A 72,089-nucleotide genomic window follows, 5' to 3' on the forward strand; every position below is an offset into this window, starting at 1 on the left:
ATTTAATAAATATTATTAAAGTATTAAAAAAAATAATCTAATTTAAAAAATATGTATATATGTACCTTCGCTTCCGCTTCCCATTCTTCATTAGTCATGTTAAAAGAATTCGTTACAGAATCATAAATATTTCCTGTTTTGTTTTTAAGTTTTAACCACACTGCATACTTTGCTTTTAAATAGTCGTATCGGTTTTTCATTTGTTTTTTCTCGACAACAAAATTATGATCTGTTTTCAATTTCTCCGCGACCACAACCCATGAGCTTGCTTTTAGGCCACTACCCTCCCGGCCATTGCTTGTTAATTCTTGTATACATGCTTCCAAAAAAGTTTTGTCCACCAATTCCCACTTCCAACTAACCCTAATTCTTTTATCTGTCATGTCTATTGTAAAAAGGAAAAAAAAATAGCTAATCATCCACATAACACACATTTACAAATAAATTAAGTTCATTTCAACAACCCCTTAAACTAATTGAATCCAACATGTACAACATATTCAACATAAGTTCATTTCAACATAAGTTCATTTCAACATAAGTTCTTTCAATAAACAGAATTTTTATATGGACAATTTGGTCATGTGCTGCTATTTATATGGACAATTTGGTTAGATTACCGCAGAACCACAAACATGCTAAAAACATACAAATTCAACAAACAAATTAAATGGCCATAAAATCGATTTGAGCAGAGGAGGAATGATTGGTCGACTGGCTGTAAAAATTGATTTGAGCAAAGGAGGGTTGATCTAACCCCTTAAACTAATTGAATCCAAGAACAATGAAAGCAGTAATTTCAAAGTTTGATTTCAGAATAAAATCACTAATTTGACAAGAGACATGAAGGGTTTTGTGATTTCAGAAAAAGAAAAGCAAAAAAAAAAAAATAATAACTCAGAAATCTTACCTGCTCGTCGCCGGTGCAGAGGAATCGCCGGCCTGTGTGCGTCGTCGCGGGAGAAGACGGGGCAGGAGATGAAATCGCGATGGAGGAGGCGATCAGCAGGTGTTGGCGATGGAGGGGAGCACCTTTTGTCTAGGGTACTGGCGAGTGGCGAAGGAGGCGAGCGAGGGCAAAGGGCAAAAACGCGTAGCTTTATTTTCCAGTCAGAAGTTTTTTTTTGCTTACCGGGTAAGTTGATTGGGCTGACCGAATCAGCTATATTATGTATTTATCAAACATCCGACTGCTGACTGAGTCAGCAGTCAGCACTGACCGGACCCGGTAAGTTTAAATCAAACAGTCCCTAAGCCTTTATACAAAGTTCGTTTTCTCATCCAATAGAAAACTGACATGTAACTCCATATAAACCAAAATCCGGACCCATACCCATACCCATACCACCCAAATGTCAAATAGGCCAGTCGGGCTCTTTGACCCGAATACAACTTTGGGTAAATGACATAAAAAACCTTAAGTTTTCTAAAAAATGATGGTTTTACCCTTTGAAGTTTTTTTGGGTTGATAAAGCCTTAGGTTTGTAAGAATTTTGTTATTTATAGCTTTTATCAGGTCAAGCAGGTAACCTTTCCATATGGGATGCCACATGGCTACACATTAGCGCTGACTATCTCTTCTTTGCTGACATCACATAAATGGTCATCGTGCACACAGTTAGGGACCAAATTGGGCATCTTTAATTTCTTTCTTTTAGAGCCAAAGATAAAAATGAAAAGCCCTAAATCATCACATAAGTGGTCATCGTGCAATTCACAGCCTCCATGGTGGATGGAGCCTACACGGCTGTGGGAGATGAGTTCAAATGGGGGATGGGTAAAGGGTCAAACAACAAAACCAGACATGCTATGTTCATCCCCTTCTCAACAATCATTCACCAATCGATGATAGACGATGAACAGGGGATGTTCACCTATAACTCAAAGCCTGTAAAACTAAAAGCTTCGAGCGCCTTTTTCAGTTTTTCCTCAAAGATCTTCATATTTGGGGCTAATTGAACCCCGATTCCACCACTCCAGTCTAAAGTAAGACTTTGATGGGTGGAGACAATTGTCTTCTTGTTATCATCGTAAAAACCTCGCCCTTTTGAAAAATCCCAATCTTGTCTTAGTTCATGATACAGTCTCCCAACATCAGCCATTGGTAGCATCTCATATGCCTCAATCTTTCAAGAGATGCTTCTCAAAATAAGTTTCTGACCATAACTCCACCAAAGTAGCTTGTGTATCCATTGCTCCATCTTCAGTTCAAAAGTGTTCAAACTTACCTGAAACTCCAATTAACAGCTTTTCAAAAAACCTTGCCCTTTTGAAATTGATCAGAAAAAATGACAAGACTACGAACAGGGCTTTCTCCCCATGTGTGCGTGTATGTGTGTTCTTATTTTCCCACCTTTGGTGCATGCGTAATTATTGAATTTTCGAACATGTTTTGCTTTCTTTTATTCTAGTCTGTGCTCATTGGTATGATGTCTCTCTAAATGTTGAATCATATAACATCTTGATTCTTGCCTTTTGTTCTAAAAAGGATGTTGAATCAAGACCTGTTGAATGAAATTCCAAAGAGATATATTGTTCCAAATGTTAAGTCTTACATGATTAAGATGTATGGATTGTGTAGAAAGAGTTCGATGTGGGATGTTTTTGGAAAACATGATGAACAGAACAGGGGATGGAGAAAAACGATAAACATGTGGTGATTGGCTGCTGTTTGAGTCTATATCTGCAGGTCTGAAGCAAGAAGAAACTCTCGATTTGCATGTTTGAATCAAGAAGAGAATTGATAATGTTCGATTTGGAGGTGTGAAGGTGATGGAGAAAGAGATGGTATTCTAGATGGAAATGGTGTTCGACTGTTGTGAGAGAGAGAGAGAGAGGGATGGTCAACAGTGGCGGAGCCAGACTCAAAGCAAAGGGGTATCCTAATTTTTTTTTCCGGGTATCACCGCAACGGCTGAGCATAGGGCGGGTCGGGTCAGTTTTACCTAAAATCAAACCCAAAACTGACAGCCTCTCAGTTTTGAAACTTTTAAAACCAAACCAAACCCAAACTCAAACCCATCGGTTCAGTGTTTCGGTTTTCAGTTTGTACATGGGTTTCCCGGTTTGGTTTTGGTTTTAAACCCAAACCTTAATTGAATCCTAACTATCTTTAAGTCTTGTTATATAAACATGAAGTTGAAGTATCTTTTGATACTTGAATCAATGTGGGACTCAAAGTTGATATAAAATGAATCATGAGGATAACAAGTTTATATAATAGATAAAAATAACCGAGTTTACATGTGTTTGGCGATGTGAGATAGAATAGTTTGGAAATTAAAAGAGAATAAAATAGCTGGAAAAATAAAAGAAATGTAAACAAAGATTTGTAACGAAAAAGAATTGATCCTAAGACCTTTGTCATTTGCCCTACAACTTTCACCAAAAACCCTCTTCCAAAACCCCCTTTTCCCCGTCCTCCCATTTCCCACCGGTGAAGGATCCTCGCCACCACGGCACCACCGTGTCTCCTACCGCCGGCTTCCACTACTCCATCTACAGGCGAGTCCGCTAAATCTTTTGGTTTTTTTTTTCCAATTGTCGTTTTTGAGTTTTCTTCCTTGTGTGTCTATATAATGCCTACTGAACTCTGTAATGCTCAATCAAATTGTATAGTTATATAACGAAACTTGCTTCAGCGTTATTTCTAAAGGTATCGACGAGTTTGTATGTACTTTAACCAGTGAAATTGTCATACTATGGAAGGTTATTGGGTAGGGGGCTTGATGTTTGATAGAACTGAACCTAGAACATCACTTTGAATGCGAAGTTAATTGGATAACACACGATCATGTGTTTGTTATGAATGTTATCTCTTCAGTACCTTATGTTTTACAATTTTCGGTGTACGTGAAATCCAGGGGAGAAAAATGGAGCAGAGGGTAGCTACTTCCTTGATAATGACAGTAAACGAAAAGATATTCATCGAGAGTGCGTTACTTTCAGAAATTAGGGTTGATGGTCGACGTCCTTTTGACTATAGAACCCTAACTATCACGTTTGGCAGGTAAGATATCCTCACATCCCTAATTTCCCTTCATTGTTGGATCATGGATGCCATTGTAGACCTCAATTTCTATCTCCCTTAACGACACACTGTTCTTTGAAAACCTAAAAGACGAACAACTTCTTGACATGTGTTTATACGTGTAGTGAAGATGGTTCATCAGAGGTGCAGCTTGGACAAACTCAAGTTATTGGTTTTGTCACAGCTCAACTAGTTCAACCTTACAGAGACAGACCAAATGAAGGATCATTTTCAATTTACACTGAGTTTTCACCAATGGCAGATCCTTCATTTGAGACAGGTCGCCCCACTGACTTTGCTATTGAGCTTGGAAGAATCATAGATCGTGGTTTAAGGTATCAATCAATCTCATTCTATTTAAATTTAAATTCCCAACTTTATATAGTGAGCAGAAGTTTTCCATTTATGAAAACATCAATCTTGCAGAGAAAGCAGAGCTGTAGATACAGAATCACTGTGTGTTATTTCAGGGAAGTTGGTTTGGTCAATCCGGATTGACCTTCACATTATAGACAATGGAGGGTAAGCTGGAATTTGGAAAAAGAAAATGGAAATGCAATTTCATGTACACTTTTTATAAATAGAGTTTTTAATTGAACTTCATTTCATTTATGTGGAAACAGAAATCTTGTTGATGCTGCAAATATTGCTGCTTTAGCTGCATTGTCAACTTTCAGAAGGCCTGAATGTACATTTGGAGGAGAAGATGGTCAACAACTTATTATTCATCCACCTGATGTAATTATAAAATAAAAATAAAACAAAAAAATATTTATTCATCATTTCATCTATCTATAAAATTCAAAGTTGATAATAATCTTCAAAAAACCACAGGTGAGGGAGCCACTTCCATTGATAATCCACCATCTTCCAGTTGCAGTAACATTTGGATTCATTGGTAAAGAAAACACTATGGTATGCTACAAAGTACAAATTTAATTTTAAATTCTATTTTAATTTTAGTATCTTCTTATAATTTTTAATTAGTGATTTACTGATTTTAGGTGATTGATCCAACACACTATGAAGAGGCTGTGATGGGTGGATCAATGACAGCTACACTTAACACAAATGGTGATGTTTGTGCTATTCAGAAAGCTGGAGGTGAGGGGGTCCCACACAGTGTTATCATGCAGTGTTTGCGTATTGCTTCTGTTAAAGCTGCTGATATAACAAACAAGATCAAGAATTCTGTGAGTCTTTTTAAATAAAGTAAATTTTATTTTAAAAAAAAGTAATTTTTGAAGTGACTAATTGATTTATATATATATTTTCAGGTGGAATCATATAATACAGAAAGGTCATTACGGAAAGTCAAACGTCACAATCCTTCAACTGTTGTGATTGAATTTGGTCAACAGGGTTGCGGTGACGTGGCAAAACATCATATGGAAAGATTAAATTTGGGTTCGGATGAATCTAGTGTAATTAGTCATAGTGATGATGTGGAAATTGGAAGAAAATTAATCGAAAATGATAAAATGGAAAAGAGAAACATCACTGCGAAAGGCTCTTGTGGTGGGCCCGCAACTTGGTATGGTTTTGCATATGAAATTTTGAAGTTGTTTTTTACATATCACTATAACATGCTAAATGACCTATTTACCCCTCCCCACGACGAAATGACGGGTAGTTCTAGGGTCATTTTTGTAATTTGGTGTCTTTCTCATCACTCCGCATGTTATAGCAAGACAAATAATACAAAAAAAAAACTTGTGGGATTGGGCCTTGGATGGGCCTGGAGGTGGGCCGGGCTTTTTAGTAGGTAGAGGCCCATTTCTTAAAATTTGAACCTTTATGTTTTAATTTCTCTTTTTTAAGGGATCCGTATTCAAGAGGTGTTGATGGGAATGCATTGAGAGCTTCTCTAGCTTCTCGTGGTATGTTTCTTTTTGACTTAATACAGAAAGAACGACTTAATAAAGAAACTTTGAAAGTGAAAACTTTTCCCAAATAATTCCTAACATTTTACAAATTTGCCAATATTTTTTCCTTGCAACATGTGGTAATAGTAGCTACACCTCCTGAAATACACAAAGAAGAACCAAAACAAGAAAAGCAAAATGAGACCCTATCTTCTCAACAATCTTTAGTACATGAAGTGACAAAAATTGGATTACAAACAAAGCAACCAAAGACATTGAAAGATGCAGTGAAACCGAGGCACAAGAGGAGAAACAAGATGGCCAATTCCTCCCCGAGTTAACATTGGCTTTGTTTATACCAAATTGGCAAATTATATGATTTTTTTTTTGTATTTTGTTTTAACTTTCAGACTTTGTATGCATCCAAAAATGATAACTATTTGTGACTAAAAAAAGGATATGAATGATATTGTTTAGGTGATGATCAAGTTAAACAAAGTTCTACAATAAGAATGAGCCGGATTCTTATATATTATAAATACTAGAGTCTGGAAAAAGAGAATGAGAAAATATCAAAAAATAATCATACTAGAAAGTAGCATATAGCGACATAACTATCTTTTTAAGTTTTCACAAATTGACAATAAATTTCGAGATGAGGCCCACGGGTAAATGGGAAAGAGAAATGAGCCCATAAAATCGATTCCACAACTAACAAAAAAAATCGGATTTTGGATAATTTTGTTCTTTTGAGAATGTTTTTCGACCTTTGACATCTTCATAATTTTTGCAAAACAAATAAGAATGTTGCATCCTAGTTGGCCAAAAGAGTGTACATTCAAGATTTTTTTTCTTCTTAAAGTTCGATTAGGACCTAAATGCCTTCTACAAACAAATTCTCGACACAATTATAAAACTGATTAAAACACGATAAAAACAACCAACACGAAAAATATAAAATAAATAAACTTTTAGTTTATTTAATTAATAGTTAATCTTACAAAACACGATAAACATGTAAATATCGTGTTGAATCTTGAACACGAACACAAAACGATGTTGGGTTTTTCACACTTGACACGAACACAGATTCAAAACTTTAAAATTTGCCCCAATTTCAATCTGCATCGTATATTTTTGCCGTGTCTTGTCCTGTGACAATATTTTCAGCGTGTCAGGTTTTGAACATTGGATAATGGTGTGACTAGCAGATGAACAACAATGACATGAGAAATATTGCGGGTGAACTACAAAGTGTCACGATAAACATTAGGGGGAACATTGATTGATCTAGAGTCGTAACTGTGATAATATTTGATCAGGGTAAGGCTAAATTCTTATTTACTAATCATCAAATATAAGAAAATTACAGGATTATACATATAGTTTGACAAGTCGGTGGTCTTCGAGGTTTCTAAACTCAATTTTGCCTCCTTTATCTTCGACCTTCATGATCTATATATACTTAATGTTTCCAAACAAATACAAAATTTTCCCAAACACCCTTTTATTACTTTAATTAAATTGATATCCTCTCTTCTAATAAAACAGTATCAAAATCGCCACGTGGCATTCTCTTAACGCCTCCCCCTTCATTTTTCCCGCTCAAAACTTGTAAGTGAAGTTCCCACATTGCCCTTCAATTCCGTAGTCAATAACGTAATCCCTAATTTTTTGGGATTCATTTAGGAAATAATTCACTGTAGTCGATGTATTAGGCAAGAATTGAGCAAGTTAATATCTTCGATATCTTCTCCATATTTTTCTCTCAAAAAATTTGGGGCAAACCCTTAAAATATCTTCAATGAAGATTGAGGAAGAATAATAGAGCGCAGGGCAAATGAATTCCTAATGATCCTTCTTTCTTATGGGAAGGTAAATGTAACGCCCATAGATCCGGGCTAGTCAATTTAGAGACGATAAGCATCAAAAATGACTTTTTGATGGAAGATTATTTAGAAGGAGTAATCTTAACTAAGTTGTAGTATATGTTACAAGGATTCCGTACATATAAAGAACGTCGAAATCCGAGTTATAACGAAGAAGTTATGACCTGTCGAAGTTTCGCGACAGAACCGGTACGACACAGCGCGACGTAAATAGTGAATTTACGATAGAGTGATATTTAGCCTTAGTGGTCTAAACGAAAGTCGTATATTTCGTTAAACCGAGAGCGTGCATGAAAAGAACGTCTAAATCTGACTTCGTATGAGGAAGTTATGATTTTTCGAAGTTTCGACTTAGCGGTATGCAGCCCAAAGTTCGAATATGAGATCGAGTGGTTTCTAGCCGAAACAATCTAAATGAGAATCGAAGATCTCGTCGATAGTAGTCCAACGGTAAAAAGACAGACCAAAACAGACGTCGGATGAAGAAGTTATGATTTTATAACGGAGTTTTCCTGTCCCGGCCTACTAAAAATAATATAATAAAAATAAAGTCAAAATTAGCCAACGGAGTCTAAACGAGAGTTGTAGAGCATGATCTCACCTACGCGTGCATATAAAGAACGTCGAAAACGGAGTTCGTATGCGAGAGATATGAATTTCTGAAGTTCGGAACACAATATTCGAGGCTGTGTCAGAACTCACGAGGTGAGCACAGTGCTCACGACGTGAGAACAGACTGGACGTCCTCCAGAGCAAGTGGACGAATGACGAACGCAGTGACCTACTGTGCTCACGACGTGAGTACAAAAAATGACCCTATAAATAGAAGTTGAAGGCCAGCCGAGTTTTGTTGCTCAATTCCTTTCCTCTCTCCCGTATTACATCGTTTTACGTGCAATTTAACCCCCCGAAGCCCCGGTATCATCCCGAAGTACCCCCGAAGCCCCAATATCATCCCGAAGTACCCCCGAATCCCCGATATCATCCCGAAGTACCCCCGAAACCCCGATATCATCCCGAGACCCGAAGCGAGTCCCGCAGCCCCGAAGATCCCGAGGATAAAAGAGTTTTCGAGCCGAAACTCTGCCCGCGAGAAGCTCGTTTTTCAAGAAAGCATCCCGGTTTCACCAAAGAATTTCTACTCGAAGAGCCGTAGTGCTGTCCGAGCATCGTCTAATCAAGTGAGTGTGTAGTCACTTTCTTCCAACACATAAATATGAAGTATTTGCTATGAAATACGTACTACGTGTTAATAAATTGTTTGTTTATCTGAGATGGGTGTTGAATATGAAGCTTTGGCTATAAAATACGTGATATGTGTTAATAAGTTGTTTGTTTATTTGAGATGGGTGTTGAGTGCAATGTTTGGTATAGGTTTTAAATAAGTTAAACTGTATATGTATTTTTTATCTACGAATATGATGGGGGAAAACATGGGTAGATAAATGATGAGGTATGAAAGATGATTAAAGGATAATGTTGGCAGATGCGCCTAATAGTGAATGTCGTAATCTTGGCAGATGCGCTTATAGGATAAGGTCGGCAGAAGTGCCAAATAGAGAATGTCATAATACTAGCAGATGCGCTTATAGGATAATCCTGGCAGATGCACTTATAGGATAATGTCGGCAGATGCGCTAAATAGAGAATGTCATAATACTAGCAGATGTGCTTAAAGGATAACGTCGGCAGATGCGCCTAAAAGAGAATGTCATAAACATGGCAGCCGCGCCTCATGTAGCAATGGACTTTATGCCAATTCCTTAGGTCAACCCTTAGGAATGAATGAATGAAGTGTAGTTGATTCTTAGGGTAAAACCTTAAGAAATAAATAAGATAATGAGGATGGGTAATTGGGTTGATTGTTTGATGATTGAATATAATAATTGTATTATTGTGGGTTGAAAACCCTATATGCTCACCAGGCTCCCAAGCCTGACCCACTCAGTTTTCTTTGTATTACAGGAAGTGGCTCAAGAGCATAAGTTGGTTGACATGACGAGAGATAATGGATTATAGGTCAGTAGTTATAAATAACTGTTGTAAGGTCTATATTATACTGTTTATGCTTTTGGTCTGTATCGGAACATGACATCCTGAGATTTTGTTATTTAATGAAAATACATTTTTTTAAAGAAATGCTTTGATAAATTCTTATCATATTTTGTTTTGGGAACAAATTCCGCAACAGTTTTCTTTAAACGATTACTTTGATTTTAAAACAAAGCATAAACAAATCGGTCTTTTTTTTTCTGGCCGTGATTTTGGGGATGTCACAGGAAAGGCGACGGAGAAGATAATTTTGGTTAACACATCCTGCCACTTCCCTCTTTCCACCTTTCGGCCTCCAACCCTGTTTCTCTTTGGATTTCACGATCGATGTATTTAAGGTACTGCAAATGCATCCACGATTATGAATCGTGGGGTTGTCAAGGAGCATGTTTATACAGGTTTTAGACTTAACTTTATCAAAAAGTTGGAAACTTGATGTTTTAAAAAACCCTCTTTTTATCTAAGCTAATTTCTTAATTGTTTTATTATTTTCAGTCACAGGAATATGGTTGATCAGTAGGTGAGACCTTTTTTTATATTCTTAAACCATCTTGATTGTAACATACACAGGCACAACTGCACAAGTTCTTATTATCCCTTGCTTGCAGACAATCTATTGATTCATAAAGACATTAGATAAGAACAATCCAAACGTTTCCATACTATAAAATTGAACTCTCGATGTAAGTTACCCCTCTCCTCTTTCTATGTTTTCTACATTTTATCTATAAATTATTGGTCTCCGCTTTTAAGATCATCGACAAAGCTATCTACGCAATGTCTAAATCTAGATGATATGTTGGGTTAAGAAAATCATGTCTCTCTTTTATTCATAGTTGATGTCAATATACTTATATGAATGGCTTTTGATGATTTTTCAACATGATTTGATATCAAAATGCTACTTTCACCACACGATTATTGTAAATTTTGTTTTATTGATTTGTTGGTATACAACTCAATCCGTTGATTTTCTGATTTTAGGTATTTTGTAAGTCGATACATTAACGATATATAAATCTCAGGTTATACAGATACCAAATATTTCATTATTTCCCAGAGCTGTTTCACCCACATAATTCTCATCTCCTTCTGGATTTTATTAAATTTAGTTTCCTAGGTATGTCCATTGATTTGTAACCATTTTAATTATTTTATGGACTTGAGAAGCATTGGCTGTTTTCTTCCCAGGTTACATACAAAAAGACGATTTTCCAGTTTTATTAAGGATTATAGAAGAAGCACCCTAAGTGTTTGACGAAATGTCTCAAAGAAAGCTTGACCCAAGTTCACTACTATCACCTCTCATCTGGTATTAATTTCCCTTTCTCATGTTATGGATAATGATAAACATGCATTTGACGTCTCTCTCTCTCTCTCTCTCTCTCTCTCTCTCTCTCTCGCTCTCTCTAAACCATATTTGTATATATGTGTATATCTGGTATGCCTACAAAAATTTTTATTATATACCGGATGGATGAAGACAATTTGCATGATAAAATGATTTTAATACTTCATCTCATTATGGTTCCATGTAATCTTGTATCATTTCCAGTTTCCCAACATGTTATCTTTGTCCAAAGCGATGAACAATAACGTGTAGTTATTTTGGTTGGACTTGAATTACATACTAAAAGGATTATCACATGCTAATATTGTGGTAATCATACATTAGATAAGATTTGTGCAATTTTAGTCAGACTACTAATACATATGGTCAATTTCGGATGAGATGGCAAGGGTCTGGACCAGGGACGTTGTGCAGCAGCTCTTGAATTGCTACTCTATAACGTGTACTTTGTTCTAGCAACACTTCATCCATTGCTTGCTAGCTAGGGTGTAATGTAATTCAGCTCCTATTTCCTCTATTCTAACTATTTGGAATGAACCATTGTTTTCATTTTTCACTGTAAAAAAATGGTATGAATCACCAATGGACTTGAAAGAAGTAGATTGTAACATCCTGTTTAATTAATAAATAAATAGATGAAATTTGATGAACGAATAGTCACAATAAAATTCATAATGTTCAGTGAGATGTTGGTTCTGGGAGCCAAATGTTATAAATTGGAGTATCCGGGATTTATTTTGTAAATATTTTTAGAAGTCGGGGGTTAAAATGTAAGTTTCGGGTTAGTTTCGTAAATATTTATGAAGGCAGGGATTAATTGGTGAATTATTGGGACTCAATTGAAGAGATTTTGGAAGCTTAGGGGCGGATTGGTAAATTTCGGACCTTATTTGTAAGGATTTCAGAAGGTGGGGTTTAAAGGGTAAAATATTGACTTAATTTGAAAAGAGATTGGGAAGGAGGGACCTAAGGTGTACATTGGGCGAAAGTTTTATATGATCAGGTATTAAACCCGTCACTTGGCTTCACCATGCTAACCCTAACCCTAGCTATTGCTTCAGCCGCTACCCACCCTTATACCTCCCATCCTCAGCCGCCGTTACATAACCCCGGAGTCGGTCGCCGTCCTTGCCGCTCGCTACCCCGTTGTCGAAGTCACAAACCGCCGGAGGAGCACCGAAATATCTAGCGTGTGTTGCTTCTAGCCGCCATTGGAGTCGGAAAAACTCGCCACATCACTTCTGTCGCCTGAAGTCGCTCGTAGCTGGGGGAAGAACCACCGCGACAGTCGAATAAGCACCGGATGGGGAACTGCCGTTGTGTTGGAGCCGTAGAACCACCAGAAGCGCCGTCGCACGTGATACTCCAGCCGCCACCCGCTACTTCGCCATCGGAGCACCATTGTCGCCGCTGCTGTTGAGGCTGAGGACGAAGGCCGACGACAGAATGTCGGGAATGAAGAAGAATGGCCACCGGTCGCCGGAAGCGCCGTTGTTTCACCACTGCCGTTGCCGCTCACCGCAGGTGGGCGATTTGGGTTGTTTTTCGAGCAAAGGATGAGTGTTTGTGCTACTACTACGGCTGTACGTATTGTGTTTGTGTCGTGGGTGGCTTAGTTTGGCCGGAAATCACAAGAACAGCCACCACCACAACCACCGTGAGGTGGTGGCTGCCACCATGTGACACCATGTGTGTGTGATTATGTTAGTCAGTGTGTGTGTGTGTTACTTTTGGTTTTTCCATTGTATATTGTAACAAAAAATGGAATAATGAGAAAGAAATCTCAAACCACCACTGTAGGGTGGTGGCTGCCGCCTCCTGCCGCCACCGGCCGCCGTGTCGGGTGGCGGTGTGCCTCGTTGTGTTGTGATTCGCTGGGATGTTTGGACAAGAGACTACAACCCTAATGGGCCTTGTAAGCCCTAATGGGCCCAATGAAGCTTAATGAACCTAAAAGCCCAAGCATGTGACTAATGGGCTTAGTGAAACCCTAATGGGCCTAGTGGAATCATAATGGGCCTAATGAACCCTAATTGGTCAAAGGACCTAGCTATTGGGCCTATTGGGCTAAGATGGGTTGGAAACCCTAATTAGGGTTTAGAAAACCCTAATATTGGATTTATGAACTTGGACTTATCGGGACCGCATCAGGATTATTTAATAAATTTAATATATTAATTAATTAATAATCATTTGCAATCAACCTAAGTCAATATTGGACTTAATGGATTAAGTCCTTAATGGGTTAAGTAGGGACACTTAACCCTAATCATCATTTTATGTGAAACCCTAATTTCAGTTGGGCCTTTCTTTTGGGCTCTGGTAATTGGTTTATTAATGGGCCATCCAAGAATAATCATATGGACTAGAATATGCTGATGGACTTAGGGTAAGGCGCACATGAGGGTTTGGGCCCAATTTGGAAAATTAGGCCATAGATGGGCCTTAATGATTATATGTTATTGGGCCATTAGAGTGTCAAATGCTGGACCAAAATAAATGGTTGGGCCTTTGAATAAGACCATGTAAAGGCTTGGGCCCAATTTGGAAAATTGGGCCATATGTTGGGCTTTGATTCCTAGTTTGACTTTTGGGCCTATGGATTGGACCTTGGGCTGGAATAAAGCCAAGCTTGGGGTGATGTAGTAATTATCCAAAATAGGTATTTATGGTTATGTAGTGGAACCCAATTATTAATTGGGTGATGTTTTGATGTTGACAGTTCGGGAACCTGTCAACCAACACTGGAGTTTTATCTGCGGGACTTCAGCAGTGTCAGGTGAGTCTTCTCACCATACCTATGAGTCTAAGGCACCAAGGCCGACCCATTATGTGATTATGTTATATGTGCTAGTCCTTCTATGATTTGATATGATATGTGATTGTGTGTTTTGCATGAAGACCCCAGGGGGAGCCCGTGGCATTGGATGTAAGACCATGTGGGGTAGCCCATGGCAGTCCTAGGTAAAGACCATGTGGGGTAGCCCATGGCATTGGATGTAAGACCATGTAGGGGAGCCCATGGCAGTCCTAGGTAAAGACCATGTGGGGTAGCCCATAACACTATTACAGGTTTTATGTATGCATGGCTTATGTAATATGTGTGTAGCTTTTATAGCTAACAGGATATGTGATATGTGTGTAGCTCTTATAGCTAACAGGATATATGATATGTGTGTAGCTTTTATAGCTAATAGGATATGTGATATGTGGATTGTGTGTGGTATGCTCTTGGAAACTCACTAAGCTTCGTGCTTACGGTTTTCAGTTTTGGTTTCAGGTACTTCATTTTCAAAGGAAAGGAGCCGGATCGATCGTAGCGCATCACACCATGTTTTCCGCACACGAGATCTTTGGGATTACACTCTGATATGGTTTTATGATACTATGTTTTGATTATTGACACTTTGGTTTTGACATGACATGATATTATGAATGTTTTATTATACTGTTGGTTTTATAATAAGGTATTTAAAAATGAAATTTTTGGCCTGAATTTTTGGGATGTTACATAGATTAAATAAATAAATAAAAAGGTGTGGTTTAAGCTCTAATATTACAAATTTTGTTCATTCTGTCTATAAACCTCTAATTTTGTGTTAATGAACACTTCACATTGTCAACACAAAATCTATACGTGATTTGTATTATGCACAGTTAAATAGGAAAATGATGAGAAAGTTTTTTTTTTATGTGACCTTTTAAGTTGTATATTTATTAAACAAGAGGTTGGAAGTTCATAGGTTAGATCTTGATTATTTATTTACTAAATTATTGTTTATTTATTTCATAGTTGCTTTTAAATGATTGGCATGAACAGATAGGAAATAGACACTTTTTACAAATTTGCCTGATTCATTCTAACCCTAATTTCATAGGTAAAGTCTCCCTCTTCCTTCACTAAAAAAGAAATCAATACCTAAGGAATTCATGATGATGGAGGCGAAGTGTTATGCATCCATTTCTGCCACATACTTTGTCTAGGGGTAATTTGGGAAAGTTAGCAAAACAAGGGGGATTCTTTGGTAGTGGAAGCACAACATTGGTATTTTTGCTTTAATATTTTACTTTGAAAGTATGATACTATAATTTGGTATCCTTTTCATTTCTTATTCTTATTTTTTAAGTTTATTTTTTAATTTTAACATTACATGTAATTATTTAAGTTATAAGGAACATTTCTGTTATTTTGTGTATTACTAGAATATTAGTTTCCATGATGACATTTAATATTTTTAGCATTCCACTTTCTGTTTTCCTTATTATAGCATGTACTTTGAAAAAGGATATCTTACCTGTTACATTTAAAAAGAATTAAAGAAGATTTTATTTCTTGCTATAACAGTGACCCTGTCTATTTGAGTGTGTATGTGGCTATGATTTACCAATAAACAAAAGTAGAATTGTATAACCGTGGTCACATTTAATACAGTTATAGCAATTTTTAAATAAAAAGACCATTTTACCCCTACTTATAGATACATATACATTTTATGTATCTGTATTTGTAACTTATTTCTTAGGGACCTCATATGTAAAATTTTAATTTATAAGGACCACTTATGTAATTACAAGTATTACTGGTATATTAGTTTCTGTGATGACATTTAAATTATTTTAGCATTCCACTTTCAGTTTTTCATATTATAGCACTATACTTTCAAAAAAATTATCTTGTATGTAGCATTAAAAAAAAATCAACCGTGTAGCACACGGGTTATAACCTAGTATAGATATAAAACCCTCCCATAACTAGTCTTCGTATCCTTTTGACCAATATTTTTGGACTAATATCGGTACAACCATATAGATGCATCAGCATATATTAATATGTAGAGATTAAGGCCCACGGGGACTTTCATTGCCCCTTAAGGATGGGCTCCTATCTAAGGTATGTCGGCCGAAGTTAGTTGAACCTCGTCATAATTAAATTAAATGTCCATTGATTGGTCATAATGCAATGATGATCTAGAATTTCTGATCGAGATGTGTATTGTCATAAAAAAAATTGGTTGAGGAATGCATTTGAATGAAGACTTTTTATAATTATATTATAAAATGCTAAAAAACTTTTTTGGAATATTTCTATTTTCGTATATATGTGATGCAATGGACCATGTGAGATTAGGGATAGGAACGTAATCTACAAGAGTTGGAGATATCATTTGTTTTAGTAAAGACAAAATTGATGATTCCATATATGATGGTACTCTTCAACAAAGTATAGATGGTGTTGTTTTTTTTAAGAGGTAGATATTTTCATCGTACGTTTGGTATATTATTGAACTAGTTTATAACCAGTGTGAACCACAGTTGCGAAATCAGTTACACTTTCATACTAAAATGTCATAATTATTAATCAAATACTATAAATAAAATTAACAAAGTCTTATTAATAATAATAAGAAAACATGTTATGAGGAATAATATTTTACAAACAACTTACAAATTTCTAAATTTTTTTTATAAACAACATTAGAACTTTTATTTGTAAGTCTACCATCATCATCTAAATTTAACAATTTTAATCATTTTCTACTTTGAACTCTAGCTAGGGCAACATATAATTGACCATGGATGACAAAACATACATGTAGGATACGTAATTGACTATTTGTTTTGTAAAACATAGATGTGACGTATGCTGTTCAACCTACACAAAAGAAAAAAATAGAAAAAAGACATAGAAAAAAGAAATAGAAAAGAAGGCAACGAATATAGTTTAAAAAAAGTCAACTTATTTACACCTTATTATTTATTGCAGTAAAAAGTAATGATACGGTTTTGAAAATATAAAAAGTAAAATTAACCCTCTAATAATTGTTTGAACAAAATCCACAAATATATGCTCTTGTAGTATCTTTGATTTCATATTTCATATTTCATATTAAGATGAATAATTTAATTGTAATTGATTTTATATTTAGAATGTAATTGTAATGTAAGAAGTTTTAATCTTGAATTGGTATTGGTCTGTCATTATTTCAACGATATGTAATTGTTAATTGTTAAGTGTTAATTGTTAATGTCTTAGTTATGCATGTTAGAAAGATAATGTAAAAACTATTAAATAATATGTTTAAATGTCGTAAGATGAATAAAAGAAAATTGAAATTTGAAATGAATTAAATGCGAAAGTGAATAGCAAAAAGGTTATAGGTGACATGTATAATTAATTATGAGGTGTTAGAGTTTGACACATGTCAGTAGGAGATTCAACTTATTTATTTATTAGAAAAGAAGATGTATTAGATACACTTTGAATATGCCATATACTTTGAGTATTCTTTATTTGTTTTTTGTTTTATTTTGTTTTTGTTTTATTTATTATTATTATTATTTTAAATTTACTTATATAACTAGAGTTGTATTTTTGTTATTGAAGTAATAATAAGATGTGAAAATGAATACAAATGTTGTGATGATACAAGTATTTATACATTTACACTTATAATTAAATATTGCAAAAAAGGATTTATATTTTGTATTAACGACATAAAATTAAACCACTGGCAATGTTTGTCATGATTAATATATCAAAAATTCTCGTATTATTACTTTCATTTGTATTTTAATCGTATGTTTATAATTTTTCGAATAACTGAATCTACTCTAATAAATAAAAATCGTTTTTGCTACCTGTCATTCTCTCATTTATTATGCCATATATCATTTTGTGGTAATTTTAAATAAATTATATCCATAAGTAATTTTTTGATTATTTTGATTTTATTAAATTCTATATAACATTTAAATATAATAAATGTTATAATAAATGCATCTCAAATTCAATAATGAAACTTTCCTTATAACTTCTAAATTTCTAAATTGAATCTATAAATTTTAATTGTTTATTTATTTAAATTGTTTGTTTATGTTTAAAAGATAAATAAAACTTTAAGTTTAATAGTTAAATATTTTTCTTAATTTTCATATATATATATATATATATATATATATATATATATATATATATATATATATATATATAAACTCATGTTATACATATGTTTCACAACTAGTATTATTTAAAAACGCTAAGAAAAAATTAGTGACAAACCAACAATTACATATGGATAGTTAATATGGGATTTTGTAACCAAGTGACATATATGTATTTAGGGATATTAATAAAATTAGTTATTATAAATAAGGCCGTTGACAAAAATATCAATAATTTATGTGTGTGTTTTCTTTCAAAACAACTATTTTTTTCTTCTGAACATGGTATTTCAGAGTACCATTCATTATTCCAGACTTGAACATTTCGGATTCCGAGTGAAACAATATATTTTTATAGTTTTTTTTTTCTTTGTCAATTTAATGTTGTAAATCCAATTATCAACTTCTAACAACATATATTTTTTTGAAAACATATATAATATTATTTCCAATCATCGAACTTTTATATATATATATATATATATATATATATATATATATATATATATATATATATATAAAACCAACTTAAACTTGTAGAACTATAGAACCAAACTTATAACCCTAGGTATTAAATCAATGGATGAGATAAAAAAAATATACAATAAAATTATACACGTTTGTCCATAGAATCATATACCAAAAAAAGTATATCAGGAATTACATGTTATTAATATTGCATTAATTAGAAAAAATAAGTAGAAAAAATAATTATTTTCTTTCAAGTTAGTCAAATTGGTTTATATTAAAATAACTAAACATCCCACCCCATATGATTATACGGTCCTCCCCTCTTAAACCTAGCCCCACCAAAAGATTTTGTCGTTGTCGATTGCGATCCAACCTCACTGCCGGCGACCCTCTTCTCTTGTCTTCCTCCATTTCTATAACCTATAATCACCGACGGCTAGAAGGTGTCGCCGAGCTTGCCTGGTCCTCTAATTTACACTACATCTTCTCCGCCTTCGACGAAAAACCCTCCGCATCTGGGACACACACACAGTCGAATGCGTCAAAACCCTACACAGCCACACCGATTTCGTCTTCAGTTTAAATTTCAGTGTTCACTCGAATATCATCGTCTCCGGATCAATTGAGAGATGTTTAGAGTGTGGGACGTAAAAACAGGGACCGACTTAAAAGATGAAGGTTAGAGCATTGAGTGTAGACAACTAGTCATAACACCATTTTGATGCCACATCATCAATTGTGTTATAACACCAAGTGGGGAAATGGTGACCATGTTACATCTTGTTATAACACCAACTTTTTTCCACTTTATAATTTATTTTTTATTTTTTTTGAATATTTTTTAATTTAAACAAATATTTTTAAATATAACATAATAAATAAAACATAATGTTTAAAAATTATAAATAACATATAATAAAAATAATTTTTAAAAAATTAAAAATAACATAGCAAGTAAATTACACATGACATCCAAATTAAAAAAAAGTAAACGCTATTCGTTAAAAAAATTATCCCAACGCTATTCGTTAAAAAAACATTTTTTTTAAAAACTAAACGCTATTCGTTATCGTTATTGTTACCATAGAAGATATAATCCGCCAAGTCCTCTCGAAGTTATCTGTATTTATTTGCGTCATGAATGTCAACGACTCGATGCAAATACACTGTTGTTCCTGGTTGAAACTGAATGTGTCTGGACTCCGTTGAGATATAGTGTGCAATATTTTGTCCATTAACTTCTACTACCATGTTATATATTATGATACATGCATACATGATATATCGTAGAGTTTCTAAATCCAATGGTCGTGCTGCATGTTCAACTATATGCCACTTCGCCTTCAGCACTCCAAAAGTACGTTCCACATCCTCACGTGCTCCTTCTTGTCTTCTCTTAAAAAAATTGTCTCGTTCTTCAACCGGGTGGCGGAATGCCTTCACGAATGTGGAATACTGAGGATATATTCCTTCTGTAAGGTAATATCCATATTTGTGTTCGTTTCCATCCAACGTGAAAGGAGCATTCGGGGCCTTTCCATTCAAAAGATTGTCAAATATTGGCGACTGATCAAGAACGTTAATGTCTTTGTTGGAACCCGGAACCCAAAAAAATGCATGCCAAATCCATAAATCTTGAGAAGCAACAACCTCTAAAACCTACGAAGGTGATCCGTGATGACCACTTGCGTATTGCCCTTTCCATGCTACCAGACAATTTTTCCATTTCCAGTGTGTGCAATCAATGCTTCCGATCATTCCGGGAAACCCATGACGTTCTTCATGCGCCGCATACAATTCTTGCAAATCATGCAACGAAGGTTTCCGCAAATACACGTCTCCAAATGTTTCAACAACACCCCTTGAGAATGGATACAAACTCTCCTTTGCGGTTCTTTCGGACATTCTCATATAGTCGTCTATGGTGTCGGGTGACTCCCCCGTAGCCATCAAACGAATGGCCACAACACATTTCTGCAACGTTGTAAACCTCATCTACCTCTAGCATCGTATCTCAATTGAAAAAATTCATACCTAAACATAAATTAACTACAGTTTAATAATATAGTACATTTGTTGTAAAAGTAAAAAGAAACATGTAGTACATTTGTATTTATTTTGTATAAAAGTATAGTAATAAAGAAGCGATACCGACTTTCCAAGGCGTTGACGATCCGTAGGAACACATTCCTACTCAAACGAAATCTTGTTTTGAAGTCCTTCGCCCTGTATACACAATTATCCGCAAAGTAATCGCGATATAGATGCTCGTGTCCTTCCTCGCGATTTCTGTTTAACATAGCACGTCTTGTTAGTAGTGGGGCTGAGTCTGGTTGTAGCAACTCGTTAGTGTAATAATGATACATCATCCTAAAGAATATATCGTCATGGAAATCATTGGACGAATCGAAAGGATCCATAATTTTTTTTTTGAAGATAATTGAGATTATATAAAGAGAAAGAGAGAAGTTATGTGTAGAAAATTGTTTAGATAATAGGTATTTATATAGGAAAAGAATAATTAATTTTAAAGTTTTTTTTTAATATTAAATTAACCTTAGTCAAACGGTCTGAAATCAAAAAGGGTCGAATATTTGCCCGTTTCACCCGGTGGTAACGAGCACGATATGTAACGCGACGAGATGCAACGAGTAGGGGGGGGGGGCGGTGTTCCCTGTTGGTTGGTGGAGACCATGTGAAGAAAATACATGGAATTGGTTGTCAAGGCTTAGTGGGGGACAAATGGCAAAGTGGTTTAGTGACAATAATGGAGCTTTACACCTTGGAAAGGACTTTTGTGAGTTGTTTTATTCTTTTGCCACTTTGGTGCCATGGCTATAAATAGCAGCGTTGTATTCCGGTTTTCTTGTACCTCTAGACAACAATACTTGTAATCTTATTGTTAAGTCTATAATAAATATCTCTAGTTGCGGCCCGTGGATGTAGGATTTGCACCGAATCCAAACCACGTAATATTCTTGTGTTCTTCTTGCTTTATTTTCTCGTTTCGTTTGTGAGTGTGTGATAGTGTGTTTCCGCTGCGTGTACCCGGTCCGATTCCTAACAACTGGTATCAGAGCCTGGTTAGCGAGGTTTTGGAGGGTACGGTCGTTTTTCTGTCACACACGAGTGTACCTTATTTTTTTTGTTTGCCGTAATGGCTGAAGACAAGGTTATAATCGAAAGGTTCAATGGTTCTGATTTTAGCTGGTGGAAAATGCAATTAGAAGCATTGCTATGTCAGAAAGACTTGGACGTGGTACTCGGAGACAAACCGGAGAAAATGGAAAAAGCTGCTGAAGATGCGTGGAACTCAAAGGACAAGAAAGCCAAGGCGGTTATTACATTGTCGTTGACGAAGAGCGTTGCTTTCAACATCATGAATGAAACCACGGCGCGTGGTATGATGGAGGCTCTGTCAAATATGTATGAGAAACCATCGGCGGCTAACAAGGTGTTCTTGATGAAGGAGCTGTTCACTACAAGGATGAATGAGGAAGGCTCAGTTACGGTTCACATTAACAATCTAAATTCAATTCTGTCCAGATTATCATCTGTGGGAATTAAATTTGATAATGAGACTCAAGCTTCGCTGCTACTAGCTTCTCTACCTGATAGCTGGTCCGGAACAGTTACTGCTGTTACGAGTTCCGTGGGGACCAGTGGTATGACTTTTGAAGGGGTTAGAGATTTGGTTCTAGGCGAGGATATCAGACGCAAGAATCAAGGTGGATCTTCCTCTTCTGATTTATTAAATGTCGGAAGAGGTAGAGGGAATAGCAGGAATAGTGGGAGCAGTGGGAGTCGGGGAAAAAGTTCTTCTAGAACTTTGAAGAATGTGAAATGCTGGAACTGTCAAGAAGTGGGACATGTTAAGAGTCAATGTCCAAAGAAAGAATTGAACATTGCTGATGCTGAGAATTTTTCTGGGGATGATGCATTGTTACTCAGTATGGAAAGTTCTGTAGACTCTTGGGTCATGGATTCAGGGGCTTCGTTTCACGCCATGGACAACGGGGAAACGATGGTGAATCTAAAAGAAGGAGATTTTGGGAAGGTACGGTTGGCAAATGACGAGATGCTTCAAGTAACGGGCATATGAGATATTGATCTGGTTACTTCATTGGGAACTACATGGAACCTGAAGAATGTCAGGGTGATTCCGGAGCTGAAAAAGAAATTGATTTCTGTTGGTCAGCTGGATAAACAAGGACTGGAAGTAAGGTTTGGTGGTGGTAAATGGAGGGTGGTCAATGGTAATTCGGTGATTGCTCATGGTATAAAGTGTGGGTCATTGTATATGGTTGAGGTACCTGCTGAGGGAAGTATGACCGTCCCTGTTAAGCAAGACAAAATCTGGTTCGCTAAATCTACGGCTAAGAGAGTTCATTTTGCAAACATGAATTCTGGAGCCAATGGGATGTTAGCTGAACGAGTCGGAAAGTCTAAACCAGTCAGGAGATTCTGTGACAGTGGGAGCACGGGGCGTGTTCCGGGTACAGTTACAAAGAGCCGTTGGGTTTTGAAGACTAAGACTGAAAAATTCTCTCCTGTTGGAAGTTTGCTAAGTTTGGAGAGTGTTAGTGGTCCTCGGTGTATCTCTGGATCCGGTGGAGTGTCCAAACCGGTTGAGACAGATGATGAGTCGGTGGCGGGATTAGCCACGGCTGAGTTGGAGCTAGTGGGAGCTTCAACTGGCCCTTCTTGTACTTGATGATGAGGGGCGGCTGCAACTAGAGAAATGAGACTAAGTTTAGCTTGTTCTTGGGAACTGGAGGCTTGGAAGACTTGGTTGTTTTAAGATTACTGAAGAATTGTTGGGTTATTTTCTCCAAGTGGGAGATTGTTGGTTGGTGGAGACCATGTGAAGAAAATACATGGAATTGGTTGTCAAGGCTTAGTGGGGGACAAATGGCAAAGTGGTTTAGTGACAATAATGGAGCTTTACACCTTGGAAAGGACTTTTGTGAGTTGTTTTATTCTTTTGCCACTTTGGTGCCATGACTATAAATAGCAGCCTTGTATTCCGGTTTTCTTGTACCTCTAGACAACAATACTTGTAATCTTATTGTTAAGCCTATAATAAATATCTCTAGTTGCGGCCCGTGGATGTAGGATTTGCACCGAATCCGAACCACGTAATATTCTTGTGTTCTTCTTGCTTTATTTTCTCGTTTCGTTTATGAGTGTGTGATAGTGTGTTTCCGCTGCGTGTACCCGGTCCGATTCCTAACATTCCCCCCGTTACGACGGCGTTAAGGCCGTCCACCTCAACCCATAACGAGCAAAAACGTCCCATACCGCATGATCTTAGGTTTTTATCAATTGATTTTCCAAAATTTCATACTTGTTTCTTGTGCTCTTTGATCATAAATTAATGTGAGGATTTTTCTAATTAAATGGATCTTACTCAGACTTGATATTGATTTTTAGTCAACGGCTTCAGCGATTATTAAAATTAAGTAACAACCTTAGATCAAAATCTCATATTGCGATTGTATATTTATGACTTTTAGTGGGGATCACTTATTTTTTTGAAGGTCCCACTAATAAGTATCACTTAATTTTTTAATTATACTCCACACTTTGTAGAGCAACTGCATAATTTTTTGAATAACTTTTTTTCTACCATTATTTTTGTTTTGCACGACATGCATGAAATTAAAATTTGTTATGACAATTTATTTTCTGCTGCAGCTTCCACAATGAACATGGCATATGGTATTTGAGTGACCTTTTGTGAACCGTTGGAATCCTAAGTCAAGTAGGACTTGGAGACCAAGTAAGAATGAGTTTTTTAAACAAGTAGGTTTAAGAGTCCTAGTCTTGTTCTACGAGTCGGTAGAATATAGGGTATATATACATTGTTAGAATCGAGTTATGATTTCAGAATGTAACACAATCAAGTTGAGTTTTGAGTTATTTTCTCAATTTATCAAAGAGTTATTTTGGTTATTTGTGTTTATTGATCTTGAATTGGTATCAGAGCCAAGGAACCGAAGGCTGTGAGATCGAGTTTATTACCAGGTCAACATGTCGGATGGTGAAGATGGTGCACAGCCTCCTTCGGTGAGAGTGAAGGAGGTTGGGACAACCACAGTCGCATGTCTGATGCTTACTTCCACTAATTATACCGTCTGGGCACTAAGGATGAAAATAGTGCTCAGAATTCACAAAGTTTGGACTTCGATTGACCCATGAACAGACGATAATGATGAAAAAAATTACCTGGCAATCGGATTGTTGTACCAAGCAATACCAGAATCGTTGATTATGCAACTGGGAGATGTCGAATCAGCTAAAGTCCTCTGGGATGCGATCAAAGCTCGTCATGTTGGGGGCGATCGAGTGAAGGAGGCCCGCCTTCAAACCCTAAGCGCTGACTTCGACAGAATGAAGATGACGGAATCAGAATCGATCGATACCGTTGTCGGAAAGCTGTTCGGAATTGCGTCTCAATCAGCAGCACTTGGCGAAACAATTGAAGAATCAAAGATGGTTAAGAAATTTCTTAAATCCTTACCGAAGAAGTTCATCCATATTGTAGCCTCTCTCGAACAAGTTCTTGATCTGAAGACTGTCGGATACGAGGATGTTGTTGGTCGCCTGAAAGCTTACGAGGAGAGGGTGAAGGAAGCGAATGACGGTGGAGAAGGATCGAAAGTCCTGTTCGCCGATGGTGGAGGTAGCTCGTCGGGAATGAAGGGAAAGGGAAAGTGGAAATGATCAAATTGGTCATCTGGGTTAAATCAGGTAAATGGGTCACACGGGTCCAATAAAGCCAAATTAGCCCAAGAACAAAAACCCAATAACAATTTTGATTTATCTCAACCCAATTCCAATAATTGCAAAAAATGTAATTGTTGTTGTGATAAAAATCGGAAAAATAGGGAAAAAGACCGATCTAAGGTGATTTGTTTTCGGTGTGACAAACCGGGTCACTTTGCCTCTGAATGTCCGGAACGACTCCAAAAATTACAAGAAGGTGATTTTTCGGAAGGTGACGACGACGACGAGTCCGTATTTTGAATACGGATCGGGTTGAAGAATTCTCTAGAAGGACTTAGAGATTCGGGGGTGATTGTTGGAATCCTAAGTCAAGTAGGACTTGGAGACCAAGTAAGAATGAGTTTTTTAAACAAGTAGGTTTAAGAGTCCTAGTCTTGTTCTACAAGTCGGTAGAATATAGGGGTATATATATACATTGTTAGAATCGAGTTATGATTTCAGAATGTAACACAATCAAGTGGAGTTTTGAGTTATTTCCTCAATTAATCAAAGAGTTATTTTGGTTATTTGTGTTTATTGATCTTGATGAACAAATAAAAATTATGTGCTCCTTAAGTTACTCCTATGCATTGTGGTTTTGTGGAAGATGAAAATTGTTAAATTTAGATACTACATAGATGAAACAAAGATAAAATTGTACTTCACACATAAAAAATATTTTTTGGCTCTTTCAGACGTTGCAAGTGATGGGAGCAATGAAGCAAAATTGAAGCATTTTGGGTCAAGTACATGAAGAGAACATGTTCATATACAAAGTATATTGATATGTAACACATTTAGAATTTTTACATCACTTGATTTTACATGTATTTAATATGTGAATATTGTTCATTTATGAACATGTTCATTTATAAATTTATGTTCATCGAGGAAAATAGGTTCCAACAATACTTTTAATCATGATTTTGTATAAACATTCAATTATAAACATGTATAATATTGTATGAACATATATGATTTTGTATAAATGTTCAATATAAACATATATGCATATGAACGTTCAGGTATGAACATTACAAAATTTTGGGAACATTACCAATTTTTGGAGTTTTGTATAAATGTTCAGTTATGAACATATATTATCATTTTGTTACTATAAATTTGGGTTTTTGTATAAATATTTAGTTACGAACAAACATAACTAATTTATGAACACCTGAGAAATGTGTATAAACATTCATCAATGAACATGTACATTAGTTCAATTTATAAGTTTTTGTATAAATGTGCATAACTGAACGTATATATGTTCATAAATGTTCATCAATGAATTTGATGGGCATCTTCTTTTATTTGGAAAAAAGATGATCATGTCAAAATATATACCACCATTTTTGTGAATAAACTCCATATTTAATCCATTGTAATATGTAATTTAGTCCACATCGGTATAAGTTAAAATAAGTCTTTGGATGGATTTAAATTATTAACCCGTAACTTATCAAAACTCTTTATAACTTATAGATGTCTAACATCTCTAGAAATTTTTTTTTGGTTATTTTGTCAAACACTGAAAATGATTTATCAAATTATAACGTTTTGACACCGAATAAACTAATCTAAACATTTTTCATAAACGCAGTTTTAACACTATAAGCTAATAATAAGCTAATAAGGTATAAACTTAGCCAAATACGCTCTTAAAAATGCCGAACCTGTTTAAAAATAACGTTGTATTATTAAAGGTGTAATCTTTATGAGAAGTTGAAAATATCTTATTTTGAATTAATGACGGCACCGATTACAGTTATTGAGGTCCCTAATTTTATATCGATTTAGTTTCAATGCATAACTAAAAGACATTTACAGTCCCACAACTACCACCCAACCATTCCTTTCAAAATAAATGCAGGGCCACTCCCGCCCCACCCCAGCGCACAAATATGAACTTAAGAGAGCTAATGAATTTTCCCAATTACTTCTATTAAAATTCTTTATCTTCTTTCTTTTCAAGTAAAGGCTTCTTAGTCTCAAGATGGAGATAGAAGTCGGGAGGAGCACTGGTGGTGGTGATGGTAGCCACAACGGCAGTACAATGGCGGAACATGGTGATAGTAATGACGAAGGTGGTGGTGGAGAAAGCATGGGTCGGAGTCAGAGCATGAAGGAAAGGGCAAGTTATCTGGTGTGGCAAGATCTAAGGGTGATGCTCCCAAGCTCCGGTGATGGACCAACAAAGCGGTTGCTCCATGGTCTCAACGGTTTTGCAGAACCCGGTCGGATCATGGCTATCATGGGTCCTTCTGGTTCGGGCAAATCCACACTTCTTGATGCATTAGCAGGTTTGTTCCTTGTCTTCACCAGACAACTAGTTTCTTTTTACGTTCTTTTACTACTATGAAATATACTAGCTAGTGAGATATAGTAAAAAGAAAGAAGTTATCTTTGTATTTAACTGATCTTTGCCCATTTGAGGAAAGTCCAAGATTTGAGACATGGGCAAAAAGATTTAGGGTGTAAAAAATTACTAAAACTAGTAAGTCACTTTTTTCGAAAATTTATGGTACTTTTTTAGTGTTTTTATAAGTTCCCAATCATTTAACGTGACCCCAGGATTTGATTTTTTTCTAGATTCTCTAGATCAAACTAAAAAAATTGTATTATTGGTAATTTATATAACTATCTATTAAAAAAGTATGTATTTTGTTTGCTTACACTTTTACATATGAATTACAATATCTGAATGTGTGATTTTAATTGTTTTCGATAGGTAGACTATCAAAGAATGTGGTGATGGCTGGAGATGTTCTACTAAACGGGGAGAAGAAGAAACTAACCTATGGTGTTGTTGTAAGTGACTCCATGTGTATATATCCCTTAATTGTTTTCTTGTAAATTTTATAATAAATTGATGTAAAAGAGATAATTAATGTAGGCTTATGTGACACAAGAAGATGTTCTAATGGGAACCCTCTCAGTGAGGGAAACCATCACTTACTTAGCTCATTTGAGGCTTCCACCAACATTAACCAAAGAAGAAGTCAAAGATACAATAGAGGGGACAATATCAGAGATGGGGCTCGAGGATTGTGCAGATAGGTTGATCGGAAATTGGCACTTGAGAGGTATAAGTGGTGGAGAGAAGAAAAGGCTAAGTATTGCACTTGAAATCCTCGTGAGACCACGAGTTTTGTTTCTAGATGAACCTACAAGTGGACTCGATAGTGCCTCTGCATTTTTCGTGGTTCATGCTCTAAAAAGCATGGCTCGTGATGGAAGAACAGTCATTTCTTCAATTCACCAGCCAAGTAGTGAAGTCTTTGCATTGTTTGACGACTTGTATCTTTTATCTGGAGGTGAAACTGTCTATTTTGGAGAAGCCAAAGAAGCTATTGAGGTTTGTGAATTGTGAGTAGAGTATATATAGAACTAATACGTTTGGAGAATATATATAATTGTGTGTTGTTAAAACAACATACATACTATTATTCTACATTTGTTTAATTTGTAGACTTATCTTTTGAGAAATATAAAAGCAATCAATGCAAAAAAAAAAGTATATGCAACAACCTCAATACATGTATAAACTAAAAGAATATTTTCATATGAATATCGTTATATCACGTATGTTTTAAGTGATGATAACTGTTTATAATTTTGTACAGTTTTTTGCTGAATCGGGGTTCCCGTGTCCCATCAAGAGAAATCCTTCCGATCATTTTCTACGTTGTATCAATTCAGATTTCGATGTCGTGACAGCTACACTAAAAGGCTCATTGAGAATTCAAGTATGTTTTCCTTGTCTTTGTTTATATTTAACGTATATATAGCAACTAATTAAACACAAAGGATATAGTTTTATTTTATAAGTCAAGTAATTTAAATAAAATAAACTATTCTTTTAATACAAATAAGTTTACCGTGTTCGGTTTGCGTTAATTAAAACTGGCTAGAAGGAAAAGAAATTACATGATTGCGAAGTAAATAAAAAACATGCATGTTTGTTTACTAAAAGATGAAATAAAATGAATTATTATCATTCCTTAAAGATCGAATATGTGCCATTCATTTTATTGGACCACTTTTTTGGTTTGTTTGTTATTCCGTTAAAACCTGCCGACTTGTTTAATTGTTCAATTTGAACTGGACTCGTATGATTTAGATATTTGGATTTTTATATTAATTTGCAACAAACCACATTAATGTTATGGATTTTAGATTAGTTTTGATTACTACAATGAGAACTAATAGTCCAAAATCCAAAAACAAATATTCTTTTATTTTAATATATAAAAGAAATATTCTTTTATTATTATATTGTTTATTTTTAATATATATCTTTTAATTATTAGATAAACAATTGTTTTATTCAATGTATTTTAACTATCTAAAATAGTCATACATAAAGAAGGTAAAAGTAAAAAAATCAGTTACCTTTTTGCAATAAAATTAAAATTTCTTGTATTGTTAATATATGTGATTAAATATAATATATTTCGTATGTATATTATTTCAATTTATTTTACATTTTTTTTTAAACTACTCTACCTTATATATAGATATTAAATTAGATGCCCTATCGAACCAACTCGAATCATCCACCACCCCTTTCTTCTTGTTTTTTACTTTGCCTCCATCATCCCGATCGACACCCTCCGGTAACTATCATTGTTGGCACCCTCCGATCACTATTGTCCTCCCCTTAAACATAAACTTGTTGCTGCCATTTAGGAAAAAACCTCCTCCTTCCTTTGTAAGGTATCAACCTGATGATACCTTGATGCCCAAGGAAAAAAAAGAACAACAAAGAAAAGAAACAGAGGAATAACAGGGGAATAAAATGAAGAAGAATGAACTTGTAATTACTTGGTGAAAAAGGTCTAAATTGCTTGAATTGTGGGTATTAAAATAATTTTATTTAGTTGTCCAAATATGCAAAACTAAAGCGTTAGAATAACTTAACAAAATATGAAAATGAAATCACTCAATATATTTAATTGTACCAAACAAACAATTAAAACAACCACAATCCATAGTTTAATAAAATAGTGACATTCCAAGTTGGCGTGCAATATTGACATTGAACTTTTCAATGGGTTAAGAAAAACTATTTTAACTTTAATAAAAATGTTGGATTGAACTGGAAAAAAATACTAAAAAATTAGTAAAGTTGTATGCATTGTGAATGCCCTTAATGTAAAAAAGATATATTTTCAGGTATGTTTTAGGCATGTTATTTTATTGTTATCATTGTTTAAATGTTCTCGTTTGTAGGAAAAACGAGAAGAATCAGACCCTTTTATGAATATGGGAACAACACAGATCAAAGCAACCTTAGTAGAAAAATACCGGTGGTCAAAACACGCCGTGAAAGCCCGAGCAAGAATGAAACACCTCTCCACAATCGTAAGTTCCTTCAAACTCAAAACCTTTTCGTGTTTCCATGGCTGCTTATTATTCCCATTTCCAGCGAGGACCTGCGAGCTGGGCAAATACAGCAAGCCATGCTGGATGGTGGAAGCAACTTGACACACTAACTCGACGATCGTTCGTGAACATGTCAAGAGATATGGGATATTACTGGTTGAGAATAATCATCTACTTAGTCGTATCAATATGCGTTGGGACAATCTTCTTCGATGTGGGTACGAGTTACACTGCCATTCTTGCAAGGGGAGCTTGTGGTGGTTTCATAACAGGGTTTATGACTTTCATGTCAATCGGAAGTTTCCCTTCATTTATCGAAGATATGAAGGTACGTACGCAATCATCAGTAAACTAAACCCATTTTATGTTTTTCATCGATTTTAACAATCATGCATGCAACTATATATTTCCAGATCTTTACTCGAGAACGTCTCAATGGCTACTACGGGGTTGGTGTGTTTATACTTGCAAACTTCCTATCTTCGTTCCCGTTCTTGGTGGCAGTTTCTCTAGTCACCGGAACAATCACATGGAACATGGTGAAGTTCAATCATGGATTCTCGCGCTACGCTTTCTACTGTCTCAACCTGTTTGGCTCGATTGCAGTGATCGAGAGCTGTATGATGATTGTTGCAGCTCTTGTTCCGAATTTCTTGTTTGGGCTCGTAGTTGGTGCTGGAGTTCTCGTAAGATTACATCTGAACCATTTTCATAGCGTTTCTTGTTTGAAAAACGCTAAATATACTGAATTATTTCACACAATGTAGGGGGTTATGATGATGACTTCAGGTTTCTTTCGTCAACTTCCCGATCTTCCAAAGCCATTTTGGCGTTACCCTGTGTCGTATATAAACTACGGATCATGGGCAATACAGGTATTCAAAAGATCGCAAATTTAATTAATCCGTTTGTTAAATACTACAAGTTATAGAGATTTATGTTATTTGAGCGATCGAGGATGTACTACTGGAACTAATGCAGGGAGGATACAAGAATGATCTATTGAATTTGGAGTTTGATGGGTTATCACCGGGAGACCCGAAAACCACCGGCAGGGAGGTGATAACGAAGTTGTTCCGGATGCCGTTGACTCACTCGAAGTGGTGGGACTTGTTTGCGATATATGCGCTTCTTGTGAGTTACAGACTGACGTTCTTTTTAGTTCTCAAGTTAAAGGAGAAAGTGTTGCCGTTTTTACAGTCGATGTATGCAAAGAGAACTGTACATCGACTGAAAAGGCGAGCTTCTTTCGTAAAGTTCCCTTCTTCGAGACGATACCAAAACCTTCGCACTTTGTCGGCACAAGAGGGCTTTAGTTCTCCGATCCCATAGCTCAAAAACACGGTACATTCAAAATACATAGTTGAGATAAGAATAATAAAGTAATTCAAAAACTTGTCGTACACGCATCACTTTTACAATCATTATTACACAATTTATCATGAATCACTGTATAAATCTACACTAGCTTTAACTGTGTTTTACCAGCAATTTGATGTTTCTTTCATTTGTATACCCACTTCTATATTTTGTCACAAATGAGTTGATATTGTACTAGTACAAATTCCATCCGTGAAGTTTTGATTTGGTTTCTGTTGGATATGTATAACAAGTTCTGGACTAGGCCTTTGCAAATTAACCCTATGAGGTTTTATATTACAGGTGAATAAAGTCTATGTAACTTGCATTATATATCTTTTTTAATAATCATGATATTTCCATCTCTAGAACCCATTATTTTCCAGTTTTATTTTGTATTAATATTCAATTTTTGAATAATATCGGTTAATGGAAAAAATAAGTTACGAAGTTTCTCTCATAAAACCCTTGTCTTCCTAATAATTATCGTAGCATCCCGTTTTAGAGGTAAGTTAAATATTAATTGACCTTTCAATTATCGAAATAAGGTATTATTTTGACCTTCGTTAGCTAGAAATTAGCTAAGGGTTAATATAGTAGTCAGACTACTTTGTTAATTCCACTAGAAGTAAAATTTTACTGACAATTAGTGGCATAAGAAAAAATATTGAAAACCAAGAAAATGTCATTAAAAATCGTTTCCCTTAAAGGTTTAATTTTTGTGGTACTGGTACCTGTTGGTCTTGCTTTGCGGTTTTTTTTTCTTTTGCTATGCGACTCCAGCATAATTATTAGATTATAGATAGCACTATTAGATGATATTTTTCTTTGTCACTAATCTAGTTAAAATAAAATCATTATCCTACTTTTACCCGCATACTTTCACTACAAGAATTACCACCTTCGCCGGCAACATCTATACAGACGACAAGTGTCGTCGGTACAGAGTTGACCACCTTTCTTTGACCTTGAACTTTATGCCGACGATATATCGTCTGAATAGGTTAGGCGGGAACAAAAAGTTTTTCGCGGTCTTCTGAAAACGTATGCTGACGACATGTCGTCGATATATGTCACGATACCGTTTTGGGAGAGCTATACCGACGACACGTCTTCTCCATGCCACGCTGGCAATCCGAGTGAAATGGCTATCCCGACGACTTGTCGTCGGTACAACGCTCTATTTTTTTCCCAGCAATTAAACAAAACGACATAGTCTTGGGTACCATATACCGATGACTTGTCGTCAGCATAGGGTTTAGCCCCATCAAGACCAACGACTGCGTCATTTCACTTCCGATTTCTCTCTTTCTCTCTTTCCGTCGACAACCAAATCTCCTCCGGCCACTCCCCTTCGCCGGCAACTAGCAAGTATGCTTCTTGGTCCTTCTATTCTTCCTAATTTTGTGATTGGTCAATGTTTTTACTCCGGTTTTGAGGTTCTTTTTTTTTTTCCGATTGTAGCTTTCACCTCCGATATTGGGGTATTATTTCTGATTGCAACCTTCATAGCCTTCATCATCGCCAGCCCTTCACCACCACCGGCCTCTACAACTAGCTACACCGGTCATTTTGAGGTAAGATTCCATTTTTTTGGGGCAAAAATTGGCAGAATATTGTTTTGTGTTACTTGTTTTGGCATGAAAATGAAATTGAACATGATTTGTTTGATTTTGTGTTTAGATGTGTATATATTTGGGCAAAAATGGGCAAAAATGGGCAGATTTCTGTTTTGTGTTATTTGTTTAGGCCAATGTTTCAAAAACCGGTTTGAACCGATTGGACAGAAAATCGAGGGAGGGAGCGGTTCAACTATCATCGGTTTTAAGTCGATTTCTGATCCGGATTAAACCGGCCGGTTTTTAGAAAAACCCGGTTGAACCGGTCAAAATTAACCGGTTGAACCGTTAAACCGAATAAAAATACATGAAAAATAACCAATTACATAATAAACTTTGATCATTTTTTTTTTCAAATTTAATTAGTTTTCTCTAAATAAAAACACATGGTAAATGTTATAATTTTTTTTGATGTATTTGTATTCATCTAAAACTATATTTTGTTTCGGTATTATACTTTTTTTTGACGTATATAGATTAATATAAAACACTAAAACTTATGGTTATGTATTATTTTAATGTATTTGGATTGATCGATAACTTATTTTTATATGTATTTTTAATGTTTGAACTTGTAAACGTCAAATTCATGATTTATATATGTATGTATGTATGTATAGAAAAATAGCAAAAAAGATGAAAATTATAGAAACCGATTAACCCGACGGTCGAACCGGGAAACGGTCACTATACCGGTTCAACTAAAAAACCAGTTTTTAAAACATTGGTTTAGGCATGAAAATGAAATTGGGCATGATTTGTTTGATTTGTGTTTTAGGTGTGTACATATTTGTATGGAATTGGAATTGGATGTATTATAGACATGTATGAAATTGCATAATTGTATGTCTCATTTGAGTAGATGTATTGTATACATGTATGAAATTGCATAGATGCATTGCATAATTGTATGTCTAATTTGATTTTGTGTTTAGATGTGTACATATTTGTATGAAATTGAAATGGAATTGGAATTGCATAAAGTTATGAAATTGGAATTGGAATCGGATGTATTGTATACATGTATGAAATTGGAATTCGAATTGGATGTATTACATGTATTGTATGTCTCATTTAGATGTATTGCATAACTGTATGGAATTAGAATTGGATGTATTGTATACATGTATGATTTTGTTAGATGTTTAGGTTTATTAGTTTGAGTGCAGGTAAGATTAAGTGATAAAGTGCTTAATTAATAAGTGTTTAATGTGTTGTGTAAGTGAACGCTTAACGAATAGTTGATATTGTTTGTATTATAAGGTGCTTAATAGGCTAGTGCCTAATATCATTTTATTTAGTTGATAATATCGTTTTAAAGTACAATGTTATCATAGAAAAAACAAAAATAGGATGCTATAAATATGAAAAAGAAGTGAAAATAGAATGTTTTAATAAACAAACTAACAAAAGTACGTTGCTATTAAAAAAAACCTAACTACAAAGGTTATTGATATCAATGTACTTTTATTAGTTTGTTTATAAAAACATTCTATTTTCATTTATATTTTATAATAGAAAACCAAAAAATAAAAGTATATTTCTATTAAAAGTACGATGCTATAATAGTAAACAAAAGTATGATGCTATAATTAACCAACAAAAGTATGACATTATTAATAACAAAAGTATGAAAACATGCTGAATCATTGATTTTTAGTTTAAGTCTCTTCTTCATAATCATCAAGAGCCTAGAAATACATGCCTGAAATTGATTTAGAAATTAATTTCGGGATTTCCCCGTTTTGGGACTACTTTTTGAATACTTTATCTCAATTGGAATGTGAATGTGTATTGCATGATTGTTTGTTAATAAAAATTTGGTTGTCATTTTCTCTTTGCTCCTCAGGTAAATATTTCTTTATATACTTGGGAGCTAAGGCGAAATGCTGCCAAATTTTTCTCAAACAAACAGTCATGGAATACACATTCACATATGAGATAAGGTATTCAAAAAGTGGGTTTAGAGGCCTACCGTTGTGAATATTCTATCAATTCTGTCTGATTTTTACTTCTCGAGTATATATTTCTTTATATACTTGTGAATACTCTATACATTTTCGGGTATATATTTCTGTATATAGCCTAAATACAATCTAACTTTTGATAACTATATATACAATATAATTTTCAATAATAAAACATCAATGATGATCGGTAAGAGTTGGATTTGAGAGAACCGAATGTCTTCAAAATACTTGGAAGGTTTAATGTGACAATCCTATGAATTGAAGGCTACTTGTTCAAGTGGGAGATTGTTCGAAATGGGTGTCTATAACACCCATAAATTTGGGCTAGTCAATTTGAATACTATGAATGTTAAAGTCGACTTTTGATAGAAGATTATTTAGGATAAATAATCTTAACCAAAGTTATAGTATATGTGATAAGGATTCTACACATATAAAGAACGCCTAAATCTGACTTCGTGAGAGGAAGTTATGATTTTTCTAATACTTCAGCGTAGGAGTATACGACTCGGAAACCGAAATTGAAATCGGTCGATTGTTATGAAAAACAATCTAAACGAGAGTTTAAGATCTCGTCAACACCCATCTGTCGATATAAAGACAGTCGAGAACGGATATCATATGAGAGGGTTATGAATTTTTAAATGACTTTAATAGTCTAAACCTGTTAAAAATATAACTTTAAAAATGAAGTCAAAATTAGCCGACGGAGTCTAAATGAAGGTTGTAGATCTCGTCGATAGCTACATATAGATATAAAATCCGTCGAAAACGGAGCTCGTGTGAATTTGTTATGAATCTTCTAAGAATTCAAATTTTTCCGTGTGCACAAACAACATGAACGACGCTCACTGACATTCCACTAGATGCTTGACATGTGGCACCATGCAGAGAGTGACACGTCACCTTGGCCGACCCGATGCGCGGCGTGCAGGGGACATGGTGCTCGGCGTGCACCCTTTTCAATCCTATATAAACCCTGCGAAATCGTTCATTTCTCCTCACACCTCTCACCAGAATCTCTCTGGAAGTCTTTCTAACTTTTAGCCCTTTTACTCCTGAGTTTTTGGCCACTTTGGCAAAACCTTGCGGTGTCAGATAGCCGACAATTAGGAGATCTCAAGTCAGAGTTATACTCGTTTAATTCTCAGTTTTCATCAGTGTGCTCCGTAGGCTACACTTATTTTATTTAAGCGTAACTTTTAATTATAATCATAGTCGTTATTATGAACCTATAATTAAGATTTTTCAATAAATCCAATGTGGTATTACTAATTGATCTACTTACGGGGATGATGTCTAGGTTGGATTTAGTGAGGTGTTTAAAGTGGGATTTCCAAACAGTGTAATCTGTATACCAAACAAACCCTACCTCCGATATGATCATACATGCTTGTTCCTTACTTGATAGATCTTGATGTAGACATTGGGATTAGTGAGGAATCTAAAATATCATTAGTCGCTAGGAATATTAAACTAAGACTTAGTGACATCCGTATCTAGGTCACGTTAGATGAAAACTCAAGGAGTTTGGCGGAGCACTGCCGAATTCTCCGGTCACCCACCAAAGTCAAGTGAGTGCATAGTCTCTTTCATGAACATGATTTTAATACAAGTATTAATTAGAGTATTAAATATATGTTAGAAAGCTTATATGTGAGCTATATGCTTATTTCATGGTATATGTGTTAGATATGTATTTGAGAATATGCGATATGCGAACCAGATATGACTATATATATGTTAAAGGGTATATATCTATTATTACATGATAACAATAATAGAAATATTATTATAGAAAAGGATAAAAGTATATACTTTGTGTTAGATATGTACAAAAAGATTGTCTAAACAGAGTTGGTATTAGGAACCTAGTAGTTTTTCCGGTTAATAAGGTAAGACTTATTATAGATACCTAGTTCAATTAAGTTTGATATCGGGTACTCTTATTAGGGATACGTGTGAGTAGGTTAGAACCAAGAGTAGAGTTCTTCTCCTAGACACTTTTAGGTGTTGATTATACGAAATAGGTACCTGAGTACAAATCGTATTCCTTCTCTGGTGACCAGAAATGATGGGCCCAGATCAGACAATTGTAACGATATGCCTGCTTATTTTCTTGGGTGACCAGAAATGGTGGGCCCAGATTAGACAACTGTAATGGTATGTCTTCTTATTTTCTTGGGTGACCAGAAATGGTGGGTCAAGATCAGATCTGCATATTCTAAACAGTTCATTTGGTGAGTTAATTTCCTGATAATCGTAAACTAGGATCTGTGAGGATCGATTAGGGATCATATATATGCATCTGCCACCAATCCCAGCGTATGGATTAGGCAGAATCATCCTTCCCTGGTCTGAGAGTATGGATTAGGTATAGTCACCCACCACTAATCTAAGAGTATGGATTTGTGTTAGATGTCATTTTATGCATCTTTTAGGGTAGTTTTCATTAGCATTTTGGATCATATATTGTACATTTGCATGTCATTTATTTAAATAATGTTCAACTCATGTATTTCGGTAGAAATCATGTACTGCTCATGTTTTTATGTCAATTTCAGATAGTTCGAGTGGAGTAGTGCTTTGGGAGCCGTTGGATGCGCGTTTGGAGCTTAAAATTGAGCTTGGAACTTATGAAGGATTATGAGGAATTATTGGAAGTTGTTTTGGTCAAGAAAAATTTGATCTAATTGATCACACGAAGATAGAATCTGCAATCTGAAGCTAAAGGATGTTGCTGGCAGCTTTGACTATCTGTCAGTATTTTGACCATATCTCATGAACCGTAACTCTGATTGACACGATTCAAAATGTTCTGAAAAATAAACGAAATTTCGGATGTCTTAGGAAAAACATGAGATTGCAACTCTTGTCCATGCGATCACATGGAGCCTTTATGCGATCGCAAATTTGCTCGCAACTTGTCTTCGAGGTTTTTTAGTGCCAAAAATTCATCTGTAAGTGAAAAATCAAAACATGCGATCGCAACCTATGTACATGCGATCGCAACTTTGCCAAAAAGTGTCAAAATAGCTTCCTACTTCATTAAAAAGGTCTGTGACGCGTTTTCTTGAAAACCTGCGATTGCAGCCTCAATACATGTGATCACATGTTTCGATAATCTTGTTCTGGAAGCTTCCACCTTGAGTATCAATACAACCATCATAATCAATTGTAAGAGTTTGACGATTCCAGATTAGGAAACCACTTCTGAAGGCGATTTTGAATTCTTTCAGCGACTTTTGAAGATCTGAAGGCTGCGAATCATCTCACACATTTAGTTTATCTAGATTATTCAGTAAATGTTTCTTTTATCTACTTTGATTTTGTTTTTAGCCATGTCTGGCAAAACTTTAGTTTTCAGTTCTGCATAGACTAGTACTTTTCATGTGATTAGTTTTCAGATATGATTTTCGTTTTGTGTTTCTATCTAGAATTTTCAGTTTTGAGCTTAATGAATGTTTCGTTTTAAATTCTTGTTAGTCTGATAACCTAGCTAGGGTTTTATCATTTCAGTTAATCAGTTAATAGAATCCATAATTGTTCTTGTCAACTGGTAAAAAGTAACAAGTATCATATTGGTTCCGTTTTGGGATTTAACTCTGGTATAAACTGTAAAAACCATACCTTTACGCTTCCGAGCTTTTGAGAAGTATTGGGTATTGATGGGAATTTTACAAAGAACTTAATGCAATTTTTCTGATTTAATTAAGAGCTTGTTTAATTGAACAGTAAAAAGTTAGGGTTAATTCAAAGAGCTTGTTTTGATTAACTAATTTAGGTAAAAGAGAAATTACTAGAGCTTGTTAGTTTTTCTCAGTACCAACTTAGATAGAACGCATCTCAAATAATCAGATATGGGTTAGTTGCATGATTAGAAAAGTCGGAGCAGAACTGAAACCACTTTTATTATTGATTTTCGTTTATTTTAATATCACTGCATTTTTTAGTTTTTAGTTTAACTTAAATCCCCCTTTTATATTTTTTGTTTCTTGACTAGAATGTGCCTGATGCAAAAAGGCATTGACCATTAGGCTTCCTTATGCTATATTTTTAGTGCAACCATCGTTGATAATTTATTTGTTTAATACCCGCGCGACAGCGTGTTAACAAATTGGCGTCGTTGTTGGGGAGACGGTGCTTTCTAATAGTTTTATGCCAAGAATTTTTTGTTCAGGTACACCTTTAGTTTTTTATCCAGAAATTGAGTGAACTGCAAGGAAACTGAAGAAAGAAGCAAAAAAGAGAAAACAATTAGCTGGTTCATCATCATCTTCAGTACCTCCAGAAACCTCCACACCATAAGGCACTCCCTTGTGTAACGAATCAGATTCGTTTATTCCGAAAGTACCCCTATCTTCTCCTCAAAATAGCCCTTATAAAACGTATTCCCCACCCTCTTCCATTAAATCTGAACCCACAAATTCTTCAGAATTCGAATCTGAAGGATCAACCATGACTGGAGACGAAGCAGAAAAGACCCTTAGAGAGTGGGTCACTCAAGAGGTCAACCATAAGCCCCTTTGCATTACGTTTCCAGAAGCCCAAAACTTCGAACTCAAATCTGGGCTGATTCATCTTCTTCCCACGTTCAGAGGTTTGGAAAACGAAGACCCACATAAATTCCTCAAGGAATTTCATGTGGTTTGTTCAGGAATGAAGCCTCATGCTGTCACAGAAGACCAGATAAAGTTAAGGGCATTCCCCTTTTCACTTCAAGATTCAGCAAGGGAATGATTATATGAACTCCCATCTGGTTCCATCACCACTTGGACATAAATCGTGAAGCTGTTCTTAGAGAAATACTTTCCAGAAACGCAAGTCTCCAGTCTCATAATAGAAATCCTTGGGATCAAACACGGAAAAAGATAAGCTTTACATACTTACTGGGAAAGGTTCAAGAAGCTTCTGGTTCGGTACCCACAACATGGGATTAATGATTATCAACTTTATAATTGCTTTTGTGAAGGCCTGAAACCCATAGAGAGGCGCCTGATAAATGCTTCCATTGGTGGTTCTTTGGGTTATATGACACCAACTGAAATCAGAGAGCTGATCGAAAAGCTGGCGATCGAGTCTAAACATTTTGGAAATGAAGACGAGTGGTATCCAGATCAGCCAAGGGGAGTCAAGGAAGTCAGCAATGTTCATCTGGAAGCTCAAATATCTGAATTGATGAAAGTTGTTCTGCTCTTAACAAAAGAAAAAGCAGTTGTTAAGAAACCATGTGGCATCTGTTTGAAGACGGAACATCCAACTGATATGTGTCCGATTTTGAAAGAGGATCTTGCTCCGGTCAAAGCTGTCGGAGGATACCAGCAACAAAAGACTTATAATCAGCCTCCAAATTTTTATCAGAACAATTATCAACAAAGACAACAATTTCAGCCACCATCGGGTTTTTAGTAGACGAACTTTCAACATCAAAATTTCCAAAACCCGAATTACCAAAATCAGAACACACATCAGCAACCCAGTAGTTCCATCATGGCCTTAGAAGATATAGTGAAGAGTCTTGTCACGAGCACCCAAGCATTCCAGACAGAAACCAGAGCTAGTATTAAGAATCTGGAGCAACAGGTGTCTCAACTTTCCACTTCTGTGGGTCGTCTGGAATCTCAAGGAAAGTTACCGGGCCACACATAAAACAATATGAAGCACAATGTTAGTGCTATTTCCTTGGGAAGTGGGAAAACATATAGAGGCCCAAGCGCATCTGAACAAGACGAAGCTGATGAAGAATTTGAAGAAGTTCTGGTGGAAGAATGAGATGTGGAAGGGACAGAAAAAGAAGCTGAAGCTGAAGAGTATGAGGAAGTGTTACTTGAAAAAGATAAAGAAAAAGAAATTCCAAGACCACCCAAGCCAATTCTGAAGGAGTACAAGCCACTACCGCCCTTCCCATCGCTACTGAGAAGCACGAAACGCGAGCGTGAGGACGATGAAACTATGGAAATTTTTCGCAAAGTTGATGTAAATATCCCACTTTTGGATGTTATCAAACACATTCCTCGTTATGCTAATTTTTTAAAAGAATTATGTGTTTCAAAGAAAAAACTGAAATCTAATGAAACAATTAAAGATGGTGAAAACATTTACGCTATTTTGCAAAAAGGTTTGCCTCCAAAGTGCAAGGATCTGGGGATTTTCTCAGTTCCTTGTAAATTAGGGAACCTTAATTTTTCAAAAGCCATACTTGAATTAGGTGCATCAGTTAATGTCCTCCCGTTTTCTATTTTTGAAAAATTAAAATTGGGATATTTGCAAAAGACCGGGACTATCATCCAGTTGGCGGATCATTCAACTGTGCACCCAAAAGGTGTACTTGAGGATGTTCTTGTCCAAGTGGGTGAACTTATTTTTCCCGCTGATTTTTATATATTGGACATGGGGAACGTTGATTTGTTTGACAAAAACTCGATCATTTTAGGAAGGCCTTTTATGAAAACTTCTAGAACAAAAATTGATGTTTTTGCTGGTACACTTTCAATGGAATTTGATGAGGAAGCAGTTAACTTTGAAATTAATAATGATGATTTTCCTTCTGAAAATATTTCTATCAATTATATGGGTATTAGCAGTCCTTTATTTGAGGGCTGCTGTGAGTTTTCTAATGTCTCTGTGCAAGGAAAATTTCAGACATGAATTTATCATACACATTGGAGGAGCTGGCATAAAATAAGCTTGGGGATATGGAAGAGGAGTATTTGATTCCTGCTGGGGAAGAATCAGATAAGAATCTGAAAATAAAAATGTTTTTGGGCAAAGAAAAGTTGGGAGAGGTGATTTCAGATACGAATATGAAACGAAGAAAAATTGAAGAGTTCAAAGAGAAGATTTATGGGAAGAATAAGAAGATCAGAAAGAGAAAGAAGTATAATCATCTGAAAGACTTATCTGAACACACTCTAGAGTCTTTCCAGTGTGCTGAAAAAGTTCAAGATCCGCCCATCTTGCCACATTTGAAGGGATTTGGAGTGACAAGAAAAAGATTTGAGCTTCAAAGAAGTCCCAACCACGAAAATTAATAAATCTGGTGGGGCAAAGTCGAGCCAACGACTTTAAAAATGGGCGGCATTCCGGGAGGGAACCCGAGGAGTAGTTTTAGTTTTTTACGCTTTCAATAAAGAGATGGTCACAATTCCAAGCAAGCTTGGGGAAATCAGAGGATCGACAGAGTTGCTGAAATTCAGATTTTTTGCCACATTCATCATCAAAATCAGATTTTTGCAAACTTATCAGGTACATTCATTCCTAGCTGCACCTTTTTTTTTTTTGCTTTTATATTCTTTATTGAGCTGTTCATTCCTATCTAAGCATCAAGGACAATGCATCATTTTAAGCTTGGGGAGGGGGTTAGTGTAAAATTTTGCATTTAGGGAAGCAGGGTCGAATCCTTAAGGACACATTTATTATCATTTAGCCATGTCAGGCTAAAAACTCAGATATAAGTTTCGCAAGACGCAACCTTTTCATGTGATTAATCATTAGGCACAATGTTTGACTGTGATTAGTATTTAGTTTGATCAATTCTATGTTTAATTGGATGTTTGATTTTGATTTCAATTTCTGTTGGCCACTTTAATTGTTTGTAAATCATTCTTGTTATTTGATTGTTTAGATCCGTAATTGTCTAGATTAATTAGTAAAAAGTAACAAGTACTTGATTAATTCTGTGTTCAGGATTAACTCTAACAAGAAATTGGTCAAACAAGTTTTTACGCGTCCGTGCTTATGAGAGGTATTGGACTTTACTGGGAAGTTACATTGTGTTTAACGCTATTTTCTTTGTTAATCAAGAGCTTGTTTGGTTAATTTAGTAAAAAAGTTAGATTTAATTCAAAGAGGTTATTTTGATTAAATGATTTGTGTAATAGAAGTCATTAGAGATTGGTAATGAACTTCAATACCAGTTTAAACAAGTGCACAGTCAATTATCGTGTTGAAAGTTAATTGCATGATTAGGGGAGTCAACGCGGAAATGAAATTGCTTTCTCTTATTGATTTTTCTAGTATTTAAATTAAGTTATTTCTTTATAATTTTCTGCTTATATTAGTTTTGATTTTCAGAAATAACCCCCCCCCTCTTTCGTTTTATATTCCCTTCAACAATTAGCTCGTGCCTTACGCAAAGAGGCATAGACTTTAGGACGTGTCCATGAGGACCCGACCCTGCTTACCTGTACTACCTGTTAGTGCAATAGAGCAGATTTCAATTTATTTTTATTTGTTTAAATCGTGCCCGACATCAGTTTTAACAAATTGGCGCCGTTGTCGGGGACACGTTTTTACACTCATGGTTGATCCTTCAGATTCGGATTCTGAAGAATCTGTGGGTTCAGATTTAGGTAAAAATTATTAAATTTAAATAATATTTTACATGAGATGAAGATATCTTTTTACATTCGATAGCTCTGTTAAGATGAAGTGTGATAGTTACCGAAAATAACGGTCTCATTACAATGAATTTTAAGAATTATCTTTTCAAGTGCTTTAAATATTTTCAATATGAAGCAACATATGAGTCAGATAATTTTTACAATGGAAGTGTGGAATGGAAAAACGAACAGTATTTTGAAAATAATTTCCTTGAATGCCTTAAAAAGAACCTAGATTGGATAACCCTTATCATTCCTTGAAGTACTGAACCCTATAGTTTCTGCGCCTTTTGAGGTTAGGAGGGAACTCTTATTATATCCATAATTTATTATTATTTTGAAGTATTGAAGATATGGTGGGCCTCAAAGTAAAATTCGCGCCCAATCAATATATATGTTAGAAATGGTACATCAAGAAAATCGAAGAAATCAGCAACTCAAAGTCAAATCCAAGTCAAGTTCAAGTCGAAATCAAGAAGCAAGCAAGTTAAATCTGAAGAGTTGATCATGACAAAGAAGACGTGTGGTATAATGGGATTGATCCCTCGATAGTAGAATCATAGGCGTAAACTTAGATTTTCTGTCCATAATGGAGCTTACCGCGTTTACTGGACGAGTTCAGAAAAAAAAGGAGGGCTTGGTCAAGCTAAGTTTTTATAAACGAATTTTCGTGAAATTATTTTTGAAAATACACTATTTTCACAAATTTAATGTGGCGTAAAAATTATTTGCTCAAGCTTGGTTTGACCTAATTAAATATAATTATGAATCGTTAATATAAAGTATTGAGACTGTTGTCTAGGTAGTGATTTCATTGGAGCTTCCTTGTTGTGAAATCTGATCATGTGACAATAAAAGAGTGAAGTATTTTAGTTTAAGTTTTTATTTTCTTTTTATTTTATTCTAAATTCTTTTTATGTCATCTACATCTTTCCATTTGTTTTAATGTTTTATCTTTTTCTTAGTTGAGGGAAAGTAAGGTTTAAGCTTGAGGAGATTTGTTAGATGCCATTTTATGCGTCTTTTAGGGTAGTTTTCATTAGCATTTAGGATAATATTTTGTACATTTGCATGTCATTTATTTAAATAATGTTCAGATCATGTATTTCGTTAGAATTCCTGTACTGCTCATGTTTTTATGTCAATTTCAGATAGTTCAATTGGAGCAGTGCTTTGGGAGCAGTTGGATGTGCGTTTCGAGCTTAAAATGGAGCTTGGAACTTATGAAGGATTACGAGGAATTATTGGAAGTTGTTTTGGTCAAAAAACATTTGATCTAATTGATCACACAAAGATAGAATCCGCAATCTGAAGCTAAAGCATGTTGCTGGCAGCTTTTACCCCCTGTCAGTATTTTGACCATACGTCATGAACCGTAACTCCGATTGACGCGATTCAAGATGTTCTGAAAAGTAGACAAAATTTTGGACGTCTTAGGCAAAACATGAGATTGCAACTATTGTCCATGAGATCACATGGAGCCTTTATGCGATCGCAACTTTGCTCGCAACTTGTCTTCGAGGTTTTTTAGTGCCAAAAATTCATCTGGAAGTGAAAACTCAAAACATGCGATCACAACCTATGTACATGCGATAGCAACTTTGTCAAAAAGTGTCGAAATAGCTTCCTACTTCATTAAAAAGGTTTGTGACACGTTTTATTCAAAACCTGCGATCACAGCCTCAATACATGCGATCACATGTTTCGATAATCTTGTCCCGAAAGCTTCCACCTTGAGTATAAATATAACCCTCATAATTAGTTGTATGGTTCGGACGATTCCAAACGAAGAAAACCACTTCTGAAGGCGATTTTTGAATTCTTTCAACGACTTTTGAAGATCTGAAGGCTGCGAATCATCTCACACATTTAGTTTATCTAGATTATTCAGTAAATGTTTCTTTTATCTAGTTTGATTTTGTTTTTGGCCATGTCTGGCTAAACTTTAATTTTCAGTTCTGCATAGACTAGTACGTTTCATGTGATTAGTTTTCAGATCTGATTTTCATTTTGTGTTTCTATCTAGATTTTTCAGTTTTGAGCTTAATGAATGTTTGGTTTTAAAATTTTGTTAGTCTGATCACCTAGCTAGCGTTTTATCATCCCAGTTAATCAGTTAATAGAATCTATAATTATTCTTGTTAACTGGTAAAAAGTAACAAGTATCATATTGGTTCCGTTTTGGGATTTAACTCTGGTATAAACTGTAAAAATCATACCTTTACGCTTCCGAGCTTGTGAGAAGTATTAGGTATTGCTGGGAATTTTACAAAGAACTTAATGCATTTTTCTGATTTAATTAAGAGCTTGTTTAATTGAACAGTAAAAAGTTAAGGTTAATTCAAAGAGCTTGTTTTGATTAACTAATTTAGGTAAAAGAGAAATTACTAGAGCTTGTTAGTTTTTCTCAGTACCAGCTTAGATAGAACGCATCTCAAATAATCAGATCTGGGTTAGTTGCATGATTAGGTAAGTCGCAGCAGAACTGAAACCACTTTTATTATTGATTTCCGTTTATTTTAATATCACTGCATTTTTTAGTTTTTAGTTTAACTCAAATCCCCCTTTTATATTTCTGTTTCTTGACTAGAATATGTCTGATGCAAAAAGGCATTGACCATTAGGTTATGTCCCTGAGGATTTGACCCTGCGTCCCTGTGCTATATTTTTAGTGCAACATTCAGTGATAATTTATTTGTTTAATACACGCACGACAACGTGTTAACATTTAGGCATAAACATTTTTCCTTGGTCTGAGAGAATAGATTACATATAGTCCTCTGTCACTGATCCGAGAGTATGGATTAGAAATAAACATTTTTCCTTGGTCAGAGAGTATGGACTAGGCGTAGTCAATCATTAATGATTCGAGAGTATGGATTAGACATAATTATTTATTCTTGATTCGAGAGTAGGAATTAGGTAAAATCATTCATTTCTGAATCTGAGAGTATGGACTATGTGAGGACCGGTGGGATGGGGTAAATTGCTTATAAGAGAAAGAGATATTTGTATATTGCGAGTTTTACGATATATGTATATATATATATATATATATATATATATATATATATATATATATATATATATATAATAACATTGTGGGATTGAAATCCCTATGTACCACCAGGTTTCCCAACCTGACCCACTCAATTTCTTTGTATCATTGGTATTTGATGTTTGAACCTGAAAAGAGAATAAATGAGATATAGCTCTTTAGTATATTAAGATTTTGTAAGTCTCTGTTTATGCTTATGTTTCTTATATCAGTTATGGAATCCACAACCTTAATAAATCAATGGAAACATTTCTTCGGAAATACTTTTACGGGACCAAATTCCGCATTAATTAATAACCTTTGTATTAAACAATCCTAAATAAAAAGTTTTAAAATGACCATGGAATTGGGTATTTCACGGTTGGTATCAGAGCATTAGTTTAAGCGAACTAGGAAATTAAGGGAATTTTCTAGACTTAAACTTATAATGATAAACAATGATTGTGAGGCGAGTGTCTATTTTTTTCAGGTAGTATACCTAAATTTACACAAGCATTAGAATACTTTAGGTAATGTGTCTTAATTGCTATTATGTGCTAAATGATTTATCACATGCCTTAGATTGCCTATCTAAGTTTCTATTACTTGATTAGATTTAAGGTCTGTTGCCGACCTTGAATTAGGAAATTTTATGTGTTCAGGTTTCTAAACGTTTAATTACGATATTAGAACTGATATATAACTTTTCAGATTGATAAAGAGAATTACCCGTCTAAAACCTTCCCTATCTATATTCTCGTCTCGGTACATCGAACCCCTATTTTGGTGTATAGAACATCATGATAAGGAATCGTAGCGGACTGAGCAAATGGAGGAAATGAGAAGGATTATGATAGTGAATGATACCTATCAGAAGATATCGTAAAGAATGGTATCTTGCCTTTATAATACATCTGATAAATAATATGTATGGTACGGGAGAAGTACACATTCGATTGGCGGAAGGATAGAACTTTTGCTGTAAATCCCTAAATTCGTCCCATCGTCTGGCATTTCAACCGTCGACCAAGTTGAAGAAAATTGCTATTAAATATACGCATGGAATAAATCTTAGCGGAGTCTAGGAAAATTCGTTATGATTGTTTGGACACATTCGTATGTGTTAAATTGTTGTGTGAAATTTGGGTATAAGAACTTGGGGACTGCGAGGCAATTCCTAGGATGAGTATGAGTATGTGTGAAAGGTAGTAGATGCCTATGCTACCGGGAAGTACATGACTCACACTTGGATCAGGAAAGGTCACAAGGTACCAAAGTACTAGTAATTGATTTCGTTTTCAACGTTTCTGTTGTTACCATCGCGGTAAGGACTAAAGAAAATGATTGTTATTCCGACCCTAGTGGTCATACCGAATCGATTCCGGCTAAGATAATTCTTAAAATTAAGTTATAGAGAACCATGTCCACTGTAGCATCCGACTTCAGCTAGAAAATTGAAGGAAATGATAATTGAAGCGGTCAATAGAAGTATCGCAGTCGTAGTAAAGGCTAAAAGAGTCTGTAGCTAGAAGTGCTATGTGCTATAAAGTGATTATATCACATTAGAACATGAAGAAAGGTATCTTCCATTATGGAGTCTGACTCAAAGAGACCTGAGTATATCATTGCATCGTTTGATAAGAGGTCATTAGAACATGACCAATTGGTCTGTTACGATAGTCAAAGTAGATGCAGCAGGAGTTTTCGATGAAGATCAAATGTGGGACACGTACAAGATTTAGCACCACCAAAAGTCAAAAAGTCTAAGAGTTGGAAACTCTATAAAAAAGACGTAGGAATTACAATTATTACCTATCATGGAAAGGTAACGTGCAGAGTCATTATACAAGCCCTGCCTTGTTGATGATTCCGAGACGTAATCATCCTAAGGGGAGATGATTGTAACACCCGCAGATTAGGGCTAGTAAATTTGAATACTATGAACGTTAAAGTTGACTTTTAATAGAAGATTATTTATGAAAAATAATCATAATCTTAACCAAAGTTATAGTATATGTGATAAGGATTCTGTAAAGTCATAACTAATTGGTATAACTTTGAGAATAATAACAAAGTCCTTTTAGGGTTTCCCCTCAATAGCGAAAATGGCTAGAAATATATTTAAAAGAGTGAGATAAATAGTTTATTAATTTATCATAGCTTGATAAATTAATTAGAAATGATAGGATGTCAAGTCCACCAAGCAAATTACACCCTTTTCTTGCAAATAAAATGTAATATAATGATAAAAAGGGTTATCGGTCATCGGGGAAATGGTTGTATTCAATTGTCAATGCAATCAAATAGAACTAGTGTAATAAAACTAACTAACTACAATTAAACTAAGGGGAGGGGGGAGGGGCTTGTGATTGTTAGAAAACTAAAAGATTGAAGAACTAAAATACTTGCAATTAAGCAAGATGGTGAGATGCTCAAATATTGGAGAGAATTGGTCAACCAAGGCAATTCAACACAATGAACATTTGTGTGTTTATCATTTGGATTCAATATGAAGCTTATCATTCATCCCAAATTGGTTATAGCAATCATGGAACATGATATGCCAAGATTCCTGAAAGGTAGTATGGAGGTTGCGGAATCCCACAACGCACCTTCTTAATTAAAATCAAGGATTCAATTGAAGCAATTGAACCCAAGAAAGTTGATTAGCCTTAAGAATGAAGGAATCCCCAATTCTTAGAGGATGTCAATGCTTACACATCCATAAAGGATTTATGATCCATAAGCCAGAGATGATTTCTACCATCATAAAGCCCTTATTCTAAACAAATTCAATGATTCAATGACAAATCAAAGAAATAAACCAAGAATTGCTCATTCAAATATCAAGCTCATGATCAAAGTATTAAATAAGCATAAGAATTATGAACTAGAATCATAAGCATAAGATAAATGACAATAAAGAATGAATCCTTCAAAAACCACAAATATCCAAGCGTTTTAGCCAAAGTTAACCAAAGTAAAGAGATTAGCCACTCATGGAAACAAGATAACAATCACAAAAGTGTTTTTGCATCAAGAAACTAAAACTTACTAGAAGAATGAGAAGAATGTTGATCAAGCTCTCAAAAATCACCTCCAAGGTGCTCCAATGGTGTCAAATTCAAAGTATGAGCTACAAGACCTAACCTCCAAGGTAAATGATGAGCAAAATGACCAAAATGACCCAAAGTGTGCACTTGCATGGGTATCCTCACATATGTTGCGCGATTGAGACTCCACCTTCGCAAACGATGCTGGAATGCTATTGGCTCTTTACTCCACTACTCCAACCCATTACTCAAGATTCCCTTGGTCCCCTTCACACCTCACATGATTCAAATTTGGACAATCATCTTCAAGCTTCAAATGGATAGTCCATGCCCATCTTTTTTCGTCAATGATCCATCTTCATAAGCCCACTTCATCCAAGTCTTCAAAAATTTAAGCCTAATTCCTATTTGATGGATCCAGAAAGCCCAATAATGCCTCGAAATCCCAATAATGCCTCGAAAGCCCACCAAGCCCATCTCCAAGCCAAACCGCAACCTAGGGTGAGCAAAAACCAAACCGATAAAAGAAAAACCACTAAAACCGCAACAAAATGCAACTGAGAAACCGAAACCGACGTAGAAACCGATGGTGCGGATTTTATTTTTTGAAAAAACGAATTTATTGGTGCGGTGTGGTTTTTATGTAAAAAACCGAACCACCAAAACCGAACAGCACCACAAGCTTACAAACAATAAAATAAATCACTAATTTAAATTATATACAATTATACATATTATTTAAAAAACTAATAAATTCTAATTTATACATATATTATATATTGAACTAGACGGTAATTAGTAATTAGGTATTAGGTTTAATATGTGAGTTTATCACTTCGTGTGTTTGATACATCCCAAAAATACAACCCAAAAAATTCGTTTTTAAAACATTATTAAAACCATCATTTCATTACCAAAGTATAAAATCATAAACTATGTGTTTCAAAATCTCGTAATATCTATCACATATCAAGTCTCATGTCAAATGTCATATCAAAATATCAGAGTAAAACTCCAAGGCTGAAGACTGTGGTGTGTGACATGCGATCATCCCGAACCCTTCCCTTTGCTAGTGGAAGTACCTGAAACCAAAACTGAAAACTGTAAGCACGAAGCTTAGTGAGTTCCCCAAAATACCACATACCATACACATATATCAGACAACTAGGAGATACGGGCCCCGCCCACACTATGCTGACTCTGAGATACGGGCCCCGCCCACACTCAGCTACTTCAAGATACGGGCCCCGCCCACACTCGGCTACTATGAGATACGGTACCCGCCCACACTCATCTACTGCGAGATACGGGCCCCGCCCACACTCATCCATTAATCCAACATACAAGTATCACACAGACAACAAGTATAACTAATTCTAACAGTCAGACATATATCCATATCCAAACTATACTGCGAGATACGGGCCCCGCCCACACTCAGCTACTAACATTTCATACCACGGGCCGGCCTTGGTGCCTTAGACCCGTTCCTACTGAAAGGAAACTCACCTCTCAACTGGCTGCTGAATAACTCGTGCAAAGGTGACACCGCGACTGCTCCAACTACTCCCCGGCTATAATGACCGAATAAACATTTAGTCAAAAACTGGTGGCTCTTCTATGGGTAAAATGACTATTTTACCCCTTTGATCTAATTTGGGCCATGACCTAGGCCCACTCCTTTCTAATCCTCACTAGGCCCAATAAGTCCCCAAATGGCCCAATTTTCTAAATTGGGCCCAACTCTTCAAATGGGCTTTCCTTCCAAGCCCAAACCAAATTCTTGGGCCCTTAGCTGGCTTCTGAAGGCCCATCACGGCCCAACTACTGCTATGTCCAAAGCTAGGCCCAAACCGAGGCCCAATAACTTAAAACCCACTGACTGAGCGTACGATGAGCGTACCCATCTGTACACTGCGCGTACTGCTTGAATGGCTTGTACGATGCGCGTACTGGCGTGTACACCCAACGTACTCTCATGTTAAGCCATTCTTTCCAAAACGACTTAATCTCTTAAGACAGAACGTCCCACTCACAGATCTGGGTCTCATGCTTCGTCCTAATCCTTAAAGTTGGTCACTTGGTGGCTTGCAATCCACCAAATGACCCCAACACTGAGAATGACTATGATCTTCCAAAGAGAAGGCTATATCTCTTGCATGGTTTCATAAAATCCTCAAAGCTTGCAACTTTACTGCTAAAGGGACTCATTGAGCTTCAAGGGTGGCAACCCTAAGCTCAAAATCGAAGTTGCATGATCAAGATCCAATCTTTGGACCTAAAAAGGTCCAAATCTTCCAAACCCTAGATCTAGACATTGAGGAGGAAAGTTAGGAGCTTTATACCTCCTATTGATGCCAAATGATGAGCTTAGTCCAGATCCCTGAGCTCAAGGTACTCAAAGGCTTCTTCTCCAACCTCTCTTTCTCTTCTTCAAAGCTTTTCTTCACCAAAAAGGAGCTCAAAAGGTCAAACACACACAACAATGGAGTATGAGGCGTATTAGGGTTTTCTGAGGGTGAGGGGGCTGGTAGGGAGGCCAGGGGGTGGCTATAATGGGGTATTTATATGAATTAAACCCTAAAAATTAGGGTTTGGTATCTGCTCACGTATGCTGCGCGTGCGTGCCCCCCCCCCCTCTTTGCTTAAGTCCAATCTAATAGTCCTTTTATCTATATTTGACCCAACTATAATTTTAGGAAATGATTAATAATTAATACCGCACATGTCGGTCGTTACAGTTTTGTGTTTGTGATTTAATGACTATGTGTAAAGTGTAAATACTATGTGGGCTACCACATGTAAGCTTGTAACTTGTAAGTGCAAACTGAATAAAACAAATGAGCTTGGGAATATGGGTTGCAAATAAAGTGATCAAGTAAACAACATAAAAAACTCAAACTTGTGGCTTCTAAATGTGAGGAAACGTAATGACACCATGGCATACAATCATAAATCTTCATATGAACATCACGGTTAAAAAAACCCGAACCGGTGAACATAAAAAACCGCACCACATGTTTGACTTGGTTTAAAACCGACATCGAACCGATACAAACCGAAATCGCTCAAAAACCGCAAAACCAAATCATTGAAAAACTGTACCCAACGGTTTCTAGAATGCAAAAAACCACACCTTGCGGTTTGAGGTTCGGTTTGACCCTAAAACCACACCAAACCGCACCATGCTCACCCCTACCGCAACCGCATCGAGACTCCAAAACCCTACAAAATACCTCATGCAAAATAAAAAATACCCGACACGATCCATGATAAAGAAAATAAAGAATATACAATGGAATACTAATAAAAAGGGCTAAAAATTATAAAATAAACTACAAAGAAGAAGGAAATAAAATAAACTATCAAATCACCCCAAGCTTAAACCTTACTTGTCCTCAAGTAAGAACAAGACTAAAATGAACTCGGGATGAACTAAACTACAAAGGAAAAAGAAAGACACCATAGAACTTGGTCAACATCAGTCAACATGGTCAGAATCAGTCTTGCATGGACCTTATGCATTTTCCAAATGTTCCCCACTTTAGAGCAAAAAACCACATTCTCGAACCACTTGATGGGATGTACCCAGTGGGGGCACTTTAAATCACCAATGCAGATCATAATGCATGAATGAAAGGTGCCTCTTCACACGCGATGATTGCTACATTTTTCAGACTAAAGTATATAGTAACGAAATAGGGTTTTCAGCACGGCCTCCGGGCAAGCAACCAGCTTCGGGGGTTTCTCACATTCATTGTCTTTCCTCACCAAAATCAAAAATAAAATAAATATCTACTCAACCTAAATCTTCATTCTCGAACTTTGTTATTTGGTCTTCAGTCTCCTTGCTGCTCGATTTTTTGTCTTCTTATTTCTCTCCTCTTTTCTTTTCTTTTATTTTTTGATTTTTTTTTTGATTTTTTTAGGAGAGAATGCTTGAACTTGAATTTTTTTGTGTTACTCTTTTTCTTCATTTTTCTTCTTTGTTTTCGTTTCTTTTCAATCTTCCTTTATTGTTTTCTTTTGTCTTCACTTTTCCAAATTTCTTCGCTTGTTTGTATGTTTTCTTCTTATCTTTCTTCTTGGAAGGTCTAAGGAATTTCACCATATAACATAGGACTCCAATAGTGTGAAAATGGAGTAATAGATAGAGGCTAATATGAACACCTAATGATCATTGACAATGTGTCAATATCTACTAAAGAGGGTGAGGTATGACTCAAAAAAATTGGTGTTACCGAAAAAACTTGGTCCCAAAAATGTGAATTGGAATGTAAGGTGTGATAAATATAACCTATTTAAATATATACTCTAGACCCCTAGAAAATGATGACCTATCTTAAACATGTGGTGAGAATCTAACTAAGAAAGGCTCAGGCGAGACTCGCGAGTACTAAGGGATATTCCCCACAAAACCAATATGTGAATCTTCAATGTCTTCAAATACCTTACCGGGCTAGTATTTGTTTCCACATGTCGTCCCAACTAACCACTTCCATTCGCATCTAGACCCAATAAAGCTACCTGTATCTGACCCCCACACAAGCAACCTCAAAGTGGTTTGTAGGGCGCATAGTGTGTCCCCTTTGTCCAATACAAGGAATTCCATAACAAGACCCGTGACCAATCTATGATTCAATACTTATGACTAGGCGCTATGATACATGTAGGTATGAGAAGACAAGAGAGAACAAAAATTGCATGAAGACCTAAGCTAGAATACAACTAAAAAGTATGAAAATTAGAAAAGAAAGAAACAAAATATGCAATATTTTTGAAAATTTTTTATGCAATTTTTATAAATGCCCTAAATGAATTATTCTAAATGCAACTATATACAACCTAAATGCAATCAAAATAAAAGAAATAAGAATACCTCACCCCAAGCTTAAAATTAAGCATTGTCCTCAATGCTTAGGATGAGAGTAAGGAAGGATCATATTGGGATCAAGGTGGTGGAGGCTCGCGGGGACGGTATGAAAGCAACACATGGGTCGCGTAATGATACATGGGTGGAGTTCTTGGTTGCCCAAATGCACACGGGTGAAAGCTTCGTCGCGCAAAGGAAGTAGATGCAATGGTTCAAAATTTTCTTATGAAGTGGAAGGTTTGTGCGGGTACCCTCACAAAGTTGCGCGGGTGAGGGGGCAGTCTCGCAGATCGTTACGCGGGTGAGGGGGCAGTCTCGTAAACTTTGCACGGTTGAGGGGGCAGTTTCGCAAACTTTACGCGGGTGATGGCTGGGTCGTGCAACTTTGGGCGGGTGGGCAGTCGGTCGGTTAAACATTTACGCGAGTAGGGGTGCAGCTGCGTGCAGACAACAGTTAACATCCCGGTTTTGGAATAATTTAAGCTCGAATTTGTGCTAGTGATTGCTGGGTCAGACAACTTTTGCATGGGTGAGGACCCCGGCCGTGCAAATTGCAGACTTTTTTTTTTGACATTTTTCATTCTTTTTCGCTCCACAAACTCCGGTTTTCTCCCAAAATTCACTAAAATAATTGCTAAACCTCAAGATTCTTATTTTTGACCAACTTTAAGCCTAGAAACATACAAACTTCAAGTGGAGATTATTTATTCACAAATCATCTATTTAACGTCTTTGCCAAGACTTAGTCATGCTTTCTTCAATCTTCATAAACCGAGGTTTCCAATGTGACATTGTCAAGTTCTCCCATGTCAAATCCTTCATAAAATGGTTTCAAACAGTGACCATTCATTTTGAAGATTTACTTTGTTTCCAAACTCTTGATTTCAACCCCACCATGATCAAACACTTTTATAACAATGAAAGGTCCGTACCATCGAGATCGCAATTTTTTGGGAATAGCTTTAAACGCGAATGACAAAGAAGAACTTTTTGACCCAAAATAAAATGTTTTCGAGTGATGTGTTTGTCATGAAACGCCTTTGTCTTTTCTTTGTAGATGCTTGTGTTTGCATAAGACTCGTTTCTCAACTCTTCTAGTTCTTGAAGTTGCATCTTTTGGTGCTTCCCAGTTTCTTCAAGATTGAAATTACACTCTTTAACTGCCCAATATGCTTTGTGTTCCAATTCCACTGGTAAGTGACAAGACTTTCCATAGATGAGGCGGAATAGAGACATACCAATTGGAGTTTTGTAGGCGGTTCGTTACGCCCACAATGCATCTTCTAAATTCAAGCTCTGATCTTTTCGTGTGGTGTTGATCGTCTTCTCAAGAATTTGCTTGACTTCTCTATTTGACACTTCGACTTGGCCATTTGTTTGTGGATGGTAGACGGTTGATATCCAGTGTGTGACATCATATCTCTTTATCATGGCTTCCATCATTTTGTTGCAAAATTGAGTGCCTATATCACTCACCAAGGCTATTGGTACACCATATCTTGCAAAAATGTTTGACTTCAAGAAGTTAATGACAATTTTAGCATCATCATGTCTTGTAGCCTTTACTTCCACCCACTTTGAGACGTAGTCAACCGCCAAGAGTATGTAAATATAACCGAAAGAGACGGGGAATGGGCCCGTGAAATCGATTCCCCATACCTCAAAGATCTCACAAATGAGGATATGGCTTTGAGTCATTTCGTTCTTCATGGACACGGTTCCCATTCTTTGACATCTATCACAACTCTTGCAAAATAGATAGGTATCTCTTGAAATTTTTGGCCAATAGAGTCCACATTCTAGCACCTTCCGCATGGTTTTGTTTTAACCAAAATGACCTCCACATTCATATTCATGTCAAAACTTCAAGATTGATTCGACCTCATTTTGGTGAACACACCTTCGTATTAGTTGAAACAAATAATGTTTCCAAAGATAAGGGTAGTCCCACACATAGTATTTGGAGTCACTCTTCAACATGGCCTTGGTACTTGGTGAATGTATATGGGATTTCTTTAGTAACCAAGAAATTAACAATATCCACATACCATGGAATGGTGTTTGAAATGTAGAAGAGGTGTTCATCCGGAAATTCATCAAGGATGTGGGACGAGGATCCACCAACATTCAAACGACATAAGCAATCCGCAACTAGGTTTTGGCACCACTTTTGTCCTTTATCTCAAGATCAAACTCTTGTAAAAGAAGAATCCATCGAATCAACCGTGGCTTGACATCTTTCTTGGTTATTAGATACTTCAAGTCCGCATGGTCGGAGTCTACAATCATTTTTGTCCCGAGAAGGTATTGTCAAAATTTCTCCACGGTGAAGACAATGGCTAGAAGTTCCTTCTCGGTAGTGGAGTAATTGGCTTGAGCATTATCCAAGGTTTTGGAGGCATAGTTGATAACGTGTGATGCCTTTCCATACTTTTGACCTAAAACTGCTTCAATGGCGAAATTGCTTGCATCACACAAAATTTCAAAAGGAAGTTCCCAATTTGAAGGCTGGGTTATGGGGGCAGATGTGAGTAGGTCTTTTACTTTGTCAAAGGTTTCCTGACATGCAACATTAAAGTCAAAGTCAACATGTTTTTGGAGAAGGAGGCACATTGGTCTTGTGATCTTTGAAATATCTTTGATAAATCTCCTATAGAAACCCACATGTACGAAGAAAGATCTCACTTCTCTAACACATGTTGGGTAAGGAAGGGTTTGGGTAAGGAAGGGTTTGTATGACATCAATTTTGGCTTTATCAACTTCAATTCCCGTCTTGGAGACGATGTGTCCCAAGATGATGCCTTGATTGACCATGAAGTGACACTTCTCAAAGTTCAACACCAACTTTGTGACATCCCAAAATTTAGGTCTAAAATTGTAGACAGTCAGTTCACCGCGAACCTCTTCTTAATCTGACCTATTGAGCTTTAATGCATATTTTGAAAAATATATAGTGTCATTATGACTATTATAAGATAATGATGTACACTTTATAAACCTATCTAGGTTTAAATTTATAAACCTAACTACTTAGCTAAATTATACACTTATAGGCAGTGTACCTAGTCAGATTATAGAATAGCTTGGGTAAGTCGGGTGTCGATCACAGGGAACGGTATTTAATTAATAAAATAACTACTAAAAGCTAAACTAAGAAAAACAACTAGAAGTGGGGGTTTTATCTGATTTTAAAAGTTCAGATTAACTTAATTAAAATACTCAACTAATTACTAAAGTAAACAACTGGAAAGATGATTTTAAATCAAGAATAAAAGATACTTTCATTTAGCTTCAAATCCCTCCTGTTTCCTATGGTTGATTTCAAGATAATAGATTAATTCCGTTAGTTACCAAATAAAAGTTACTAGTCATCTTGATTAGACTAACTAGCATAAGTCAATTCAATAACTTTAACCCCAATGATCATGCAAGTTAAGGACACTAAACTGATTTTAAAGATAATTTGGGCTCTGAATAATAAAATCTATAGTCTACTGTTCTTTGGTCAAGTCTAGTAATGAAGCAAATATTATATATGATCAAATATTTCTCTCTAACTCAGTCAAGCAATTAACTTATCACCTATACTAGGATATGACCAATCCTACCTCTAGAAATTTAATGATCATAAACAACTAGGTAATTCAATTTCATGCAATTAACTGCAGTTTAACTGCACAAAACTTGAGACAAAGCAATAAAGATAGAAACTTTAACAAGTTAGTTTTATATTTATCAAACAATATTTAAAGCAAAAACCAACTTCATCAATCCATCAAACAAGAAATCAACACATAGTAATCAAGAGTTTATCTAATCTAAACGAAAGCAAGGGTTTTTAGCCCATAACTATAGTTGAAAAACACATAATCAAAACGTAAACCAATCTAAACATCATTAAACTTAGGAACCGAATGTGTAGATGCGAATCCTTACTCCAATATCTTTATCCTTTGATCTCCAGTTGAATTCCACCCTCAAAGGGTTCTTGGAAGGGGTTTTCTTTTTAAATAATCGGATCCCTAAGGCCTAATGTCCGGAATATATATACTTACCAAATTTTGGCCACCACATTGTGGTTGTACACCACCACGTCGCGGTCTTCATGGATATCTCGAATTCTCTAAGTCAACATCAAGAATCACGAAGATTCCATTTACCACATCGTGATGGTGATCACCATGTCGTGGTTACCGAGAATCAGCATTTTCTCAAAACCCGAAAGTCGTCCGAATTTTATCCAGTTTTCAGATCATTTTGAATTGCCTTAATCCGATTTATGAGTCATGGGATATGTTCAAAACACTGACGAGGGGTCAAACTGTCCAACAACATCCTTTTTGTGTCTTCTTCTTGCCTAAGCTCGCATTTTCCTTCTTCTAGCTCCTCGTTTGCTTCCTTTTCATCCCGAGCATGTCTTTGCTACTACAAAACATATTTCAAACATAATAAGTACCTTTTGTTCGAAAATAAATATAATTGTAGCTAAAAGTATTAGAAATATGCATTAAATATATGATTAAATATGCACATATAAAAATACCCCATACTTGGCTTTTGCTTGCCCTCAAGCAAAACTGATTTTACTATTACTATATCAAAAGCCTAGCTATCAATATTGCACAATAAAATCCATTTTGAGCCTCTCCATTACTCTAAGACCGCAATGCATGTATTTATGTCTAAATTTTCCTAAGAACTTCCCCAATCCTAAATACTCACAATCTTCATAAACACTTCCCCACTTCTTTTGAACAACACTCATTTTATGCATCCCTATGAATATATCCTTAGAAAACTTTCTTAACCTCAAGGTATTTTTGGTTAAACCCCTAAGCATACATATGGAAAATAACCTAGAATATAAAAATTACATTAAATAATAACTTAGAAAATTTCGCCGTATTCTTGAGTCTTTGATTGATTTGGAGCTTTTCTTCATGATATTTCTTGATCTTCATAGCTTTGTAGACTCTTATTTTCCAACTTTTCCAACTTTTTAATCTATTTTTTCTCACTTTTTGCACTCAAAAACTAAAAATCCTAAAAAAACATATGCTTAAGCAAGGGAACTTAACTTTAACCCTTATTGGTTAGAGGTATTAGTTTAAGGTGATATTACTACATAAGCTTTCCTGGATACATTTCTAGTACACGATGCTAAACATATTGTGGCCCTCAAACTAAGCAAGGTCCTGTTTTTGTTCATTGCTTTCACTAGGATAGGGAAGCAACAAATACACTATAAAATATATTGGCTCAAATAAACATTGAAACTCTCATCGGGTCGTCCCACACAATACTAGCAACCTAGATCGCAACATAATAATTTTTAACTAGATTCAATTTTAGATTATTATTTCAAATCTTTCTAATAAAATTTTAAATCTTAGTCATTTTTTCAATTTTTTTCATCAGTAAGCTTACATTCCTAAATTCAACCCCTACCCCACACTTAAATGATGCAATGTCCCTATTGCATGCTAAAACAATTAAAGAACATAAAATTAAAGAGGAAAATTTGGAACAAACTCCCCAAGGATAGTAGTGGCGAGATCGAATTCTTGAAAGTGTGTGGAAAGCTTGGACATCTCATATAATGGCTAGAAATAGTACTTCTGAGCCTTTATCTCTTGAATGTGAATGTAAATGTGCCGAATCAAAATGAACCAAAGAACCATCTTCAAAAAGAGTGATGTACTCAGCCACGACGTGGGAATGCAGTGCCACGTCGTCGTGTAGATTTTGACGTCATAATGATCGAGAAAAATAAGACCGCCACGAGGTGGTATAGTGATGCCACGTTGTGGTGAAAGGCCTGATGAAATTTAGTCGAGAAAATAACAAATTCCATGACATGGTGTATTCTCAGAGTATATTCAAGAGCCAAAATAATGTATTGTTTCTTCTTAATGGCTTAGGACCATTCCCAACGTCTTATTTCTGAAAAATTATTCAAAAATCATATCTTCACCAGGTGGGAACCCCACACTTATTCAAAAACATGGTCTTCAATTGTAATCTTCCAAAATCGCACGACTTTTTCCAATTAAGTTCCTTCACTGCTTCACTTTCATTCAACACTACAAAATAAGATCAAAAAGACTAGAAAAACACATCATCATTCGGTTAAACTAAATTAAAACTATAAGTGAAAACAAAAACTAAAAAGAAATAAAAAAGAAAGAAAATGCAAACTCTTAAAACATTGGGTTGCCTCCCGATAAGCGCTTCTTTTTGAGGAGTCATGAGCCGGACACCTTCCCACTCTACGTTGCGTCAGGTGGAAGTCTAACCTCCTCTTTCTCCATCATCTTGAACCTTGCTCGTTTGTAGGCAACTCGTCTATTGAATGCCTTTTTCGAGCTTTCTGGCATTTTCGGGTTGAAATCTTCATTATGTTTCCGCTTGGATTCTTTCTTTATTCCCATGTCTTTCGCTTTTGTCTTGTCTCTTTCTGGGACGCTCATCACTCTCTTCTTCTTTAGCTTCAATTGGCTCCGAGGTTTGATCGGGGGGTCTTGTAAAAGCAAACACCTCAAAAATCATAGGTGTTGAAAATGGAGGTTTCGAATTTTACTTCTTCTTCTAATTTTTCTTTAGGTTCATTATGCTCCATGAACTTTTCGATTCTTTGCTTCACCAGATTTTCCATGGCACGAGATAGGAAAGGAAGAGGTGGTCGATATGGCTCAACTACTGAAAAATCATAATCTTCTCAAGAAATGTCTCTCTGATGAGAACCTTGTCATTCATCTCGATGAGATCCATGTCAACACTAAAATTCACTTCATGGAGGAACTAATGGAGATCATGGATCGAGAAATCAAAAGCCTCAAACAAAGCCGCATACCTATAGTAAAAGTCCAATGAAACTCTCGTAGAGGTCCATTGTTTACGTGGGAACGCGAGGATCCGGAGTTTACTTGCGAACATGAGGATCAGATGAAAAAGAAGTACCTGAAACTATTCAGCAATGCTCCCTCCACTTGTGGAACAAAATATTCTAGAACTTAATAATTTCGGGATGTAATTCCTTTAACAGGGAGGTAATGTGACATCCCGAAATTTGGGTCTATAGTTTTAGACAGTCAGTTCACTACAAACCTCTTTGTAATCTGACATATTGAGCTTTAATGCATATTTAATATACATACATATATATATATATATATATATATATATATATATATATATATATATATAGTGTCATTACAACTAGTATAAGATACCAGATGGTATCTTACTTCCATTTGTGGAAAATCTAAACGAATCAAGCAGCTGAAACTGCAACCCTGGTTAATACGTCTGGAGAACTGAAATTTTCTATTAAGCAATTATGAGTGACGCAAAAACTCTAGTCTCGTAGTACATGTTCACTTGTTTCCGAAAATATAAAGAACGTCCAAAATGGAGTTCGTATGCAAAAGATATGACCGTTATAATAAAACAAACAAATATAACACTGATTTTCTTAAAACTACTATAACCGTTTCTATCCGTTGAGGCAGGCACTTGCACACCTCAGATGGAAACTCCGAGAGAATTTTTGGACTCAGACTATGGTCTAATATTTAAGTCCATACTAAAAAAATTTAGTAAAAATATTTGCAAAAGTCGAAAAATCGGACGTTTCGGGTCAATTAGACGCAAATCTTTAAACGTGATTTCCCGGAGTTCTACAACTCGAAAAATTAATTCGTTCGGGTTTTGGAATCCTTGAACTCCACTCTATCATACAACACTTTCAAAAAAATATTAGACTTTGGGATTTTGGTATGTAAATGTAGAAGCATTTTTGGGACTTTTTGTTATGTGTGACATCGCTAGGCCCCACCACGCTTGCTTGAATGATAAAAAACCAACCAATGCTTCCCTCTTGGACCCTTACCTACGTTTTTACCACCATCTACCTCTCTTCTTTCACCTTACCTTGATCGTGTGCACATCTAACCAAGAGTACAAGCATGGACCTTTATGTTTTTGACTTTCCAAAGGAGTGCGACTTGCATGGACATGTGAGACATACATGAGACTATAAATAGAGGCCATTTCCTATTCATTTCATCACAAAACCATCAGCCATCTATCCTCTCACTCCCTCTCCATTTCCCTCTCTCTTTTCTCGGCCCAACCCCCCCCCCCCCACCGGAGATGCTTTCAACCGTCGAGAACCACTACTACACCACCACTTTCTGCCCCTCCTTCGACCACCACCACCTTCCACCTTGTGCTTGACATTTTTCTGTGGTTTCCAAGTCCAAGTCTCAAAGTTTTTATTGTAATTTTGTGGGTTATTTTGAGTCCAAAAAACCCCGGTTTAAGTCGTTGCTAGTTTGTGTTTTCTCGAGGTGCTTCCCGAAAACGATCGTATTCTCGAATCTAAACCAAGTTCACGTATCAAATGCGAGTTCTTAGTGCCCCTTTTTAATAATTTTAATTATTTAGGGGGGGGGGGTACATATGCATATATACATTGTTTACACAAATAAGTTATCATTTTATGTGAAAATGCAACATGTCAAGTTTATAAAAATGTTATTTGATAATGTAACATATTGTTACAAATTGTAACACCCCGACTCCCAGGTATAAATTTTACAGCTTTATATTCAGTTTTAAAGGCCTACTCGACGAGTTGGATGCCCCAACTCGTCATGTAGAAACGGATATGGCCACACGACTTAAGAGATCTACTCGACGAGTTGGAGGACCCAACTCGACGAGTTGGAGCTGGAATATGAAACCCTAATTTTTAGGGTTTGCACCATATTTAAAGGACCTTAAGTCCTTTCCTCCAGCCCCTTACCACCTTTTGACGGCCAGAAGAAACCCTAATCGGTCTAAACCCTATTCTTGAGTGTGTGAGAGGCTAAAGTGTGTTTTTGGTGCATGTTATGAAGAAGCTTGGAGTTTTAGAAGCTTGGAATAAGAAGAAGCAGGTAGATCCAGTATCTACATTGTCTTGGATTGCATTTGAAGGTAAAAAGCCTTTACCTTGACCTTCCATTGTTAGATCTCTTCTTAAGTGAGAATATGGGCTTTTTGGTGCAAAAATGGAGTCACTTTCGGATTTGAGCTTGTCACAAGGGCATAGTTTCATATCTGGACTCGTCTAGGCCCTTATGGACATAAAGCCTTAAGCTTTATGAAGCTTAGTCCCTCCTTCATGTCCCAAACCTTCTTCTAATACTAGTTATGAGTGTTTTAGCTTCATGGAGCCTTGCATGCACGTAAAGTTAGCAACTTTACGTGATAACAACACCCTAGGAGCCTAGATCTATAGTTTGGAGCTTTGGTTTCACGTAAAAGCATCTGAATGAGAAATGGACCGAAGGAACTCGACGAGTTGCATGATCAACTCGACGAGTAGGATGAAGATTGGCCGTTTTTGGTTTTTGCATGGACTTGGCGAGTCAGTGAGATGACTCGACGAGTTAGTTAGGGTTTTTCCCGACATTTGGACACCACATGACCTCGACGAGTTGTCTGGAAACTCAGCGAGTTAACTAGGGTTTTCACGATTTCTCGAGTTCTGAAGGAACTCGGCGAGTAAGTGGGCTACACTCGACGAGTTGGGTCAACATGGACTATTGACCTTGACCATTGACTTTGACCTTGACCAAAGGGTTGACCAGTTTAACTTTTGGGGATATTTTAGTAATTTGGAACTCATGGAAGTGGATCATTGGTGAATGTAGGTGATTGAGTTTAGAGTTGTATTTGGGGAGTTTGATATTATCATCCCGAGCTACTTGTGAGGTGAGTTGTCCTCACTATACCAACAGGGTCGAAGGCACCAATGCCGAACCTTCTTTTTGGATTTGTATCCGGGTTTATTGCATGATGATATGCTTAGTGACCGGTTAGGTCGGTATCCTGATATATAGGATAATTCTATGTTAGTGACCGGTTAGGTCGGTATCCTGGTATATAGGATAATGTTATGTTAATGGTCTGTTAGATCGGTATCCTGTTTATAGGATGATGCTATGTTAGTGATCTGTTAGATCTGTATGACTATCTGTACATGCTAGTTAGCGTATGATATTTATGTGCACATGATTGTATGATTGGGGGCGGGTTAAGTTGCTTTGTGCTGTAGGCCAACATACCCAGGGCGGCCCGTATAGACTGCAAGCCCAATGGGGCATATCAGTCAGGCCGAAGGCCCGGAGAATGGTCAAGAGATGCTGAAGGCCCAGTGAGGCGGACCAGACATGCTGAAGGTTCTGAGAGTGGGCTAGATAGACTGAAGGTCCGGTACGGGTGGTCCATGAAGAGTTTTGAGCATTCTAACACTCCTAAGGTGTACATGCAACCCTAAATGCTTTGGATCTATGTTTTCTCTAATATACATGCAAACTTTCAATATTCCAAAGCATCATCCTAACTAGCATACAATAGAGTATCTATACTACAAAATTCTAGTTAGATGACATACCTTTTGTTGTTGCTTGCTATCCTTGATGTATTTGGCCTTTAAGAACTTAGCACCAATAGTGTGAATGCCTCAAATGGAATCACAACACACCTAGGACAAAGGATAACTTGAGAGAGAATGGCTTGCTCTAGAAATCGGCTCTATGACTCTTCCAAATAACACTAGTGCCAATTTCACCAACCAAGGGGCTTCTTATATAGTGTGGCACAACTAGGGTTACACCATGAAAACCCTAATGTGCATGACTTTCCACATTCCTTAGGCTCCATGGGTTTTAACCTCCATGGAGTATCCATGGGTCACCACATGGGTTTAGCCCAACATAAAGAACTATGGATCATAAGCCCACTTTATAAGAATGAATGATTTACACAATCAATACCCATATATTTAATTAGTCTCATTTGATCACTAAATTAATTCCAATTTAATTCTTGATCAATACTAATTAAATAATATAATTTCATATTAATATATTAGAACTTATAATATATTAAAAAAAATCATAAATAACCTTTTCTCAAAAGTTCATCCTATCAAATTGTCTTGATGATATGCAACCCAAATGGACCATGCTACTCTCGGGTCAAGTACATACCAATTATAGTTATGGGCTTAGACACCTAACCCAACAGTCTCCCACTTGGATAAGTCTAATAACTATTATTGCAAGTACGACTCCACAACCCGACTAGAAATCGTAGCTCTTAAAAGCCGTTGTCGAACTCTGACCTAGTCAATGACGCGTCCATTAGATAAGGGACCATATATTCCTCCATTCTAGATATCGTATGGATTGAGACACGGATTTAAAATCATGCTCTCTGTCCATCTGTTGTTTCCCAATTTCCGATCTATGACGACCGACTAATTGAACAAATCAAATCAGTCCAGGCTTGGCCAAGCAATTAGGGGTGTCATCACTAAATCATCGAGGGGCCCACAGATATCACTCTTATCCCTCCAAGGGTAAAAGGAATGGATAAACTTCGACTCATATGCTTGCTCTATCTACTCATCAAATCACACACAACGATATGTTTTATAACACCAAGTTACTGGTGTGTTTACATATGTCATTGTGCAACCGACTTGTAAATACAACTCACATGTCTCCGTTTCAAGAATATAAGATATTATCATCTCACAATCACTCGTGATAAAATCCATGAAGTGATTCAGATGAGAGTGGGTTGAATCCAATACTCGAATCTTATTCCAGGAGTACTTACGAACACTGCAACTATGTATAAAACACTTAGACAAACTACAGACCCATTCATGACAATCTTGCCTCAATACCTACTTCCAAAGTATGATTGACCGTGGATCGTTTGAATAACCTAGTTATTCTTTAAGATACTTCATTTCAAATCTAAAAAACTTAGATTGTGAGATTTTAATCAAATTTAGTCATGGTTGTGTTAATTGCATTCTCAAAATTCGATTATGATTACGGCATCCCTTTTCATAATTCAAATTATGAGAACATGGAAATAGAAATATTGTAGCAACAGACTGGTTAGGTAGCATGTCTTTATGAATCGTGTCCAATATGCTTCGGGTATAGGATCGATTACATGTGCTATAATATTTATCCATTCAAAAAGTTTCCAAATGTCTAGGGCATTAAGAGGGGAAAAGGAATAGAACCGGATATGGCTATAATGGTTAAACAACTGTTAAGGACAATCTAAGGTTCGCCAAGGATTGGTCACTTGTAGTTGGAAGTATAATAAAATGGATGTACCATATTGACATATTTTGAAAAGAGGCAACTCTTGCTCAGAAGTGATAGTCAAAATGGGAATATGGATATGTTTCCATAGGTGGAAGTTATTCCTTAAATCTGTGTAAGATTGGAAAACTTAATGCGAGAAGGATGTTCAAAGGTATGTACTTTGAATTTGAGACTTCGTTTCCGTGGTAATACTTTGTAATGTCTATTGTCAAGTTTATGTGACTTTTGTGCATAGTCATTACAAGAGGATCATTGCATATAAGTTTAAAATCTAACAGATTACAGTAAATGACAAGAATTTGATATTCTTACATTTACGGTAAGGATTTGGAATTGTGAAATGAGCATCATTGAAATATTGTCAATTGATCTATTTCACAGAGTAAGGACCATAAACAAACATAGTGTGTATGCTTGGAGCATGGCATAACTATTGTTTAGACAAACATAGTGTGCATGCTTGGAGCATGGCATGGCTATTGTTTTAATTCAAGTATTACATTGATTATTCGAAACATTATACAATGAATAATAAGTAATCAATATGGGACTCAAAAGTTTTTGGGCCATATAGGATTAGTATCATTTTCATGAATCGGAGAGAAACCTTATGACAATCTAAGTTTTTAGATTTAAAATGAAGTATAATTTCCTCTCCCTTAATTATAGCAAAACAACTTTTCAAACCCTGCAACTTGCGAATTGAAACTTTTGTTTTCTATAATTAACATTGCTAACTTGCAACATTCATCATAATTGATTATGCTCCCACTAGCATAATAATCATTACTTTTACTAGCATAACATTTATGCTCCCACTAGCTTTGACATGTACCCAGAAATCAGTTGGACTTCTAGAAATCAATACTTATTGACTTTCATTACCAAAGTTCAGATTTATGATTCGAGATGCTTTGATAAGACTTTATCTAGGCTTCTCAAACTCATACACCTTTCCTTAGATAGCTCACATGTGTGTCTTAACAATTTTAGAACTTACAATAATTAGTCTCAAATGTTTATACCCTTTGCCATTTCTTCACAATTCAAATTATGAAGAGGTATGCCGTAATCATAATTGAATTGGAGAATTCAAATATCACAACTGCTATCTCCTTACATTCTACTTAGTGAAAGCGTTCCTCACAATCATTTTCATTAATCGGAGAGAAACCTTATGACACTTAGATTTTATGGTGTATGTGTTCCTATCCATGTGAATTTGTCAAACCATAATCAAAAGACAAGGTTAGTGACAAATCCAAACTCATATGGATTGAACTTGTTCAATCTTAATTTCTTGCCACCTGCCAGCTCAACGGCCTACCATTGCTTCCTAGGTAGTTATGCAAACAACTGAGAACTTATAGAACTCACATGCATAGTCAACTTTACTGGAATGGGCACAGAAACAAGAATATGTCAACACAATAGGTTACAAACCTCAAGTCATGTGCTGGTGTTTAACAATAGGTTTACTCTTGATTAGTTCTTGAAACTTTCAAGATCTTTAAGACTCCCACTGACCTCTTGACATACAAGATTCACCTTGTCAAGGAACATAACTTGACAAACAAATATTCAAGAGTTAGTGTGGATTCTAATCAAGACTAACACTTCACACAATTGGTCTTAGTTGGTCTTTGTTTTATCCAAAACATCACAACTTACCAATTTCAAATGTACAAGAGTAGAAAACATTTTACTCTACATTTGATAAGTGTTATAAACCTTTCTTAAGATTATGTCACTCAAGGCTCAATCTTGGAGTATGACTCTAAGACTCGATTTGGAACGAAGTATGACTCATCTTATAGATTTAACCATTTCAACAATTCACGATTCCTCTTCTTAGCCATACAAATGTACTAAGATGTCCTTAGAGGATCAATTGTGATATGGTTTTCCATAATCATTAAGATGATCATTAAACACGATTCTAAAGTACTCTCCCATCTTTTCAGATTGGAGAAACTTTTATCTTTCTGCCTAATTTGATTCTACTTATTCGTTCTGCTACGCATTGAAGTCTTTTCAATGACTTAGAATTATACTTAAACTTGTAAGCATAATCATATTTACTAAACTATAGTAAAATATGACGAATAGTCTTATCGATCTTTGTGGTGGACCTGACCAGCGCACAACCAAGTGTATCTGATCCCTACTCCTTCACTTGACTCACATATACATGTGAACAAGGAATTAGTCTTAATTTTCCAAAAATGAAAATTCTCATTCATCACACAATACAAGTTGCATGATTCCAAGTTTCTATCCAACTGAAACTTGGGTGATGAGAATCTTTTCTTATTTGGTAAATTATGACACTACCACAAACGAAAGAATAAAATTCATATTGCTAACATGGAAACATACAAACATCAATTTTTCACAAATGCCATTGCAAGGAGATATAATAAAATAAAAAAACAAAATTTTATTTATTTATAAAATGTGGAAAAACTTTTCCTTACTTACTACATATTTCTAAGCAATCTATCATAACTTTTAAGCAGCAGCTCAAAAATCCGATCATCGAACCATGCGATTGAAATCCGTCTTCGCGACCAGATTCAACATACTTTTCCTTTAAGCTTCCTTTCTTTTCTTTGATTCTACAAAACATCAAGGTCCAACCTAGTCACATCATGTATTCAGAATCTCCAAATAGGAACTTAATAGAGTCAGATAGTGGACTTCCCCGAAGTAGAACCATGCATTCTGATTAAACTTCACAGACAGTCAGGGCAGCTTCGCTTTCAATGTCCTTTTCCTTGGCAATAACACACACAGATTCTCTTGGTATGGTACACGGGACAATCTCAGACTTAGCCTTTCTCTTTACCATTTGGTTAACCGAGTTGACTATGGCCGATCCCTTTCCATTGGGAAGAGAAGACTTTACTGGACTTCCAATGTTTCCATTGTTAATGTCCATGGATGTTTAGGAAGTAGATCTTCCAATCAACTTTACTTTTCTAGTGCGCCAAATCATTCCTGTTTCAGCAACAACAAGCAAATATGTTAAATCAATAAGGGTCATGTCGTGATCTCCCATATAGTAGTCCTTAAAGAACCCGCTATATGACTTAGGAAGTGATCGAAGAACAGAGTCAACAACCAACTTCCTTGAGGCCATAACACCCAACTCTCCCGGCTTGTCAGTGTGTGACTTCATCTCCAAGACATGTGCACACACAGACCTTCCATCTTGGTGTTTTCTAGCCAATAGGGTTTGAGTGACCTTAAACTTTTCAAGTCTTTGAACTTGTGGGTTAGGGAGAATTATTGGAGTAGGTGGAGGAAGTGAGGTATGATTTCCAGTCCCATTAATGCACGACAAAGGGATTAATCTTTCACCTCGATCGCCATGTGGGACATCATCTTCATTAGAAAGGCCTTTTCCAAAAGGATAAGGAAGAACATAGTTGTCTGAATATAGACATTTATGAGGGAGAAATTCAATTTTAGTTTATTTTAGTCTTTAATATAACACCCAACATGAAATATTAAGGCTAGGACCCAACACAATATTTTACAATTCGGAAGAGGGATGTCGTAATTCAATTGCAAAATATTTGAAGGTAGGTAAATGACGATTTACCAATTTCCACCACGAAAAACGAAAAGGAACTTTAGGTTTTAAGTGAATTGAAATTCCTAGATCCTTTAAGATTCATTGAACTTTTCAATGGCATGTTTAAATCTCTATTGTGCCCTTCAAGTTTGTGACTGAGATGCCGAGGATCACAAACAAGGTGTAAATAACCATGCAAATGTGCTTGGTACTCTTAATGTTACAAATCACCTAATCAATGTGCCGGTTAACCACACACGCTCCATTGATCTATGATTAACATCAAGCTACCCTTTTCCATGCACTGTTAGTCCCAGATTAGTGTGCCGGTTAACCACACACGCTCCACTAACGACTTAACAAGGTGCAAACTTGCAATTTCATGGGTTAGCACCATATTCACATTTTTCCTAAAGTAACAAAGATTGGGAATTTAATGAAAGTTTAGTTACTTTATAGTTATCATTATACTTTTAATGAAAATTAATGTCCTGTCAAACCCGTTCGGCTAACGACCCTCCACCAGTCAAGGAAGCGGTGGGTGAGAGTGGACACCCATTAAACTGCCATTTTATAGGCAATAACCTTATACCCCCCCTTATAGACCGGCTTCGTGAATGAGGCCTACTAACGGTAAGACTGACTTTATTCTTATACATATATATAAATATTAAACCTATAATATTATAATAGTATAAGGGTTGAATTTTTTTTTTAAATTCTAGGGTTTGGAACTAAAGTATTCAAAAAGTGAAACTTTCCAAATTACAAAACTTGAGGGCAAGTTTTGAAACTTGTCAAAACTTTTCAAATCTATAACTTATGAGTTTAATATAGGTTTTAATGAAAAGACTCTTGAAAATCCATAACTTAAGGACAAGTTATGGAGTTCATAAAACCATTTATGGGAAAAAGACTCTTCAAGTTCATAACCTATGATTTTAATGATCTCTTTAAAAGAAAACTTTTCATTTTCCATAACTTGAGGACAAGTTATGGAATTCATCAAAAAACATTAAGATCAACTATTGTAACTTACAAAGCGAAACAATTTGTCTATGATCTAAATTAAACTCATAAAAACAAGACAATTCAAATCAAACAAATTTCATGTAATTAGCCTAACCATATAAACTAATACAAAACATGAAACTTTGACAATTATCTTTTAAATTGGATTAGCATGATCATTACCATATCAAAAATAGGTTTATAAGTTCAAAAACAGTTTAGGGTAATGATCCTAGTCCAATTCCATCCTTAAAACTCGAAAAT

General features: G+C 35.8%; 4 protein-coding genes across 6 annotated transcripts; 3 read left to right on the plus strand and 1 right to left on the minus strand.

Annotated features, from left to right (window-relative positions):
• The first annotated feature begins 3,356 nt into the window (after positions 1-3,356).
• Positions 3,357-6,393, plus strand: LOC145118535 (exosome complex component RRP45A-like). 3 transcript variants are annotated; one of them, XM_079054227.1, is made up of 10 exons: positions 3,357-3,504; positions 3,864-4,009; positions 4,156-4,365; positions 4,457-4,552; positions 4,654-4,768; positions 4,865-4,945; positions 5,035-5,223; positions 5,308-5,564; positions 5,852-5,910; positions 6,043-6,393. In XM_079054227.1, the coding sequence occupies exons 2-10, from the start codon at positions 3,873-3,875 to the stop codon at positions 6,234-6,236; spliced, it is 1,338 nt and encodes a 445-aa protein (XP_078910353.1). In that variant the 5' UTR covers positions 3,357-3,504; positions 3,864-3,872; the 3' UTR covers positions 6,237-6,393. The 3 variants fall into 3 exon arrangements, with proteins under 3 accessions (XP_078910353.1, XP_078910354.1, XP_078910355.1); XM_079054228.1 differs by having other exon boundaries at positions 6,046-6,393; XM_079054229.1 differs by lacking the exon at positions 3,357-3,504 and having other exon boundaries at positions 3,877-4,009; positions 4,161-4,365.
• A 10,404-nt stretch (positions 6,394-16,797) lies between these two features.
• LOC145121505 (uncharacterized) lies at positions 16,798-20,595 on the minus strand. Its single transcript, XM_079057242.1, has 3 exons — positions 20,311-20,595; positions 19,877-20,259; positions 16,798-16,840 (listed from the first exon to the last, which is right to left on the minus strand). Exons 1-3 carry the CDS (start codon positions 20,593-20,595, stop codon positions 16,798-16,800), a joined length of 711 nt encoding a protein of 236 aa, XP_078913368.1.
• A 6,676-nt stretch (positions 20,596-27,271) lies between these two features.
• Positions 27,272-32,349, plus strand: LOC145119252 (ABC transporter G family member 15-like). The gene is made up of 9 exons (XM_079054874.1): positions 27,272-27,671; positions 28,100-28,179; positions 28,265-28,726; positions 28,995-29,117; positions 30,604-30,735; positions 30,800-31,084; positions 31,170-31,442; positions 31,524-31,631; positions 31,738-32,349. The coding sequence occupies exons 1-9, from the start codon at positions 27,365-27,367 to the stop codon at positions 32,086-32,088; spliced, it is 2,121 nt and encodes a 706-aa protein (XP_078911000.1). The 5' UTR covers positions 27,272-27,364; the 3' UTR covers positions 32,089-32,349.
• A 9,307-nt stretch (positions 32,350-41,656) lies between these two features.
• On the plus strand, positions 41,657-42,352 carry LOC145121506 (uncharacterized). The gene has a single exon (XM_079057243.1). The coding sequence runs from the start codon at positions 41,657-41,659 to the stop codon at positions 42,350-42,352; it is 696 nt and encodes a 231-aa protein (XP_078913369.1).
• The last annotated feature ends 29,737 nt before the right edge of the window (positions 42,353-72,089 follow it).

The sequence above is a fragment of the Lactuca virosa genome, chromosome 6 (assembly GCF_052849685.1).
Source record: "Lactuca virosa cultivar CGN04683 chromosome 6, Lactuca_virosa_CGN04683_v6, whole genome shotgun sequence".
Taxonomy (NCBI): Eukaryota; Viridiplantae; Streptophyta; class Magnoliopsida; order Asterales; family Asteraceae; genus Lactuca; species Lactuca virosa.

Excerpts from the sequence above, each read along its gene's own strand:
- LOC145121505 (XM_079057242.1), bottom strand. The coding sequence starts at position 20,595 with ATGAGGTTTACAACGTTGCAGAAATGTGTTGTGGCCATTCGTTTGATG. Across the intron at positions 20,260-20,310 it reads GGAAATGGAAAAATTGTCTG|GTTTTAGAGGTTGTTGCTTC; the intron begins GTAGCATGGAAA and ends TCACCTTCGTAG. Across the intron at positions 16,841-19,876 it reads GAAACTCTACGATATATCAT|GTTGAACAGCATACGTCACA; the intron begins GTATGCATGTAT and ends TCTTTTGTGTAG.
- LOC145119252 (XM_079054874.1), top strand. The coding sequence starts at position 27,365 with ATGGAGATAGAAGTCGGGAGGAGCACTGGTGGTGGTGATGGTAGCCAC. Across the intron at positions 28,727-28,994 it reads AAGCCAAAGAAGCTATTGAG|TTTTTTGCTGAATCGGGGTT; the intron begins GTTTGTGAATTG and ends AATTTTGTACAG. Across the intron at positions 31,085-31,169 it reads CATTTATCGAAGATATGAAG|ATCTTTACTCGAGAACGTCT; the intron begins GTACGTACGCAA and ends ATATATTTCCAG.
- LOC145118535 (XM_079054227.1), top strand. The coding sequence starts at position 3,873 with ATGGAGCAGAGGGTAGCTACTTCCTTGATAATGACAGTAAACGAAAAG. Across the intron at positions 4,010-4,155 it reads CTAACTATCACGTTTGGCAG|TGAAGATGGTTCATCAGAGG; the intron begins GTAAGATATCCT and ends TTATACGTGTAG. Across the intron at positions 4,553-4,653 it reads CACATTATAGACAATGGAGG|AAATCTTGTTGATGCTGCAA; the intron begins GTAAGCTGGAAT and ends ATGTGGAAACAG.
- LOC145121506 (XM_079057243.1), top strand. The coding sequence starts at position 41,657 with ATGGAAATTTTTCGCAAAGTTGATGTAAATATCCCACTTTTGGATGTT.